Source organism: Lissotriton vulgaris, chromosome 6 (genome assembly GCF_964263255.1).
Source record: "Lissotriton vulgaris chromosome 6, aLisVul1.2, whole genome shotgun sequence".
In the NCBI taxonomy this organism is placed as follows: domain Eukaryota; kingdom Metazoa; phylum Chordata; class Amphibia; order Caudata; family Salamandridae; genus Lissotriton; species Lissotriton vulgaris.
In genome coordinates this window covers 83195242-83267330 of record NC_141694.1, presented here as the reverse complement: position 1 = coordinate 83267330, position 72089 = coordinate 83195242, and positions in this window count along the sequence as shown.

The following is a 72089-nucleotide window of genomic DNA, read 5'->3' as shown; positions in this document are numbered from 1 at the left end:
CAGCTCTGCATCAACTATGCAATCAATCTCTGCGTACAGGCTCCGTGCCCAAAGACTGGAAACTGGCAATTGTCACCCGCTATTAAAAAAAAAAAACCTGGACCCCAACTGCCAAAAGAACTACCGACCCATATCCCTCTTACCATACCCAATAAAGATCATAGAGAGGTGGGTCAGCAGATCTCTAGCCCTCTTCCTAGAAACCAACAACATCCTGGAAGAGGAGCAGTTTGGCTTCAGACCAGTACATGGAACGGAGTCAGCCTTGCTGACAGTCATGGATGACCTACGAATGAGGGCGGACAGGGGAGAACCAGCAACTCTGATTCTGCTTGACCTGCCCGCCGCGTTCGATACGGTGAACCACGGCATCCTGATAGAACGACTGAGGAACATTGGAGTTGGAGGGGTCGCGCTTGACTGGTTCCGCTCCTACCTGACAGATAGGTGGCAGGCAGTAGCTATCCCTCCCTATCAATCACAGTTCATCAAAGTCCCGCACGGGGTCCCACAGGGGTCTGCTATTAGTCCCATACTCGTTAATATTTATATGCAACCCCTGATGTGGATCATTAAAAGCCATGGCATCAGCGTGACAAACTACGCAGATGATACCCAGCTGATAATCTAGCTTGACGGAACCCGTGCGAGCTCAATGGAAACTTTCCACACCTGTATGCTGGAAATGTCTCTTTGGCTCAATCAGAACTCACTAAAATTTAACAGTGAGAAAACTGAAATACTGCACTGCACGGTAGGAAAAATCCCCAAAAGTCTACCACCAGACTTCTGGCCTCAGTCGATAGGGGACTCACCCACCCCAGTGAGCTCAGTAAAAAATCTCGGAGTCACTTTCAACAACAAACTAAGCCTAGAGACAAACGTCAATAAGCAGGTCAGCTGCTGTTTCGCCCTATTGAGAGGACTCCGCAGACTGCTACCTCTCCTGCCCCCACAGACCAGAGCCGACATAGTCAGGAGCACTATCCTCAGCCGCCTGGATTATTGCAATGCTCTCCTGCTGGAATCCCCTGCCTATCTCATTTCCAGACTCCAAAGTGTCCAGGCAGCTGCAGCCAAACTGACTGGGTTGCCGATGCACTCTATTCACAGTATATAGATCGTTAAGTAACAATACAACAACACTTTTAGAACATAAAATGACAGAAATATTTCCACGAAACTCCAATTGAAGGGTAAATCGTGGAGTCTTTAATGAAGTATACAGCCAGCCGACACGTGTTTCATCGCACTCGCGATTCCTCAGGGCTAGATGGCTGTGTCAAAGTCAGAAGGTCGCTCAGCTGGTGATAATTCCGACCCAGCCGGGCCGTGACCAATGGCACTCGGTATGAGTATATGAGATGCCGAGTGAAGTTCGCGGTTCTGCAAATGTCTGAAGTGTAGCAGGTTCTATGGGGCTCGGAGGTCACAATGTTTGGCGATTCCAATTTTTGTAGAGAGCGTCGAACAGGAACACAGCCCGGAGGTCAGGACGCGCTACACGTCGCTCCAGAGCTTCACACAGCCTGGGGTTTCCCGTTGTTTTTTCGAGCCATACTCGGCATAAAAAAGAATCGGAACCACTGAATGGAACAGCACCCTGTTTGACGCTCTCTACAAAAATTGGAATCGCCAAACATTGTGACCTCCGCCTCTCACAACTCTGGTCTTGTGATAATCCGACCCAACAGTAAAGGTCGGTGGCAGCAGATTCGCAATATAACAAGTGCCTGAAAAGTCACGAGGCAACCATGTATATGCGCGGTCATAACAAACAAAGTATGTACCCTTGGCAGTCAGAAGAACAGGGGAAGAGGCCGTCGGTAAAACATATGTTTCAGTACAGGCACTCCTCCCGAGCTGAGCTCGCGGACTCCGGCCAAGACCTTTCAGACAGAAATTACCGAGATGGGGTACAATCCAGATTGGAGACGAGCTCTTAAGCTGCCGATCACCCACTGACATGCTATACTCAGCCTCCCTCAGATCTCTGTATGCTCGCACCTCTTCCTCTGGGATAAGCGATGCGTCGAAGATATCTCTATCTAAATCGGCAATCGCTCTTGCCAAAGGCTTGTGTTACGGGCCAGGACCATGATCTGCAGTGCGTGGCTCTCGATGGGGGTAGGAATCTAGTGCGCTATGAAACATAGTTTGGAATGCTCGAGCTGAACCCTGGGAACTGTAAGGAAGGACCAAGTACGGAATTCCCCTATCCATGGTATGTGGCATTAAACCACACACCCAACAATTAGTAGTGTTGATCACCAACTGATGTTGATGAAGAAGCTGGACAAAGGAGTTGTTCATGAATTCCGCACGTCTAACCTGCTCGTGTTGAGGTAAAAGGTGAAAAGAATGAGGAGAGACAGTGGAAGTAGGTTTTGGTTCAGAGGAAGAAGTAGGTGTAGCAGAAGGCAAAAACGATTGTATTCCAAAATATACTCCACCCACCAATAACATGGAAACAGTTAGGAACAGCAGGAACACCTGAAACAGAAAGCATTTAGTACGTACAACCCTATGCAGTACTGATCTTTGCGCAAGAGTCTTCTCCACTTCCGACAACTTTGAGAATTCCATCCTCTAAAAACCGTCCGCAACGTTCTTGACGCACTTCGTTCTGAGTAGCAATTATCAATCCCCAGGAGTTCCTAGGAATCGACGGCCTCCGACCTAGTGTCAGGAACCTGCTAAACAGAAGGAAGTACCCGCACGGCCCTACGGTCAACCCGGATGTAAGGTTTTTTTAATCAAACAATATATACAAAATCCCCTAGCTGTGGAAAAACACACACGTGGAAAAGAACTCAGAAATTAATAGAAACCACAATTGTTCAGAAATATTCAAAATGATAATGGGGGGTAACGTGAATTTTCAAAAAAGGGAAAAACAAAAATATTTTATTAGTCTCTGGTATTGGAACGAAGAAAATATCTGCTTCTTCCAGGATGAGTCTGCTCCTCAAATAATTGTTCAGATTGTGGAACAGAGTCCTGTCGGTCAGACGATAATTCAAATCTTGAATTCTCCAATGGCAAATGTTCAACAAAGTTATCTGATTGCACTGAAGTATCTCCCACAGGCTGAGCGTCACTGAACGGCACAAAGTTCACCGGAGTTTCTGTCTCTGATGCGGCGATGCCAGTCCTCACCCACGAGTCCGCTGGTAAAGGTATTGGTACCTTCTTTGTATGGGTGGCATGCACCCAGTTTTTGCGGCCCTCCAAACGAACTGCAGTTCTCGTGGCGAGTAGCACCTGGAAGGGTCCCACAAACCTCAGCTCCAGGTTTCGTTTCCGGCCAAAATTCCTGGTCACCACCCAATCTCCTGGTTGGAGCCGATGGCCAGGACCCTCCGTCTGTGCCGGCAGTGCTTCAAAGACCTGTTGATGAATTAACCTCAGTTTAGCAGTCAGATCATGAAGATAATCGATTAACATTGGGTATTCAAGACTTTCGAAAGACCTGGGTCTAGGAACCCCCCAAATATTTGCAGGACGGCCAAACACAATCTCATATGGGCTGAGCCCTACTCGATAGTGTACAGTCGTCCTAGTCGACAAAAGAGCCAGAGGCAAAGCGTCGGGCCATGACAGACCAGTCGTAGCCTGAATCTTTGCGAGTTTTAATTTTAGAGTACCATTGTACCCTTCAACCAAACCTGCTGACTGGGGATGATTGGCGCTGTGGAATTTTTGTATAATTCCAAGGCCCTTACACACACTCTTCATCACACTCCCCACAAACTCACTTCCGTTATCAGACCATACAATCCGTGGCATTCCATACCGAGGAAAGTATTCCTTCAGTAGGACTTTTGCTGTGGACAGGGCAGTATTGTCTTTAAGAGGATAGGCTTCGATCCATCGGGAGAATGCGCAAACCACAACTAAAACGTACTTCAGGTTATTACATCGCTCCATATGGATGAAGTCCAGTTGGATTATCTCAAAGGGACATGTAGGAGGAGCAAAATGGCCAGGGGGTGTAGGAGTGCCCTTGCCAGGATTGTACATCATACATACCATACAATTCTTAACCAATCTCTCAGCACACTTAGCGATACCATCATTCTTCCATACAGGGGACAACAACTTGCAGATACCTTTCGCGCTAATATGTGACAAACCGTGCGCCATAGTCACAACAGCTAGCACATATGCATCCGGCAACATCCACCTCCGATTTTCCGACAAATCAATCCAACATCCATTCGCATCCAACTTTCCTGTGCTCTCCTTCCACTTAGTCTTTTCAGTTTCAGTGGCCTCATTCTGAATCGCTTTCACACTTTCAAGAGTATCCTCACACATACCAGTTTCTGCAGGCCACCTTACCGTACTCGTCACATACATTCTAGTTGCAAGATTTCTAGCAGTCTCCTTAGCAATCTCATCCGCAAACGCATTACCACGCCCAACATCATCTGTCACCTTACGGTGGGCACTACATTTAATAATCGCCACCTGCTTGGGCAATGTAAGTGCATCTAAAAGATCGTTCACGAGCTGTCCGTGTTGGATCTTCGTGCCATGCGATGTCATAAAGCCTCTCTCTCGCCACAATCGACCAAAACTATGTGCAACGCCAAAAGCATATTGGCTATCGGTAAACACATTCACTCCCATTCCCTTCGACAAAACACACGCTCTCGTCAATGCAATTAACTCTGCCGCTTGCGCAGAATTCTGATTCAATCTCGCAGTTTCCACAACCGTACTCAACGTTACCACAGCATACGCAGTCGTCACATCACCATTCGGCAACTTAAAACACGAACCGTCCACATACAAAGTACCATCGGGATCTGCCAATGGAGTGTTTTTTAGGTCAACACGACCCTTTGTTTCCTCCTCAGTTCGCAAATAACAATCATGTGGTGGTACGTCGTCTGATTCCATATTGGTTGGCAACAAAGTCGCCGGGTTTAGGACATTGCAGCGCTTTATTTGAATGTGACTTGCCAAAAGCGTCAACTCGTAACCGGACAACCTTGCGCTCGTCAAGTGTTGGGTTTTCGTACGATTTAAAAGAGTGTCAACTGCATGTGGAACCATCACCGTAAGCATATTATCCATGACCAATCCTGCAGATTGTCGGATGGACACCGCAGCCGCCGCTGTCGCTCTTAAACAACTCGGCAAGGCTCTAGCTACTGGGTCCAATGTCGAGGAAAAATACGCACATGGACGTTGCTTACCGCCAAATTGCTGTGTCAAAACACTCAACGCACAACCTTCCCTCTCGTGAACGTATAGTGTAAACGGCTTGCTGTAGTCAGGAGTACCTAACACAGGAGACGAACACAACGCATCACGCAGTTCAGAAAAACTTTTCTGACATTCTTCCGTCCATGGCAAAGGGGTCGGAACATCCTTGCACGTGAGGGCTACCAATGGTTTCGCTAGCAATGAAAAATTTGGAATCCATTGCCTGCAGTACGACATGATACCTAGAAAGGCACGCACATCTCTCTGAGTTGTTGGCACAGTAATTCGAGCGATCGCTGCAATTCTCTCTGGGGTCAACCATCTTCCCTCCTTTGACAATAAGTGACCTAGATAGGTTACTTCTTGGCAACAATATTGCAGTTTAGAAGGTGACACCTTGTGATGTAAGTCACAGAGATGCTGTAACAGAGACACCGTAGCAGTCTTGCAAATCTCTTGTGTGTCTGCAGCCACCAATAAGTCATCAACATATTGGATCAAGGCCGCACCAGCCAGTAACACAAACGCATCAAGTTGACTCTTCAGGGCTTGGCTGTATATCGATGGACTCTCACAGTAGCCCTGAGGAGCGCGTTTAAACCTAAAGCTGCGACCACCTAATGAGAAACCGAATAGGTCCCTGCTTTCCTCAGCAATCGGAATGCTAAAGAAAGCATTCTTCAGATCGATCACTGAGAACCAAGAAGCAGATGCTGGAATCAGAGTCAGTAAAGCCGTAATGTCAGGCACCACAGGGAACTGAGGAATTACAATTTTGTTCACCTCCCGTAAATCAATATCAAAACGATAAACAGGAGGCTTGGATGGATCAGTGCGTTTCAAGATAGGTAACACAGGACTATTACACACGTTTCCCCGAGTCTCCTCGATAAAATCCTTCTCGATCAGATCATAGATGATCGCTAACAACGCTCGTTCACCATCAAGGGAGATACCATACTGGGGAATACGTGGTAATCGCACATTCGATTTCAATTGAACAACATAAGGGGAGATGTCAAGCAGGCCCACGTCATTGGGACCTGTTGCCCACAAAGATGCAGGAAGAGAACTCAATTCCGGTGGCAGCTTAGCAGATGACAAATACATGGGAGAGATCACTCTCTGACCCAACGTAAGCTCCACTCCCGCAGGAGAACAATACAAGGTCGCATATAAACGTTTCAGCAAATCCAGGCCCAACAGATTCTCACCACAACCAGTAGTCAAAATCAAAGGAACTTTCAGCTCACATGGCCCAATTGTAAGGGGCAAAGGGCGAGAGACCGGATTGCTAACAGGGGCGCCAGAGAATCCAACGGAAACATTTGTTAAGCCAGACAAAAGTGCGCCAGGGAGTTTCGAATGCATGATGGAACTTTTCGCTGCACCAGTGTCCAACAGAAAAAGGCTCAACTACGCCCGATGTGGCAACTGCGACGTAAGGCCCTCTCTGATCAACCGGAACTGATACTACTCCCTCTCTTTGTCTGCGGCTGTCCTAGTAGTTACCGTCATCAGTACCCTGCTCGATATAAAAATCGTCCACATGGTACTGTGCGGATCTACCTGACAAGGAACCACGCTGATCAAAACAATTATTGGAATCAGATGAATTGTTAGAACGCTCATTTTGATTCTGAGTAACACCACGACCTCTTCCTTGCGAAGCCTGTTGAGGACCACTACGACCTCCTCTAGATGAATTACCATTATTTCGATTGCGCAAAACCGGACAATCAAACTTCAAATGGCCCTCACCTCTACAATAGGCACATTGATTGTATCCAAGCATAGATCTCTGCGAAGAAGAGTCATTTCGCGACTGTGACCTAGCGGATTGCGATTGTGATCTATTCCGCTGTTGAGAATCATTTTGATTTGAGCGCGGAGGATACGCTTGTTGCAACAGAACTTTTGTTTTGAGGTCTTTCGTCTTTTTATCCGCACGATCATTTTCCTCCTTCTCTCTATTTTCATAGTATTGAGCTGTGGCCAATATCTGAGCAGAGGTAGAAACGGCCCACGAACTCTCTGAATTTTTTAATTTGTTGCTAAGTTCAGGCAACAAATTCGATACAAATTTTTCCACAAACAACCTCTGACCTCCCTCAGTGCTCATATCTTGACCACTGTGATCGATGAATGCCTCCTCAAATCTCGTAAAGAAATCGGAGACACTCTCGTCCTTCTTTTGTTTACAGGCAGACAATTTATCCCAGTTAACTTTCATTGCTGGCAAAAGTGTCTTCATCAATGTTATAATTCTCTGAGGCAAAGCCGTAATTAACTGCTCAGGCTTGGCCCCACCAACCTGCAAACCGTCAGCCGCTGTAAGTGCCGCCCAATCACCACCTAACTCAGCTGCATGATCTTCGTGACGTATTTTCGCCCAAACCAGTTACGGTACGACATTGCCGAACAACATGTCGATGTCGGCAAGGTTCATAATCGTAGCGTCCACTAATTGAGACAACTCTTTATAGTACCCTGCAGGATTTTTGCGGGGGTCAGGCAAAGTTTGCTTAACCTGCAAAACTTCCGATCGCTTCCATGGGAGGTGTATCCACACTCTCTGGAAGTGTGGCAAAATAGCAGGATTAACAGTCGCATCACCTGGCATCCACACTGGGGGGACTTCTCGCATGGGATACTGACCAGGCGTTGCCATCCATTCCTCAGTATCATCTTTAAACAATGCTCGGGGTATCACAGTGGGACGAAAAGATAAAAGATGTTCTATAGCACGTCGAACATTGCTACCCACGAGAATACCACTCGAAAATTGAAGCTGAAGTTCAGTTACGTCAACCGGTACTTCGTTTACCTCATCATTTGATATAGCTTCATGTAGAAATTTGCACATTTCATCAAACACAAATCTCTGTGTGGGCTCATTGAATTGAGAGAAAGTCTCAAAAATTATGCGCGGGGGATTTTTAAGTGGATACCTAATCTAATTTTGCGCCATCCTAATTAGCGTATCACGTTCCCTACCACCAGGAAGCTGACTTCGTCGTTGGGGAACATCAGAATCATCAGACCCAAGAAGCGGTCCAAAAGGAGAATAAAGATTAGCAACAGCATTAGGGATGCGTCTTCGAACAGACGGAGAAGAGGAGAAAAGTACAGGAGCAACAACATGAGAGCTAAACACAGAAGCAGCAGGAGCAGTAGGAGTAGCCACAAGAGCAGAAATAGCGGGAACAACAGTTTGAGAAGGTATAGACGGTGGAGCAGTAGGGACAGTAGCAGATGGAGGAATAGGGACAGGAGGATTCGCAAGGACAGGACCAGTGTCAAGCTGATTAACAGCTGCCGGAACAACAGGTTGAGGAACAGGGGGTACCACAGGGGCTGTGGTATCCTGCGCATATGGAGGTGGTGACTTCAATAGATATGACAACAAAGGGTCCTTTACTGCTTCCTCTCCCTTCTTATCAGTACCCGTCGGTAAAACGGGATAACATTTATCCACTGTCATACGTTGTAATCTATCAAAAACTTCCTTTTCCTTCTCTTCTTTGTCTCACTGACACTGCTCTGCATTTCTCATCGTCGTAACGATACCTTCTCTCTTATTTTTCTTAAGCTGTTTGATTTCTTTCTGCTTAGACTCTTTGCGCCATAACCGAAAGGAATCAAACATGGCCGGCCTTGCTTTTCTTTTGAACAATTTTGCTTCAAGATTATCCAAAATTGCTGTTTCGAAACTACCATGAGGTGGCCAACTAAGGACACCATCATCTTTAGTATAGCGAACCCAGCAATCATTAAATGTGATAGGACCCACACCATGGCGACTATATAATTCATAGACCGGAGTTCCAACTGGAGGTATCGGACATGAGTCCTCCAATCGGGAATCCGCACCACAACCTCTAAAGCAGCTAAACAAAGTACTACGGCCAGGCATCGCGCACACTAACCGAGTTTCACAAACGTCAAGGGTTATTGGATTACAATGTCCCCGCAAAAATGCAAAAACCCTCGGTTTTTGGCGACTGCAGTCGTCAAATAGGACAACTAAAAACAACGTACGAAGAACCACAAATGCAATGGAACCATGCAACAACTAAGCACCCACAACAACTGAGGATTCTGGGAGCGACCCACAAATACTTAACTCAAAGAACAATGGCGTCACCAGGAAGGCCCGTCAATCGTCTCGCTGTACCAAGGTCTACGCCAAGCTCCAAAACAGGTCGACAGTTAGGGCATCAGTCCGTCGCAGCCGTCAGGAGGCGGGGATCTTCGCGGGAAAAGTCTTCGGGCCACTTGTTTCGACAACAAGATCGATGAAGCGGGGTGCACCTTCCCTCGGAGATTTCACACGAAGTTCCTCACGATCGTCGGGCTTTGGACCGGTACCGCGGATGCCGCCCCACGTTGGGCGCCAACTGAAGGACTGGGTTTTTCTAAGACCCAGCGGTGCCAGGGAACAACACTTGAAACCTTCGTGGGTTACCTGTTCCGGCGTACAAATTACAGAGACACGGGACACTTCCTTCGGCGTCAAAGATCAAGGTTTATTTACTGCAGGGAACACAGAAGTCACAAGAAGTACAACGCATGTAGGTTCTAGGAGACTGCTTCAAATTGCATCTGTGGATCGCTCCTTTTATACAGTTTTTCGTCATAGAACAACATGACAAACAAAAGGTTACAACCCAGTTCCCACAGTAAATTTCATAGGGGGTCGCTTTCATGTATTCGAGGTCCCGGAACATAATTACAGTAGCATCGCCGGTTCCCAACTGTAAAAGTACATCTTCCCACCATTAGTGCATTCCATTCCTGCTGTAAACGAGTTAAGGAAGAGTCAGAAACGGGTGTAAAGGAAGACAAAGATAGTCAACAGATTGAAAAGAGTGTAAGGAGGTGATATCGGAAACACGATTGCAGGGATCAAAGGAGACGCGCCTAATGAATGCACGGCTGCAACAACAGACCGGCATGGCAAGATGAGCCTCGAGCGGGGCCATCTGCCTTTGCAGTGTCATCCCCCTCGTCATAAAGACACCCTCAAAGGAACACGTGTCTTCCGCAAGGGTTTGGGAATCCCAGGGTCACGAAGCGGACAGTGTCCGTTCGCTGGCTACTTGAGGGCAAGAAACAAAATGGATGCCGTATCTAAAATGGAACCCGTGGGTTTAGATGAAGAAACCCACGAAACAGACAAACGGTTTAGGTTAGCATAGCGAAAACACGTACACCCACTAAACTCGTCATTTGCGGTTCATAGATACCAAACTCGTCCATATTTGAGCGAGTCGAAAACACCACTTAAATTGTCACGGAACCTCACCAGCAGCCTTGAAAATTCTGGAAAAGGTGATGAAACTACAGCTTGTCTCCTATCTAAGTGAGAACAAACTTTTACACCCGTCTCAATCTGGCTGTAGTACTCTCCACAGCAGCGAGACGGTGTTATTGGAGATATCAGAATCTATTAAGAACAGTTTAGATTCTGGACTTAATGTCGCTCTGGTGATGTTAGACCTGTCAGCAGCATTTGATACGATGAACCATACCAACTTGCTGCACGGGCTAGAACATCTGGAGGTGACTGGCTCAGTTTTCAGGTGGCTGGGTTTCTTTCTAGAGAGATCAGAGCAAATTGTTTGGATGAAGCCTTATGCCTTGGAAGCAAAGTTGTTTAAGTGGGGGGTGCCCCACGGCTCCTCCAGGACTCCTATTCTCTTCAACATTTATATGACCCCCCCTTGGCATATCCTTTGACATCAAGGTCGTATCATACGCAGGTGATATGTAGTTCATGCTAACTTATGATGTGGACTCTGCAAGTGCAAAAGAAGCATCTGCATTCTGCATGAAGGCATTACTCAAATAGCTCTGAACCAACAAATTGCAGAGCAACCTAGACAAAACTGAGATCTTATTGTTTGGGCCAAATCCCCTTCCAGGGTGTGCAGGTGCATGGGCAAACAACGTTCCCCCAACGGAGGTGGCCAGAAATCCGGGTGATATTTTTGACTCTCAACTATCTTTTTAGTGCCCATGTGTCAGCAGTTTTAAAATCCTGCTTTTGAATCTAACATATGTGGAGGAAATATCTTAACTTCCTGCTTCACGAGGCACAAGTTACTGTGGTCAGGGCATTGATTCTCACTAGGCTGGACTATGACAACGTCCTGTATTTGGGTTTTCCCAAATATTTGATTCAGCGTGTACAATTAAATCTGAAGATGGCATTCTGCCTACTTTATAAACTCCCATGCACTCTGCGGTATCTCGGCTACCGGGTGAATTTTTATTGACTACTGCCTGTTAATTCCTTCCGTGCTAGTGACGGAACCACACAGGCACAAGCCACAGGCGTGCTGTGCTCTTGACGGAGTGGTTCCGTCACGCCCCAGCAGCTCCGCCCGCGCGGCAGTGATTCCCCGCCCATGCGGGCGAATTAGTGAGTGGGTGGGGCCGTGACGGAACCACTCCGTCATAAGCACAGCGCGCCTGTGGCTCGTGACGGAGTGGTTTCGTCACAAGCATGGTTGCGCCGCACGACCCCCCTCTCCCACCAGCGCCGCGGCGGAATTAAGGCCAAAGGGTTAAAGCATTATGTATGAGGCACTGACACTTCAAGCCCTCCACAATAATGGGCCTGTGTATTTTAATGAGAGCAGTACAGACCAGGGAGACCCCTGTGCTCCAGTAACGCCGGTCTACTCTCTGAACCCCATTTTAAAAAGCAGTGCAGAGGGTACTTCTCCTTTATTGCCAAGGTGGCCAGTGTATGGAAGCAGATGTCTGGGCACCTAGGATCTATTACAGAGGAAATTAAATTTAGGAAGGAGCTGAAAACCTAGCTTTTCAAACATTAGGGAGAGTAGGATTCCTACTTTACCCTGCTGAAAACAGCTCTGCTCTAGACTAGCCCACTACTGTTGCCTCTGCTGCATATCCCAAGCGCTGAGATACCCTTCTGAGGGGGATTCAAGCGCTATATAAGACTGTAAACTAAACTAAACGTCTGTTTTAGTCTTTGATTGCCTAAGTCCCAGGACACTCCTAGAGTAACCATGCGCTATATAGGATTCTCTCATTCATTTATTCAACGCTAATTACTGTTGTTAACAATCACTGTGGGCGGGTCCAAAACACTGAACAAGATGCACTGGACGAACGCTTGTACCCGCTGGCCCTAGCATGAGCGGTGAACCTAGAAGAACAAAGTGGCAGCACAGTGAGCAAAGCCTGCTCGAGTCCTGCAATGGTGCTGACGTGACAGGGAGGCGCTCTCCCACATGCTGTAATTTCGACAAAGAGTGATTTTGACAACACTGAGACTATGCCATGACCAGTGAGCACTGCAGCAATTTATCAGCCTACAATTTGATAACACTCATGTTAAGGCATTCATTGAGTCTATGATGATCGGTCAATATGGCAGCCACTGTATCAGCACTCTGCTGCTAATGAAAGTTCATATCACTCTCCTACCTGGGTGGCAGTGTTCAAGCTTACCCCCGGTCATGTTGACACCACATTTGGAACCACACTAAGTTCCTCAATCCTCAAGCTACCTCTGACCCATTTCCTTAAGTTCAGACTTATCACTCTACTTATACATGTAATCGTCACTTAAAACCGGCATGGAAGGGTGACTGGCATGGAAGGGTGTCTACCCCTTAAACAAGTCACCCCAGAATCAAAGGTGCACCAATTACACTGTTGTGTGGCTGCCTATCACTCAGCACAATGCCAACTTCTGATCTTAGCTAGAGTATGAGTGCCTCAGCGTAAGAGTGATGGTCATCTGTGCCCAGTCTTAGAAGAATTCCTTTGAATCACTGGAACTGGGTTCTGCTGCATGGTCTTTTCTCATACTATTTCAGACTCACCTACCCACAGACATCTACTGATCTACTGCCAATCGCCATCACAACCTTGTGGCCAACATAACGTAGATGCACAGAAACAAGTACAGGTGGAACCAAATATCAATTGCATTTCTTCTGACTGAAAATGCAAGAGCTACCAGAAATTAAATACCTGTTATAACATGGTGGAGAAAGACATCAAAGCTAACCTGAAAACTTTTTAAGTTAAATCCGCCCACTCGTCTGTCAAAAACAAAAATTACATTAACGGAATAATGGATATGAGCCTCGAGAAATGAGCAGAATTTCAGGATCTGGCTAAATCCATACAGGATAATACAGATGCAATTTAGAATGAAATGTGTGTTATCGGAGCTGACGTAAAACCAATCCACAGCAGGATCGCTATACCTAAGAAAAGAAACAGTAGCCTGCCTAGAAGACTCCGAAGTCAAAGCTAACAAAACAATCTCACCGCTTAACATTACAACATGGTATCTTCCAAAGGATTGGCTGCCCTAAAAGACCGGAATAGGAGGGGAAACATCTGTATTTTCAGCATCCCAGAAGGTGCAGGAGACTCAGCTGGGTTGTGTATCTTGTTCTTAGAAAAATCGATCTCCCAAAACACTGACATGTTTGAAAAGGAACTGGTTAGGGAGTTTTTGTGTCTGTACTCTGTGCCCTCTTTCAGATTCTAAATGTATTTGTGTCCTATTGTATGTAAACCTCTTCGTTACCGACGAGTAGAATAAATACAAACATTCATAAGAAAACATAACCATATATAATTGAAAGGAAATAGGAGTTTCATCTTGCAGAACTATTTTAAATCCAAAGTAGAGACCAGGAACGGATTCCTAACCTTGCAACCTCATATAAAGGCAATGAGCTGTCCGTTTTCCTTTGCAGGGTTTGCCAAATACCGAGTAACAACCCAGGGCATCTTGCATATTTTCAATTACCACAACGCACTCTCAAAGGTTCTGGATGATCTTGTCACATAAGGCCACATTCAAAGACAACAAATGTTAGAATATTGCCATCCTCAACATTAGGTTACTAATGCACCATTTTGAAGGTCCTAGGTGGACAACTTATAGCCACTTTATTCCTTACTGACACTTCAGATTTATGTACTCATCACCGCCAAAGATGTGGTCTGATTGTTTTATCGCAAATACTAACAAGATAAATATTTGTTGCTATTCTGGTTTATTCCCAATTTATGTTCACTATGACTCTATTATATACTCACCTGTCAATGTACTTACCGGTAGTATGTCTCAAACACTGTACGACATGTAAGTTCTCACTCTGGTTCTAACAGTATAAAAGCAAGCTACTTGTAGCGTAATCAGTTTCCTGCACGGATAAGATAGGATGATTACTCCACACATCAAGGCTATAATGCTTATAGCCAGTTTACTTTACAGTGGAGTTGTATACACTACAATTTCAATGTAAGATCAATGATGAATATTTACATTTGTTGTCTTGCGGTGCTCAGTATTGCGGGGAAGAGGTGTGGCGCCGCGGCCAGGGCGACTGACGCTGGGTGCTGGGGATCACAGTTCGAGCGACGGCGGCAGGGATCTGCCCAGAACCATGCGACTCTGGGCAATAGCTGGCTTAATCTTCCCAACGCCAGGATACCTAATGGATGAGCCGTGCACTATACATGTACTGGATTTACATTTTAATGGCATTCTAAACCTGTCAGCCATTCAGCACTCTAAATTGTGCACTTCAGGGGGTAATATCAACCTTCTGAAACATGTCTTGATCATAACTGCTTCATGTTTTAACGGTTGAACGACATGTACAATCCTACACTTACTATTAGAATGTGATTAGTTAATTTTGGCTGTTACTATTTCTGTTTCCTCCATACGCCATTCCTGTTACATGCTTTTTTTCTTTTGCTGTTTAGGCTTACAAATGTGATTTCATTATAATCTAAGAACTGTTTTCTGCTTCATACGAGTGAGCACACAACACCTTAACAGTTTTGACGCAGTTCTACTTTTAGCACTATTAAGCATTGTTTGTTACACATTGTGTGTTTGCATATACAATTACATCACTATGACTACTCCTCAACTCGACCTGATAGTTAAGTCTCATGGTTCACTTATTTTTAGCCCTCAAATATACGAGCAGCATTGCAATGCACTAGCTAAATCCATTAAGTTCCACAGTCGAACTGAGAACCCCCTGACCTGTATCAATGACAAATACTATGCAGAATATAAAGACAATATCTCTTAAAAGGATCAACAAACCAGTTTAAAAAAAGGAAAATCATTGACTACTTATACAAGGTACTGGGCGATATTTTCCTGCTCTAGGACACCACGGTTGAAATCACACATATCTCATAGAGATATCTAGCCAAAGATCTCTTACCTTGAATTCTCCCAAGGTGCCACACTGGATCCAGAATGTTTTTTCAGAAGTACCTCTGCGCATCGGTAGAGGGCATTGTGAGATTCCTTAGTGACAACGCCCACCGGATGTGACGTCAACAGAGTCCATATGATCTGTTCCGAAGCCTTTTTCTTGGCCTGTGTCGACATATTTTTTGTTGAAGGAACAGTGTGCCACCCCTCCCCCCCCCCTTTGTTTAGTCATGTTCAAACCTTGCTAGTCCTGTGGAAGGCAGGTGGCAGTCACGGACCCTTGTACTATTTGTATGTGGTGCCTCTGGGATCACCACAACTCTGAGGAGTGTGGCTTCTTCCGTCACCTGTGCCCTAAGGCATGGTGGGAACAGTGCATGAAGATCCTGGCAGTGCAACTGGCGGAGGCCCCGCGTCGTCGGTCTCGTTCAAGGATAGAGACATCTAGCCGCAGATTCCTTCACTTAGAATATCCTCCAGGCGCCAGACTGGATCCCGATATTTTTCAGCAGTACCGCTGCACAGAGGTCGTCCATGAATATGACGTCAGTGGAGCTTCATGTTGACGTTGAAGCGCAAGCGGACAAAGTTGCATCAAGTCCTGACTTACCCCGTAAGCCCTCTGTTTCCAACGTCCTCTCCCAGCCTCTGGATGAGACCACCCCGCGTCTCCCAGATTTCCCTGAAGCCGGGGCGACTCTAACACAGATGAGGGATTACTATGATTCCCTTCATGCCATCTTTGGGCCTCCAGATTGCCCACGGCGTCAGTTAGGCCCTCTGGATTCTTAGTCGGATCTGTGCCGGCTCCGGTGCACAGCTCTCTGGGGTTCCCACCTGTGACACCGGAGTTCAATCAGCTGACAGTGAAGTCGGCGGCACCGATCAACCCTAAGCTGATCCTCCTTTCTGACACCGAGACACCAATGCCCGATGGTGTTGGGTGCAGCTACAATGGTACAGTCCAGCCTGGACACCTTCCCTCCTTCTAAACAGGCCATTGTTTTTTTCCTACAAGGAAACAAGCTTTTGGAGATGGGAGAAAAGCTGGGGTTTATGAACTCCATGGACCAGACTGTCTAGCCTCCTCTAGAGGGTAGTTGGCTGACGGAGCTGGGTGAGGCTAGTGGCCTTGAGTTCTCAACAGCTTTGGACCTCCTAGCCTTGTTAAAAAGGTGAGCTCCTCCTTTGCTGAGGAGCTGCAGTGAGCAGCTGCCGTCCTAGGCTTGCAGGTCCCCTCTGTGGGGGTAACCACTGACCCCTTGATAAAAGTGCTTCTCCAGGGCCGAACAGGTGCAGCCTGTGCTCCCATTACAGTGAAAAACGGTATGACCTTTTATTAGGGGGCTGGGCTAAGCCTGTTGTTAGAAGGGCCCCTTTGAACGTTCCACAGCCCATAGAGACCGGCCCGCCTCCGGGGGACCCCGCCTGTCTCATCCAGCACCCGACACCAAGAAGGTTTGTAGTGCAGGCTGCTGTGGCCTCCTACTCCAGCATCCACCCTAACGTTCCTTTGTACAGGGAATCCAGAAGGCTGGAATCTTGGGGAAGGAACATCTTCTCAGCCAGGTCAGCCTTGTGGTCAGTAAATGCATGTGTTGTGGGATTTGGTGGCGCCTGCTGCCTTCGCTTCCGGAGGAAACCTGGATTGAACTCGCCCAGACATTCCAGAATGGGTGAGAGGCAGCTAAGTTTGCAATAAGATGTGGTATGGATACCACAGACTCGGTAGGCTGAGCCATAGCTCAGTGGGGGGCACTTAGCCGTCGTGCCTGGCTGTGCCACAATGGCTTTTTGGAGGCTGTCCAAGCCACGCTGGAGGACATGCCCTTCGATGGCGCCTGCCTGTTCTTCCACACAGGCTAATTCTGCATTGCAATGCTTTAGGGACAGTTGGGGGTGAAACAGATTCTTATATATATATATATATATATATATATATATATATATATATATTCACTGAAAAAACCATAGGTTTCACACCAGTTATAGTTAGCTGGAAATTTTACTGACATAAAACCATTGAAATTCCCACGTTATAGTTAGTTGGACTCACTATAACTTGCGCGCCTGCAATGCACTGCTGATGACGTCACATATTACATCACTCATGACATGGTCAGTGACATCACTCATGACATCACTGATGACACCATCCAGTGAATGTGTGTCTTTCTGAAAAATCAATATGTTTTATATATGTATTTGTAAAGGTCGATGGACGGATAAATGTTTAAATAAGTGTGAAAATGGATGTTTATTTTTAATAAAATATTGATTGGTTAACTGGCTTATAAAGTGTATCTTAGTGAATACATATATTAGCGAGTACTTTTTAAATATTTAAATATATGTATCAGTGTTTCACTTTGTGTATAAGTGGCTGCATGAGTTGGTGACTGACTCACTGTTTGTATGTGTTTTGAAGACAGCGTATGTGCAGGACTGTATGGATGGATGAGTGTGTATATGTGTGTGTTAGTGAGTGAATGCCTGCCTCACTAGTGTCTTTATGAGTAACTACATATGTTTTAATCTAGTATATGTGAGTATTGATGTATATAAGTGAGTATATGTGAGAGTGAGAGATTGAAAGAGTTCCTGTTAAAAAAGTATGTGTTTCTATAAGTGATTGTTTAAGAGAGTAAGTATGTGTAAGTTTCCTTAGAAGTAATGTGCTAGTGTGTGTATAGCTGTATATGCAAATAAATGGATGTTCAATAGTTTATTTGCATGTGTGAGTATGTGTGTGAGTAACTTTTGGATGACTGTCGGTGTGTAACAGGATGTATATGTGTATCACTACATATGATGAGTGAGTATATGTATGAGTGACTATATAGAACTGTTGCTGAATGAGAGGATGTGTATATAGAAGGTGGAATTACTGAATTGGTTGTTGTAACTGGTATGGGTATCTCTATTTTTTTGAAAATGTTAGTTTCTATTTTTTAATATGTGTTTCAAGGGTTACATTACACTGAAAGGAGGTCTGTCAGTCTGTCACAAGGATGGTGTCATCAGTGATGTCATGAGTGATGTCACTGACCATGTCATGAGTGATGTAATATGTGACGTCATCAGCAGTGCATTGCAGGCGCGCAAGTTATAGTGAGTCCAACTAACTATAACGTGGGAATTTCAATGGTTTATGTCAGTAAAATTTCCAGCTAACTATAACTGGTGTGAAACCTATGGTTTTTTCAGTGAATTTAATAGGTTTTTTAAATGCTAATTCCTAACTATAACTGGTGTGAAACCTATGATTTTTTCAGTGAATTTCATAGGTTTTTTAAATGCTAATTCCTAACTATAACTGGTGTGAAACCTTTGGTTTTTTCAGTGAATTTCAAAGGTTTTTTAATAGCAAATTTCTATAGCTATGAAATGTAATATTTTTTATAATGAATCCTATATTGTATATTTATGTAATACTATTTTTATATGTATATTGTTCATGGTTTTTTTTTGCCCTGGAGCGCTCCCGGTGCGCCTCCCGGTGAGCACACCAGGAAGCGCAGTCTTGCGGCGCATACCGGTGAGCGTCCCGTTAGCGCTTTTGCCGCGAACGAAAACATCATCGTGACGTATCGCGTAGCCGCGTCCGCGTGATACGCACGGCGTAAACGCACCCGGAAGCACTCGAGCGCATACGATCGCGCAACGTAAGCATCCGACGCGCTTACGCGACGCGCCCCTGGGCGTGCCCCGGTGCGCGCCCGGGGCGCGTAGCGTAAGCGCGTCGGGTCATGTGACCTAAAAATAACACTTTTTATTGGTTCACGACAGTTTTGGTTTCCAAATGATGAAAGCCCTGGTCATGTGACCTGAAAATAACACTTTTCATTGGTTCAGGACAGTTTTTTTTTCCTAATGATGAAAGCCCCCACCTTTTTTCCTCATTCTCACTTTGTACTTTGAGTGAAAAAGACCTGTTGAAAGACCTGTCTCTACCTTTTTGGACTGAAAAATGGCTTCAGTAGCAGCAGCAGCTTTAGGAGCATCTCAGCCACCACCACCACCACCACCAAGAGGACTACCACAACACCACAGTGGTGGAGATGAAGAAGAGGAGGAGGAGGAGGAGGAGGAGGAGGAGGAGGAGGAGGGGAGGAGGACATTCCTGCCAGAAGATAATACCCCATATAGGCCAAAGCAGCACATTATATGGGAGTTTTTTTCCATCCCACAGGACCTCAAAAAAGGGAATGCGTCAAGGGTTACTTGCCTAATCTGTGGCACTGAACTTTCAAGGGGGAACCCTAACAAGAAATACTCATTTGGCAATAACACAATGATTCGCCACATGCAGCGCCGGCATCCTAACAACTATGCTGTGGCAGAGGTCCGAGAACTGGCCAGAAACCCTCCCCAATCTTCACCCAGCACCTCCAAAAGAAAGCAACCCACTCCATCGGGACCAGAGTCAAGGGAGATGGTCCCAAACATACAACCCCAGTTTGGGCAATACAAGATCACTTGTATATTTTGCGGTAAAACAATCACCTATGGTGAGCAAAGCATAAAGCTCATCAACCGTGCTGGTGACAACCACAATTGCCCCAAAAAAAACATAATTTTTCCCGATTTTTTTTTTGCTCCATTTGAGCCGTTTACAATTCCCTGTTTTTTGTTTCTCCCCATAAAAATAACAAAAAAATATAAAATTGTTCATAAAAGCCAAAAAAAGTACAAAATGTTCAAAACATTAAAAAAATATAAAACAACAAAAAGAAGAAAAAAAACAGTTCTTTTTAGAACTACCTCCAATTTATAAAAAAAGGCTACATTTTTTAAAAACTCTGTCATTCTTTTCCCCCATGGTACGCTCCCCGGTGCGCGTACCGGGCGCTCCCCCCGCGCAAATCGAAAAAAAATAATAATTATTTTTTGCACCCCGGGGCCCTTTTATGGCCCCCACATCAAACCTAGGGGGTCAGGGGGGGTCTACTCTGCCCCCTTTTGGTCATTTCCCCCTTTGTTTTTGCCACCTCTTGTGTCTCGATCCTACCGAGACACAAGATGGCGGCCGCTCCGGACTGTTTGGAATGTTGACAGACACCCGATAGCCAATCAGTTTTCTGCACGCGAACTCGCGTAGCGCGCTGGTTCGCGCCCCGGTGCGCGTACCGGGGAGCGCTTATAGATATATATATTATTTTGAACCTAAATTACTCAAAATCCACTGGAGCACATATCTTGAGACATAGCAAAGGCACATCGGGCTACCAGTCCCTACAACTTTGCCAAGTTTGGTGGAAATCCATTCAGCCGTTCGGGCTAAAAGTGAGTTCGACCGCCCAATGGAAATTAACATGGGGAAAACATGTTTTGGGACCCCCCTTTTATCTCGGCCTCCGCTTGACGAATCCCCCTCAAACTTTCAGGGAAGGAGCGTAGCGCCGCGAGGCAAATTTGCGGAAAATTTCAGGCAGATTCCTCAACCGGCGCCAAAGTTTTTCCCAATAGAATGTTGCGAATTCCCTATACAAAATAATCCTAACTATAACTACCTACTGGCGACCGCCAGTAGGTAATATATATATATATATATATATATATATATATATATATATATATATATATTCCTGTGCCGTCTGGCCTCCTAGTTCCCCACTTACTCTGGTAGTAAGGGCGACACTCATCTTTGATTCTTCTTACAGATGGGCCCATATAAAGAGTGGAGTCATATACTTTTAGTTGGCTGCAAGCTTCAATGTACCTCCACGGCATGCCCCTGTAGGTTCAAACCTCCCACTTAAGTGGTTCGTAGAACTATCCCACCTTCTGGTGGCACCCAGTGAGGTGTTCCTGCCTGTACAGGTATTATTATTTTGTGAGGCCTGTCGGATGACAGTTTTTAGCTCCCGCTATCTGAGAGGTATTTTCTTTGTGGCTCCAACTGGGTTTGACACCTAATGGAACTGAGTTATTTATTTTTGTCTGAAAATGGGCATCATGCCCAAGAGATAGTTACCTGTATGTTATGCTACCTGCTCTATGTAGAGCATCTTCTGTGTGCCTTATGGGTATTATTAGGTACATTTGTGGTACTTTTAAATATTCCTTATACAGTGTTTATAATTGTAACTCCCTTGGAGACTTTGTGCCTGGCTCAACGCTCTGCACAAGAGCCTATTTACGGTGAATCTTTTGTTTCTCCTTTCTTCAATCTATGGTGCATTACATATGCTTCTCTTTTCTGGGGTTATTCTACTTCTCCAGAGAGACTCCTAATTTCCCAGCAGAGCGGTGGGACAAGTGGTAACGCCATTCCACATCAGTGCGTCTGTGCACCTCTCTCGCTATACCTCGGCAGGATGGGCTTTTGCTGCTGGTTTCTCAGGCACCGGTGGTACATGGGTTCCAATCCCTTCTTCTGCGCTCTGTCGAATTCGATTTTTCCTTCATCCTTGTACCCTGCTGGTCTTCCTCGTTGTGGAACATTGCCTACATTCAAAGTCTGTGCGGGTCATGCTTAAGGCACTCTTCTCTGGTACCGCAGGTCTCTTGTTGTCATTCCACTGGCTCTTCACTGCAAGGACAACTGTGATACTTATCGCTTAGAGGCAAGGTCTTGTACCTTTGCAGGCACCTTTTATACAAGAGTTCACACACCACTCAGAGCATCAAGATGTCTAAATATTTATTCTTAAGGCGCCGCCATGTAGCCGTGTTCTGTGATGATGGCCATCTTCCATCTAACGGTGGATACCTTGTAGTTTACGCATGTTCCTTCAACATTATGGTTCCATTTTTCTTGGAATTGGTTCACAATGGGAATTGGTTGCTCCCTTCGGACACTATCTCCATGGTTGGTTCCTTTCACTCTATTCTACCGGATGTCATCATATTCTGACCCTCCAGGGTCTGTTATAACACTTCTGCGTTATTGTTAGGGTTCCTTTCATCATAGTACCCCACTTGCTGTGTACCTCACTTCCTTCGGGAGATGCGCATGTACATTAGTATAATGACGGCTGTAGGCGTGCTCAGCCTTATATCTTACGGTGATCTTCATGTCTCCTATTTCCAGTAGAGACAGTATTTCCCATATTCCACAATTATTGCCCTTTTTATTAGGTTCCTTCAGTTGATTCGGCTTTTGATAAATTGTACTTTTTGGACTTTCGTGGGCGGCTTTGTCCCTAAAGGACCATGTATTTGTCCTTTTGTTCCATACTTCAGCCAAGTCCTGCTCTTTCTGATATACTTACTGTTCGATGTTAATGCTGGATACCTGTTGCTAGGCATTCCATGTGTTGGCCTCTATTTTACATTTACCTTCTGGTAGGTCCAAGTTGTTACCTTGTTTTTTTCTATACTTGCAATGTTTTTTCACACCTGCTGTCTTCTTTCAAGATTACGATATCAGCGGCCTGATTGTGGGCTTTTCAATCAGTTAGGATTGGTTTAAATGCTTCAGCAGCCATTACTTTACTGGGGTGTGGGATGTCCTCCACACGTTCCATTCTCTTGCATCTCACTATCTTGCTGATTATTTGGCTCGATCATCATATATATGTATGACATCATCGTTGTGACGGCTTTGGTAGGTAAAATAGGAGCTGCATCAAGATTAGGCAGAAGCCCGAGCAACCCCGATATAAGAAATAGATTAAAACAGCTAGAGAAGTTAAAGCGGTCAGAGCACTCATAATGATGAGCGCACAAGTCCATAAACAAATATTTGGAAGTAGGTTGCATACCGAGGAGACTTAGATTTTAATTGCACCAAGTTTTGAAAACCCAGATATGATGGAGTGGGGTGAGAGAAATCCCAACTCATCCAATAGGCTATTAAGAATACTTGTATCTAAGCGGACATTGATATAAGAAAGTTGCAGTAATGAATTGATGCATTAAACCTGGAACTGGATAATGATCCTCAGCAGGAGTTAGTTAAAAAATTCAAGGAAGGGATGATTGTACGCTTGACAAAATATGAAGAAAACATAAAGGCGTGGAAGGCTCATAAGATTTTAAGAGACAAAGAACATTCTATTCTGGGCCAAAGATTTACATTTGCTCACCTTTTTGACACTGTCAAACTTAAAAAAATAGAAGGGAACAGGTCATTACAAGAGCAGAAAAATACTAGCACAGAAACCAAAGGTAGCTCTGAAATTGAGACAGATATGGAGGAGAGTGCCAGGAGTGGCCCTCTAGGAACTGATGGCTCAATGAAAAAAGCAACTATTATGGGAGAACCTGATTTTTTAGGGCAAGGCAGGCCCAACCTTAACAATACGCAATCAGCATCACAAATGCGGAAAAGGAGGAGGCAGTGCAGCAGGTATGCAGGAAAACATGACATCAAGGAAATCATGGGGAAGGAAGTAATGAGGAAAGGTCATCCCCGATCTATCATAAATCTCTCTCATATAACACTCAGTGAAGCAGAGAAACAAATCACCAAAAAGACACACCCTACCTGGGAGCCAGCGAAGTTGTTGAGACAGCCTGCCCTTCCCCGTGGGGGTCCCGCTGCATCCCGCATCCCGCTGCTGCTCGCCGCACCCGCTTCGTGGGTGCCGCATCGCGGTGAGAGGCGAGGGGCAGGAGTAGCTGAATGACTGCCAGGGGCCGATAGGAGCAGGAGAAGGAGGAATCACCGGAGGCTGTGGAGGGAGCGCGCTTGCAGGGACTCAGAAGTCCAGGAGTCCCTGCGCTGCACAGGTGTGCACGGCCGCGCCCCCAGCGAGACACGCCCACCGCGCCTGACCAGTCTAAAAAGGCGTGTGCTCCCCTCCACCGGCGGGAAACACCAAAAAGACACACCCTACCTGGGAGCCAGCAAAGTTGTTGAGACAGCCTGCCCTTCCCCGTGGGGGTCCCGCCGCATCCCGCTGCTGCTCGACGCACCCGCTTCGCGGGTGCCGCATCGCGGTGAGAGGCGAGGGGCAGGAGTAGCTGACTGACTGCCAGGGGCCGATAGGAGCAGGAGAAGGAGGAATCACCGGAGGCTGTGGAGGGAGCGCGCTTGCAGGGACTCGGAAGTCCAGGAGTCCCTGCGCTGCACAGGTGTGCACGGCCGCGCCCCCAGCTAGACACGCCCACCGCGCCTGACCAGTCTAAAAAGGCGTGTGCTCCCCTCCACCGGCGGGAAACACCAAAAAGACACACCCTACCAGGGAGCCAGCGAAGTTGTTGAAACAGCCTGCCCTTCCCCGTGGGGGTCCCGCCGCATCCCGCTGCTGCTCGCCGCACCCGCTTCGCGGGTGCCGCATCGCGGTGAGAGGCGAGGGGCAGGAGTAGCTGACTGACTGCCAGGGGCCGATAGGAGCAGGAGAAGGAGGAATCACCGGAGGCTGTGGAGGGAGCGCGCTTGCAGGGACTTGGAAGTCCAGGAGTCCCTGCGCTGCATAGGTGTGCACGGCCGCACCCCCAGCGAGACACGCCCACCGCGCCTGACCAGTCTAAAAAGGCGTGTGCTCCCCTCCACCGGCGGGAAACACCAAAAAGACACACCCTAACTGGGAGCCAGCAAAGTTGTTGAGACAGCCTGCCCTTCCCCGTGGGGGTCCCGCCGCATCCCGTTGCTGCTCACCGCACCCGCTTCGCGGGTGCCGCATCGCGGTGAGAGGCGAGGGGCAGGAGTAGCTGACTGACTGCCAGGGGCCGATAGGAGCAGGAGAAGGAGGAATCACCGGAGGCTGTGGAGGGAGCGCGCTTGCAGGGACTCGGAAGTCCAGGAGTCCCTGCGCTGCACAGGTGTGCACGGCCGCGCCCCCAGCGAGACACGCCCACCGAGCCTGACCAGTCTAAAAAGGCGCGTGCTCCCCTCCACCGGTGGGAAACACCAAAAAGACACACCCTACCTGGGAGCCAGCGAAGTTGTTGAGACAGCCTGCCCTTCCCCGTGGGGGTCCCGCCACATCCCGCTGCTGCTTGCCGCACCCGCTTTGCGGGTGTCGCATCGCGGTGAGAAGCGAGGGGCAGGAGTAGCTGACTGACTGCCAGGGGCCGATAGGAGCAGGAGAAGGAGGAATCACCGGAGGCTGTGGAGGGAGCGCGCTTGCAGGGACTTGGAAGTCCAGGAGTCCCTGCGCTGCACAGGTGTGCACGGCCGCGCCACCAGCGAGACACGCCCACAGAGCCTGACCAGTCTAAAAAGGCGTGTGCTCCCCTCCGCCGGCGGGAAACACCAAAAAGACACACCCTACCTGGGAGCCAGCGAAGTTGTTGAGACAGCCTGCCCTTCCCCGTGGGGGTCCCGCCACATCCCGCTGCTGCTTGCCGCACCCGCTTCGCGGGTGTCGCATCGCGGTGAGAGGCGAGGGGCAGGAGTAGCTGACTGACTGCCAGGGGCCGATAGGAGCAGGAGAAGGAGGAATCACCGGAGGCTGTGGAGGGAGCGCGCTTGCAGGGACTCGGAAGTCCAGGAGTCCCTGCGCTGCACAGGTGTGCACGGCCGCGCCCCCAGCAAGACACGCCCACAGAACCTGCAACGCCCCTCACTTAACATCACGCCGGACGCTCGGCGGGACGCGAGCGGGACGCCGAGCGAAGCCCGAGCAAAGGGCGGGCAGTCTGTGGTAGTCAGGGGCTGACAGAGGCTGGGCTGGGCCACGTCCGTAACTTCTTGCCTGTGGCCGGTAGGTTGCGTGACTGTGACAGAGGAAGTATACCCTACTATGTCTACCCACTTCGGGAAATTGCTCAGGTGTGGGGGAGTGGGTGGAGCAGCTGGGAACTCCACAATAGGAACTATGGACCGTTTTATAACTAGAGTATAGAGTAGCAGCGGTCATTGAGAAGGAGATTGTGATGACCGAGCGTCGCCTCTCTGAGGTCTACCTTCCAGCTAGACGCTCCTCCCTTGGTGCCGCGGCCCAGGCCTTGTCTCCAACTTCTGGACGGGTTCCATCTCCCCACCCCCTAGCTCTCCCAGAGCAGCCTCGGTTGTCGGCAATAGGAGCAAGTATAGATAGACTAGAGAATCTTGCTGATCTATTGCCAGGGGTAGATGGTATCGAGGTGTCGGGGGGAAACAATTTCACAAGCTTCACCATGCCCCACCATCACCCAGTCTTCCCCACCGTTACATCAGGCTCCCATCACGGTCCTGCCACCACCCAGTCAGTTTTTAGGCACCACAAAACAGGCGAAAAGGAAAAGGGTTATGAGCTCCCGCAAAGGTAGTCACACCACACTCCATAAGCGTCCTAGAAAGCAGGGGCAAAGGGGGTTTGGGTCAAAAGCAGAAAACAGCCTAGCTCCAATGCACAATGGTGGGGCAGGGGAACCTCCCGTTGAGGGAACAACTTCTGATACTCTACTTGTACATCCTAACGCCCAAGATAGGGTAGCCGTCCCCCTAGAACCTGACACCTTCAAAATAATTACGGACCTGATTAAAAGCCTACTGGCTCCGTTGATGGATCAACTCACGGGTTTGGGGGTGAGAGTGGACAAATTCGAACAATCCACCCTTGACAATTTTTTCTCACTAAAGACTCTTATTAAACACCAGTCTAGAGTAATTGAGGATCCTGCGGGTAGGAGCATGGGAAAAGGTTTGCCTGCAGCCCCTGTCTCAGCGCAGGTTGTTTCAATGTCAACCCTCCTCCCTGATGTAACACCCTGCAGGGACCCTCCTTTAGTCCCCGTGGTCCCTCCCACTCTTAAGCCAAGTCCTGCCCCACATACTTCCCACTCTAAAACAAAGCCCCCCGGAACCTCCAAAAATCCGCTCAAGAAAACATCTCAAGCAAAGACACCGGCAGGTGCAGGTTTGGTTAAGAGCAGCCAAACTGCCCAGCCGCGTGCCAGTGCCAAGGGGGTTGTGGGCAGCACCTCCAGTCAAGGTCGACAGTTGCAAGTTGGCATCTGATGCTACTGTATTTGCTCCCCCAAAGGCCATCCCTCGGACTCTCCCGGCTAATCTTCCCCCTGATTGTCATCCCTACGTTGTAGTGCTTGTCAACGTCCCACCATTGAAGGCCAACCAGATTGAGCCCCACCAGGGCCTAAAAAACAAGTGTCTCCACTGGTTAAAAACAAAATAAACCACTTCCAATACCAAGAGCTGAATGGTCCTGGGGTCAGAGCAGTGGATTTGACTTACTTTTACCCAGTCCTGGTGCTCTTGGACGTGGGTTGCAAGAGCATCAAAGACCAGGCTCTCCTTCGACCGCTGCTCCTTTGGTCCCGGATTTGGAGGGTCCCGGAGTTAAAATCTTATGCCGAGGGTTTGGCAGAGGTAATGAGCATGGGAGGCTGGGCCAAGATTAAGTGGCTGAGGGACACCAAAAATCTTTTGGGGAGTTGGGCTTGGGGGACTGTTGGACAACAAAATCTGCTCCACCAAAGGCTGACCTCAAAAAACTTTACTGGGACTGGGTCTCTGGCAAACTTATCGGGAACCCAAACCATTGTAAATCGACTACAGCATTTTTGGAGATAAAGGACGTGGTAGCCTACGAACCTTACCTGGACCTAATCACCTTACCAGTTGATAGGGCTCTGTACTTCAAGCTCAGGGTGGGCACCCTGCCAATCGGGCCATTGTGTCAAAATGGAAATCCGGTGTTCACCTATCACCCTTCTGTGCCCTTTGTTCAACTAGGCCAGAAACGGTAGCACATATCTTTTTTGAGTGCCCGGATTATATTAATCCTAGGAGATATCGGCTTAAACCGCTTTTTAGACGTCTGGGAACACGTAAGCATTTGGATGCACTACGTATTTTATTGACTGATACCTCCCCTCCAATTGTTTGCGGTGTTTCCAAATTTTTAAAACACTCATGGTTGATTCGCTGCAAGAGACTGTCAATTTCAATTTAATACTCTTTTTAGCTAATTTATCTAGGGTCATATCCTATTTTTATTGTCTTAGCGTTTAAATGTTGACATACATATTTACTGTTTTGAAATGCTGTTTTTATATGTATGTATGCTTTCAAGATATCTTGCATATCGAATAAAAGCTTTTCAACAACAACAAATCATGTCTTTAGGTGTGCCTTTTTGTCTGGAAAGTATGTTGAATTCCTGCCAAACGCAAATCAATGGTTTTAAATTCATAAGGAAACTAAAATTACTTGAATTCCATGTGAGTTCAAAATGAAAATAGGCAAAAACGAAAGAAGTCAAGGAAACACATGATCAAAGGCTAAAGGTATCGGATATTGGACTATTGATTGAACGGACGGCTCTCAAAAAAAGAATGTTTGGAAATCGGTCTCAGATAAAACTGTATTTGAGAAGCAAGAATTGGAAGTTTGGGGAGACATTGTTCTACCTTTAAACCAGCATCTACTTTTTTACCAGTGACTCGACATGTTACAATTGAAGTTTTCCGTGATGCATTGTTTCGAGGGATAAAAAGGATACACAAAGCAGCCAGTGAGAACCTCCAACTTTGAATAAACATCAAAGAAGATATCAAATATTAATGAAAAGTTTACAAAAGCAAAACCGAATTGTAACATGTAACTCTGATAAAGGATGAAACATTGTCTTATGGCCGGTGGAAATCTATAAGAAGGAAGCAGAAAAGCAACTGAAAAAAATCAAAAGTGTTACACCAAATGTAGCAAATTGGAGCTTGAGGAAACAAAAATGTGATTGATGGAATGGAGAGACAAGTGGCTCATCAGTCAATATAGACCAACCAAGGATACCAATCATGTCCCTAATTTCGAAAGTACAGAAAGAGTCTAAGACACCACCTGGCAGGTCCATTATATCAGCAATTAAGGTAATGTTTGGGGACATGTCGGATAATATTGTGTACCTTTACTTTGTAAAGAATCTGCCATCCTATGTAAAGGATACAGGAGATTTATTGAAAATCATATATGACCTGCCATGGATGAAAAATATGTGTTGTCACAGCTCTGTATATGAGTATCCAGCATCAGGATGGTTTAAGGGCTGTTGAGCATTTCTTACAAAGCAGGCCAACGGAATTATGCAAACACACACTGCTTGAAATGATTCCGTGGCACGGTGATGGACACCTGTTTAGCCCCCAGCTATGAGTGTTTACACATTGGCTGGTGGGAGGAACAGGTGCTCTGCATCCGCCACAAGGAAGCATGGGATGCACAAGTGGTTGTTTGGCTCTTTTATGTGCAATTTATTTGTGGCATGGAGAGGGTCAACTCTGAGTGCAAATGAATTTGTGAATCGGATAAACAACAATGACCTGAATTTGCAGTATGAGCAAGATCAGCACATGTTAAGTTTATTTTTTTTAGATCTGGAGGTTTTCTATGATAAATTGGAGATGAAACTTGTCAGAACTGCTAAAATTCCGTTGGGTTCCTCAGGAGCAGTACCCTCAAGAAACCCACCTTCCAGGAGCCTTGACTCAAGCTTAACTGCACTGAGTATCAAAGTGGCTAGACGGGGGTAAGGGATTTGGGTGGGTCCTGCGGGGAGGGAGACCTGGAACAAGACGTTGTCCTTGATTAACTTTCCTTTCGTGCTTCGTAAACTCTTTGACTATATTTGTATGTATGTATGTATTAATTGCTTATTGAGCGCGGCTGTCACCCAAAGGGCATCCTGGCGCTGAGACCTATCCATACATCTGTTAAGTAAGCTACATTACTCTAGGGAACAAGTAGGTCTTAAGGTCCCTTTTAAACGTAGGCAGATCATGGCTACTCCTCAGTGCCAGAGGTAGAGTATTCCACAACGTGGCGGCCGTAAAGCTAAAGGCACGTCCGCCCATCCTCACTCTGTGTTAACATGGGTTAAGCAATGACAACATACCTGTAAAAGAAAAGCAGGTTATGCATAAAACAGTCATTGTGTACGTCTTCTCAGGCTTCACTGACAATTTCTGTTCCTATAATTTTCAAGGATACAATGTTATGGCTAAACAACCATGTTCCAAAACGAAGCACACATTCATATAAAGAGCCACTTGGCTTTTAGACACAATGTTGCCGCAATTATGTGCTTTAACTACTGTGAAATATCACAGTGGTACTTCTAACAACCTTTTTGCAATACACAACACGTTACATATGCTAATGAGGAAGATTAATATTCAAAAGCCCAAGGGAGTGCTTCAGCGCTATGTATCAGAGTTCAAAATATGCAAATGTCCAGAAAGCACTTCAGCGCGATGTGACACAATGCCAAAGTCATCATTTATGCAAATGCCCCCAACAATGCTTTAGAGAGATGTGCCCAAAAAGTCTTCAATATGTAAATGTTCAAAGAGCACTTCAGCACGATGTGCCAAGTTGCCAAAAGCACCAAACATGTAAATGACCAAAGAGCGCTTCAGTGTGATGTACAAAAATGCCAAAATCACCAAACCTGTAAAACAGTGCCAAAATGACAAAACATGTAAATGACTAAAGAGCGCTTCAGCGCGATGTGCAACAGTGCCAAAATTACCAAACATGTAAATGCTCAAAAGCACTTCAGCGCGCTATGCAACTTTCTTTCAAAATGCAAAAGAAAAAAAACAATAGGAAGTTCCTTTCACGATGCTGTTGGTTAAATAAGGAACAATCCTACTGGAGCTGGAAGGGACAAAAGGCCTGGATAACATCATAGTCTGCAACAAGAATTGGCACAGACAAGTGGCAAAGTAACAACAAGCATTGGCAAAAACAATAGAAAACAGTGAACAGGTAACATAGTCTGCAACAAGCATTGCCACAGACAAGTGGCAAAAGTCATTACAAGCATTGGCAAAGACAACAGTAAACAGGTGCCAGACAAGGTCCACCAGGAATCTGGCATGACAGAGTCATGACACAACTGTATGGGAAGCCTACTGCTAGAAACACACCTTTACATGCCTCTAGCTTTCACCCCCACATCTTATAGCCAGTATCCCATATGGCGAAATGTTGTGTGCAAGGCACAATTGCAGTACTAACACTGATACTTTAGCTTGCCAGAAATAAACGATTGAGAGATTTAGGTAGAGGGGATACAACCAAGAACTACTAAGTAAAACACAGAAGGTAGTAAACAGAAAGAGTATTGAACCCATCTTATTTACCAGAAAAAAAGGAATGGCAGGATCAGATACCAATAGGGCTGATTGTGCCATACAGCACACAGGATGAAGCATTAGTAAGATGAAATTAGCATACTGTTCGAGCAGATCGATTATAGGCTCCCTATTGATCAGAAACCCCAGTATAACGTACTGCAGAGCCTTCTCCATGAGAGATGCTCTTGTCAAGGCCAGCCAGGAAATAGTTAAACCACACTCGTGGCTGAGACTTAGCAAAGGTTTCTTTTACGTGTGCTATGGGCAGAGCTCTCACAATTGGAATTAACTGCACTAAGTTTAAAATTCTCCTTCATAGGCAACGCTGTAAAATATTGGGCACATTCTCCGGCAAGACATATTTAGTTATCTATGTACTCACGTGTAATTACTACCTTCAATATGTAGGCAGTACTGTCTTACAAGTACACAAACATATGTTGCAACACATTCAAGCAATATCTAATGGCGATCCAATACACCCAGTGGGGCAATATCATGCCGAATATCAAAGAGGCAAAACTAAAAGGGATGATGGACGGAGTGTTGAACATTGCAAGCACTCACCCCCAGTCAACTGATCTGGGATTAATCCGTCATCATTCTTTAGCTGTCATCAGCCAGGCTAGCTTGCATCCAGTGGCAAAGTGAGCAAGGGACCCGCATCTGGGCATACCCTGCCAATTTAGGACAAACAAAGCAAAACCAAAGGGGATGGTGAACAGAGTGTTGAACATTGCAAGCACTCACCCCCAGTCAACTGATCTGGGTTTAATCCATCATCATTCTTTAGCTCACTCCGCCACCCCAGTTCAGACATGGCCATATGCAAATCAGTCTGACCCTGTGCCTCATGGGAACAGTCCAGCCCGAACTGCCAAGCAATGCCTTCCCTGGGCCAGAAACAAGCATCCTGGGACCGGTTTGTGGCTAATCAGCCAGGCTAGCTTGCATCCAGTGGCAAAGTGAGCAAGATACCCACGTCTGGGCATACCCTGCCAACTTAGGGCGAACAAAGCAAAGCCAAAGGGGATGATGAACTGAGTGTTGAACTTTGCAAGCACTCACCCCCAGTCAACTGATCAGGGTTTAATCCATCATCATTCTTTAGCTCACACCGCCACCCCAGTTCAGAAATGGACATATGCAAATCAGTCTGACCCTGTGCCTCATGGGGACAGTCCAGCCTGAACTGCCAAGCCATGTCTTCCCTGGACCGGAAACAAGCATCCTGGGACCGTTTTTTGGCTAATCGGTCCTCATCAGCCCCCTGCGGAACCCCGTGATGTACTGGGGATTTATTGGACTCGAACGGTGACATAGTCACAGCCTGTTGCCTCCCTGATAGGATTGTAGCCACTGCAAGGCTCGTCCGTTTACCCCCATATTTTTTAGTCTTTCCACCTGTACTTTGAGGCTCACCATATCAAATGTGGCCGACATGTCTAGTAATACTAGAACTGAAGAATCTCCCTTGTCGGCACGCGTCCGTAGATTGTCCATTACAGTAGGCAGAGCAGTCTCAGTACTGTGGCCCGGGCGAAAGTCAAATCGATCCTTATCTAGTAGATGATTGTCCTCTAGGTAGCATGACAAAGTCTTGCTAACTATTTTCTCTAGGATTTTAATTGGGTATGGCAAAAGAGATATAGGACTAAAATTAGCCGGGACCGTGGGGTCTAGGGAGGGTTTCTTAAGCAGAGGGGTGACTACTGTCTGCTTCCATGCCTCCGGAACCACTCCTTCTTCCAGGGACTGAATGAATGAATGAATGAATTTGGAATTTGTATTGCACAACTTAGCCCAGAGGCGTCAAGGCGCACCAGATGGAAAACAGCTGAATGAGGGGTGAAAACAGATGACGATTTACAGGTAGGCTTCTGTGAAGAGCCAAGTTTTTGAACCTTTGCGGAAGAGAGCGAGGGATGACTGGCCCTTAAGTTCAACTGGAAGCATGTTACAGAGTTTCGGGGCAAGGGAGAACAAGGCCTTCCCTCCCCACCTGGCCTTGGCAATTCGGGGGACAGACAGAAGGTTTTTGTTGGCAGAGCCCTGCCCGGGGTGTAAAAGGACACAAGAGACCTAATGTCTTCTGCACCAGATCCGTGAAGGGCATGGTAGGTAAGAACTAATACCTTGAAAGTTATCCTGGCCTGCACAGGAAGCCAGTGGAGTTTTTTTCTGATCAAGGAGCCTGATGAACTCTTGGGGACATCAGCAACAAACCTTGCTGCTGCATTCTGGACAACTTGTAAACGATGGACCAGCCTTTTGCAGATACCTAAATAGAGTGCGTTACAATAGTCCAAACGAGAAGAGATGAGAGCCACCGAGACTTGTTTCCAAGCTTCCGGGGAGAGATAGTGTGTGAGTTTTCTCAGGATCCTTAGGACACCACAACAGGTTGAGACAGTCCTGTTGACTTGCTTGTCAAAGGAAAGTGTGGTGTCGAGAATAACACCCAGATTACGGGCGGCAAGGGAAGGCTTGGGACCTATTCCAAGGGCAGGCGGCCACAAGTCAGCCGACCAGACATCTTGTTTACCTCCAAAGATGAGCACCTCTGTCTTTTCCCCATTTAAATGAGGAAATTTGAGGTCATACAGCCTGCCACTGCTTCCATGCAATCCCTGAAATTTAAAGCCGTGTTCTCCACAGATTGAGAAAGGGAGACCATGATGTGGGTGTCATCAGCGTACGACAATACTTCCAGTCCGAAAGATCTTACTAGCCTGGCAAGTGGGGCCACATAAATGTTGAAAAGTGTAGGGCTCAAAGATGAGCCCTGTGGGACCCCACACTGCACAGGCTTGGCGAGAGAGGAAGTCGCCCAGTTTAACCCTTTGCTCACGCTATTCTACTCCCATCTCACTAAGACGGGTGGTCAGAATGGTGGGAGACAGGGTGTCAAATGCGGCTGTAAGGTCGAGCAGGATCAGAAGGGTGGTCTGACCACTGTCGACCTTAGCGCGGATGTTGTTGACCACCACTGTAAGGGCTGACTCTGTGCTATGCGCCTTCCTAAAGCCGTGCTGAGAGGAGTCTAATAGGCTAGATTTATACAGGTAGGCGCTTAGATGGTAATTAAGGTGGACCTCGAGTATCTTAGCGGGAGCAGGGAATAGGGATATAGGGCGGAAGTTTTTTAAAATCCCAGGTTCCATGGTGGCCTTTTTCAAAAGGGGCTTAACAATGGCCATCTTCCAAGGCGCGGGGAAAACCCCATTGGTGATTGTCAGGTTCATTACTTCCAAAAGAGGGGGAAGCAAGACCTCTCTGCAGTTCTTCAAGATTTTTAAAGGGAAGGGGTCCAGGGGGGATCCTCATTTAATTCTGTCGAGGAGCTCATTAAGGACTTCAGGGGTAAGAAGAGGAAAATTGGACAAAATTCCATGAGGCACCATGGTCGGATCCTACCTGGGGAGTGGAGCAGGAGATAGGGCAGACTCCTGGTTTAGGTTGAGGGCTTCCAAGGCATTGTAGATGTCCACGATTTTGGTATGGAAGAACGTGGCGATCTGATCGTAAAGTTCCTGAGATGCAACAATGGGATCGGAGAGTTGGACAAGAGATAAGGAATCTATAATTTTAAATAATTCGCATGGGGAACTAAGGGAGGTTGTCAATTTAGTAAAGTATGACTGTTTTTCGGCTAGAACTGCGGCCTTGTATCCTTTAAGTAGGTGTTTGTGTTTAATCTTCTCATTGGGGTCACAATGGGCTCTCCAGAATCTTTCTTACATCCTGCACTCCTGCCTGAGCAGTCTAAGAGAGTCTGAAAACCAGGGGGCCGAAGGACGTTTCTTGGCGCAATAGTGTGGCTTAGCCGGGGCTAGGGTGTTAACGGCCTTCGAGATAGTGCTGACAAGATCAAGAGCAGCCACATCAGTATCCATTTTAGGAGAGAACTTAAAATTGGTGATAATGGGGCCAAGGGACTCATTATTCAGGCCCCTGTAGTTCCTCTTCAAAACCCAGTCGTTATTTTCCTTTAGGGGCACATAAAATGGGCACGATGTAAACTCGAAAGGGACTGCCATGTGGTCTGACCAGGAAAGAGGAAGGGGAAGGCTTGTTTCCAGCCTAGAATCGTTGGTAAATACCTCATCCAATGTATGGCCGGCGGAATGGGTAGAGCCTCCAACTCTTTGGGAAAACCCACAAGAGGTAAGCGAGTCTACCAGAGATATGGTGTCTGCTGAGTTGGTATTTTCCAGATGGAAATTAAAGTCACCAAGGATGGGGAAATTGGGCTTGTCAATAAATGGTTCCAGTATTTCGAGGAGTTCAGCGCTGAAAGCAGACCTGGGGCCGGGAGGTCTATAGTTGAGGACACCGTGGGAGAGGGGCTAAGGGAACAGTGTAAAGCCTGGAAGGAGTTCTGAGGGGATGGGAGGCACTCAGTACGACAATTTATGGAACTCTTGTGTAGAATGCCAATTCCCCCCCCTTTACGCCCCTCTCTGTCCAATCTCACGAAGGTGTAGCCATCGGGGATGGCATTCACCAGTTCGGGTCCAGAGAATTCTGAGTCCCAGGTTTCGGTGATGAAGGCCCACGAAGGCTTCATCTCCGAAATAAAATCTCTAAAAGCGATATTGTTTTTAATTAGGGAGCGAGCGTTGATGAGAAAGCCAGTTTCCCTAGGAGGAGGGGAAGGGTATTGTTCCTTTGTCATAATCGGAGCTCCTAAAGGAGTGAGAGGGGAGGCGGTTTTAGTGTCCCTAAAGCAACAGCATTTAGAACCGTCCCGCAGTCTCTCCGGTGCATACTTATGATGACAAGTCTGCCAAGATGGCTTAAGCGCTTTAAGAGTGCATAGGGAGTAGGTAAGGCTTACTGCGAGAGGAGAGTTTATATCGACAGCCTCCCTGGCCCCTGGCGCCTCCTTGGCGTTGACGGGCACAGACGGGCTGGACTCTGGCGTGACTCCGGCGATGGTCTGGCTCGTCCGCTGAGCGCGTCCGCTTTGCGGAGGCATCACTCTTTCTTTTATGGTCGTAATGACTAGAGCGCTGCAGGAGAATCCTCCCGCCCACCTAAGATGGCCCCTGCTTGTGTCAAGGTCCGTGTGCCTCAGCCCTAAATCGGCTGGGCACCAGGATGCGATGAGGTGAGCTGGGGATTAGGGATGCTGAGTAAACAATGGCAGGTCAGGATAGTGATAAGCTTTCCAATTTCGTTTTTGAATTTATTCTTAAAAGCACAACGAGGTTTTAAAAAGGTATTTGCCTATTCAATCAGGCGAAATAACACATGAGAGCAAGATTAGCTTGGCATACAGCACACCAACCTCCCGGCTTCCGCCTCAGGAGGGAACAACATTCAGCAATGGACTGGTTGCAGATTAATCGCAGCCAGGGAAGGGTTTCCTGCCCAGATACGTTCCAGATTCTATGCGGAAGAGGATCCCGGGGGGAGCCCAAGGTGATCCTTTGGGCTAAGTTGTTAAAAAGGTGCTCTGTGGGGGCTTAAAAGTATTCCAGACAAGTATCTGCCCTGGGCCCTTCCCCTGGTCTCTCGGTCAGGTCATCCTGATTATTGATATTATTGGGATGAAGATCACCAACGATTTTATTGATTTTTTCTTCAAAATGTGAGGCAATCACATCGCAGAGTTTCTGCGAAGCAACCACCTTGCTGCTTGTGCAGGCTGGGTGGCAGAGATCCCTAACGATATTAAAGAGTGCTTTCGTACTATTCGGGGCAAGCAAAATAGAATTGGCATAAAAGTCTGATTTAGCCCTAGCTATAGACTCCTTATATCTGACCTGAGCTAGTTTCAATTCCTTTCTGTCCATCTCCAGATAGGCCCTTCTCCATTTTCTCTCTGCCTTCTTATAGATCAATCGTAGTGATTTCAGTTCCTCACTATACCACGGGGTGGAGGCTTTTTTTCTGTTTGAGTCTCTTTATTGGAACCATATTGTCCAAGGAGCTCACTATATAATTACAGTATGCTTGATAGTTTTCACCAACGGAGTTTGAGGGGACAAAAAGATTTTGATTCAGAAGTGTCAAGTATATCTTATTTTTTTACTAGCCTGGCCCACTCTCTTCCCTTTCGGTAAGTTGTCCAACGATTGTTATTATCCTCCAGCCGGGGTATTGATATATGGAAGTGAATTAAAAAGCGATCCAACCAGCTTTGAGGCAGTATGTCCACAATCTTAGTCTCAGGCTGATCAATCATTCAATCAATCATAACACTTGTATAGCGCACTACTCACCCGGAAGGGTCTCAAGGTGCTTGGGGGAAGGGGTCTGCTACTGCTCGAACAGCCAGGTCTTGAGTTGTCTCTTGAAGGCGAGATGGTCCTGGGTCAGCCGAAGGTGGATGGGGAGGGAGTTCCATTTCTTGGCCGCCAGGTAGGAGAAGGATCTGCCTCCGGCGGTGACTCTTTGGATGCGTGGTGCGGCGAAGGCGAGGCTAGTAGACCGTAGCTGGCAGGTGGGTGTGTAGAAGGTCAGGCGGTCATTGAGGTACTTGGGGCCAAGGTCCTGAGAGACTTGTGTGCCTGGGTGAGGAGCCTGAACGTGATCCTCTTGTTGACGGGGAGCCAGTGCAGGTCCCTCAGGTGGCCGGAGATGTGGCTGCATCGGGGGATGTTCAGGATAAGTCGGGCGGAGGCGTTCTGGATGCGTTGGAGTCTTTTCTGTAGCTTGGCTGTGGTTCCGGCGTAGAGGGTGTTTCCGTAGTCCAGTGGGCTGGTGACGAGGGCCTGGGTGACCGTCTTCCTGGTTTCGGTCGGGATCCATCGGAAGATCTTGTGAAGCATGCGTAGGGTGCGAAAGCATGATGAGGAGACGGCGTTGACTTGTCTGGTCATTGAGAGGGAGGAGTCCAGGATGAAGCCTAGGTTGCGTGCTTGGTCTGTTGGCTTGGGAGTGGTGCCCAGGGCTGGGGGCCACAAGGAGTCGACCCAGGCGGAGGGCGATGGTCCCAGGATGAGGACTTCCGTCTTGTCTGAGTTCAGTTTCAGGCGGCTGTTCTTCATCCACTCGGCGACGTCTTTCATCCCTTCGTGTAGGCTGGTTCTGGCGGTGTCGGGGTCTCTAGTGAGGGAGAGGATCAGCCAGGTGTCGTCGGCGTAGGAGCTGATGTTGAGGTTGTGTTGGCGTGCGATGGCAGCAAGAGGTCTCATGTAGACGTTGAAGAGGGTGGGGCTGAGTGATGATCCTTGCGGAACGCCGCAGATGACTTCGGTGGCCTCGGATCGAAACGGGGGGAGGCGGACTCTCTGTGTTCAACCGGCGAGGAACGAGATGATCCACTGCAGTGCCTTCTCTTCGATGCCGATGTTGCTGAGGCGTTGGACTAGGGTGCGGTGGCAGACAGTGTCGAACGCTGCAGAGAGGTCCAGGAGGATGAGTGCCGCTGTTTCCCGTTGTCGAGCAGGGCTCGGATGTCGTCGGTGGCTGCGATGAGGGCGGTCTCGGTGCTGTGGTTGGCTCTGAAACCGGACTGCGAGTGGTCGAGGGATCCGTTCGTTTCGAGGAAGGCAGCAAGCTGTCTGTTGATGATCTTCTCGATGACTTTGACAGGAAAAGGGAGGAGCGAGATGGGGCGGAAGTTTTTGAGGTCGGTGGGGTCCGCTGTTGGTTTCTTCATTAGGGCGTTGAGCTCGGCATGCTTCCAGCTCTCCGGGAAGGTGGCGGTGTTGAAGGAGGTGTTGATGACGTCCCGGAGTTGGGGTGCGATGATGGAGTCAGCCTTGTTGAAGACGTGGTGTCGTCAGGGAAATTGGCAAATAAGAGATCTAGGACGTGCCCTCCTTGGTGCTTTGGTTTTTGTACCAGTTGGATTAGATTGAGATTCTCACACGTTTGCTTTAGATCTCTCAAGTGGTTACCTAAAATCCCATTGTCCCATAGGTTGAATTTCCCTAATAGGATCATTCTGGAGTGGGTTAGGGTCAAGTCAATGATGGTGTCAAGTAGTATTTGATACTGGGTATCTGATCCTGGGGGTCTGTAGCAGACCATTCCAAGATTAGCCTCCCTTTGGCCTCTTGTATTGAGAATCTCAATAATTCTATCCCTATAACCGCCTCTAAGTCCCACTTTTCCTTATACAGCACCCAACTCCTCTTCCTCTTCCCCAGCCCTCGGTTTGTGGAAAATGTTATACTCTTCCGGGCAAGCAAGGCCCACTTCCACAAGGGAGTCTGTACATTTCCAAGTCTCTGTTAGAAATATGACATCCAGGTCCAGATTCCCTACCATATTGGAAACCTCAATATAGTGTTTTATCAGGGGTCTACAATTCATCAGCCCACTATTTAAAAGGTTATTGTCACCCTTCATAGCAGCTAGATGTTGAAGGTTCCCCTCCTCTTCCCTCTTACCGATGTTAAGCAGCCGCTCCCTAGAGTATTCTATCCTGCTTTGAGCTTGACTGGGTCGGGCAGCATGGCTGGAGCTGGGCGCAGCCGGAGCGCGGACGGGCGCAGACGGACTTGCCTCTGGCGCGCCTCCGGGGTTTGCATTGCCTGTCTTAAGTAGGCCGGCAAATGCTGTCAACCAGCACTAGAGCGCGACCCAAAATGGCGCTGCGAAGCGTGCAAAGAGCCCCTGGTCCCTCACTCAAGATGGCGTCCAGGAAGCGTGAAAGCCCTGATTTCTCGCTAAGCAGGGAGATGTGTAATTACAATTTTATGTGCTGGTAAGCGGACTAAGGCAATTTGGTTTTATGCAAAAGAACATAGTTTAAAAACGATTTAGCAATAAGGCATTTCCAACACTTTAAACATACAATTCAGAACAAGATGTGTGGTAAATAAAATTACCTGGTCAGTTTTTCCGTATAATTATCATTACAAGACAGCTCATAAAAATGAGAGGCAGAGTCCGTGGTATCTGAGTTTTACGGGGTTTATTAGAAAAACCTCGAGGTTGGAGATCATGTTCCGTCACCACTAGGGTTCGGGAAGGGAAAAGTCAGCGTTTTATTAACATTACACATTATATATAGTAAAGTAACATAATTGAATCCAATACAGTAGGCGTAACAGGTGAAAAAGAGTGAGATAAGAACACATGTGCGTAATAGGAGGCGTGAAAATAGGCGTACACGAAGGCGTGCACCGTACATGTCAGAGGAACGTCATAGGAATCGTCACATGTGGGTGGGTGCATAGAGAGAGTTGCAGAATCAGCAGAAAGTGCGGATGCACGCGCAGCTAGCATGACGTGACATAGATGTGGTAACTGGGGAGAACTTTAACACTAGTAGAGGAGACAGAAGTCTAGGATGTCAGAACGACCCGGACCTATAACATATCTGGTATCTTATGTTTGGAGGATGTATTATCTGGAGTAAAAGGTCTCTCGGGCAGAGGCTATTCTATACTGGATGCTAGTGCGTGCATATGTGTCTACGTGTCTACGTGCAGGGCCATGGGCCTACTATGGCAACGGGAACTGTAAATTACTTGCATGGAGGCAGGAAGGCTTGCTCTTTGCTCTGCAGACGGGGAGATGTTTACCTAAATCACTAGACAGAAATGTATTTTCGAGGAGGCTGAACAGATAACTTGAAGGCAAAATACGGTTTTGGCAGGCAGGCCAGGTTGAGCCAGGCACCGCTTCGCTTGGCAGGAAGTAAGGCAGAGGTCAGGGATACGTGTCCATGCTGCAGCTTTCAGAGGCAGGAGGCAGAAAGGGCTCGGAGACAGAAATCAGGGCCTAGCTCGGCAGAGCCAGGAAAAACATAAAAGTGTACCATGTAAAGACGTTGGCATGGTATGGTTAGGAACTGAATTATCGATCCATTCATGGTGGATCTGAAAGAGGACATGTTAACGTTGGACGCAAATGTATTTGCGTCTTCATATTCGGTCATGGAGGGAAATTACATGTACTTCAAGCACGTACATGGAGACGTTGGGGTACACGTTAGGGGACATACTTGACCATAAAAATTTCAATTACCTCATTCCCTCCTTGTCCCCTACGGACCCTTCAGGATATATCTATTTTCATGAGTCCATCTATCTGTTCATATAACATCATTTGCTCATCTTTTTTCATTCGAGCACGAGAACGTGGACTTGGACGGGGAATACATGATGTGGCGCACAAGCCGCAAATCGCTGGCCCACATTGGAGACATAGGCAACAACTGAATACTATGAGTAGGGCTATTCCAAGGAAGGATAGGACTTTCCATCCCCAGGCTGATAACACGCTCCAGAGCCAACCGGACCAGGTCCAGGTGCCTGGATTCTGGTGTATCTGACTAGCAATCTTGTGGAGCCGAGTGATGGCTCTGTATACTGACGGTGCATTATTTGGAATGAAAACACAACAACTGGATCCGATGACTCTACAAGCCCCGCCCCTATCTGCCAGGATGACGTCAAGGACGAGACGATTTTGAAGAACGACAAGTCTCATAGCAGACTGCTCTTCTGTTAAGTTACCTAGGGCAAAAGTAGTTTCATTCACTACAGCTTCAAGGGTTCTGGTCAATCTACGTAGCAGTTTACTGTTTGAGACAGTTCCTAAATAGGGAAAGAATCCTTTATTGAAATCTGTGTATTGTTCCCATGTTGTTTCAGTATAATCGACAATTGGGAGATCTCTCTTGGGTCTAACATGAATGAGATGGGAATTTCTATGGTAATCAGGTGGGGCTAGAAAAATAGGTGGCAATAGGAATGCAATATAACAAGTACCATCCCAGTCTGGAGGTAAACGTATATAAGCTGTATGGCCACAAATGAAATAGGAATGTCGGGAAGCTTTGAATGTAGACTTGCCTTTATCACTGAATTCAATAACTGTATTACAATCGCTGTGTCCTAGATGTACGGAACCATTCTTTCTAACGCATAGGTCACCTTTCACTGGCAAAACTGTAATTGAGGGTGAGTTCGAACTAGTTTCTGACTGGACATTCAAAATCATGAGGTTAAGTGTAAAATTACCTAATCCATATACTTCGTTTTCTAGATCGGTACCTGTCATTTGGGGAAGACCCTCCTTGTCAGGGAAACATGCCTTATTCATAACTGTGTTCAGGTCTCCCCATATCCAATTACCTTGGGAAACATCGGACTTACTGTCTAACGAGGACATCAATGTAAACCATGCACCACATGAACCATTATGTGTAAACGGATAAGGAAAAAGAGGCAAGGCTCCCGTCATTTTCTGATAGGGAGGGAGTCGGCCACATATCCAGCAATTAGTAGCATTGCTGGTCTGGTGAGAATGATGTAACATACGGATGAAGGAATTGTTACGCAGTGCAAGTCGGTAAGAAAGTTCGTGCGGGGGCAGATCACTAAAGGTGTGGTCTGCAGTGTCATTGAAAGAAGAATGTGCTTGTATAGGATAATATACATGTAACATATAGCTTAGGCATATAATCGTAAGACTCAGAAAGAACATGATAAGTAAAGTAACGATACATCTGCTACGGAGATTCTTGCAATATTTCTGTTTCTTGATCTCCTGTCTATCTCTCTCACTATGGGGGTCTAGCTTGTACATGTCAGGAACCCGTCTAACCGCTTCACCCAGGGGGGACTTAAACAATTAAACTGTCTGACTTACTAGACCTCAACTTTAATCTGTACTCCTGGGACGGAGTTTTCTCTACCAGGGGGAGTTTAGTATCAGTCTTTGGAATGCGAAAGTCCTGGGAATCAGTTTTTGGCGGAAGTCCATAGCACTTCTTGACGTGGCTCGAGTGGAGCCAGATTTTTCTTCCTTCGAGTTTTACAGCAGTCCTCGTTGTCATCAGAACGATCTTGGGTTCCTTCCAGCGGGGCTCCAGAGGGCTCGACCTTTCAAAGTTGCGAACATATACATAATCACCAGGGACGATCTTGTGTGGCTTCACCTCGGTGTTGTCTGGAAAGGCTGCTGCGACCTGTGAATGACATGATTGTAGTGCAGACATCAAGGAAGCAAGGTAATCTGTCAGCATATTACTGTCAACATCGGTTATTTTACGAGGCAGAGGCGTCCCCCACATATTCGGTGGCCGGCCAAAAACCACCTCATACGGGGATAGCCCTGTCCTAGAATGGGCTACCATTCGCATATAGAAGAGGGCAACTGGAAGGGCTACTATCCAGTCTACTCCTTTTTCTGCACAGACCTTGGCAAGACGTGTTTTCAGAGTCTGATTGTGTCTCTCAACTAATCCGGCTGCTTCGGGATGTCGAACACAGTGGAACTTCCACTGGTAACCTAACAAAAGGGAAACTTGCTTCATGAGCTCGGACGAGAATGGCTGTCCGTTATCTGAATACACGACACGAGGCAAACCAAACCTCTGGAAAAATTCGCGTACCAACTGCTTGGCAGTGGTCACGGCAGTGTAATCTGGGACTGGATATGCTTCTGTCCATCGGGAAAGTGCACATACAACTATGAGGACATATTTGAATCCTCGACAACGGTCCATCTGGATATAATCCATCTGAAGGACTTCAAAAGGGTGATCAGGAGGATGAAATCCACCTTGCTCTACGGGAATGCCTTTGCCTGGGTTGAACTGACAACAGATCATGCAAGTACGCACTTTCTGTTTTGCTGCTGCTCGTAAATGCTTATTGAACCAAATGTTTTGAATACTGTCTAACATAGCTTTTTCTCCTAAATGTGCAGGACTATGTGCTGTGTTAATGATAACTTGAACCATAGAGTCGGGGAGAAACCAAGTGGCTTTTCCCTTCGTCATCCATCCCTGTTCTGTCTGGATCCCTCCTAGTTCTGTCCATTTCTGGATCTCGTCTGGGGTAGCATGTGTCTGTATGTCAATTACATCTAGTGCGGGATCCCTAACTGTCATGCAATGTGTTGGAACTACTGTCTTTGTCATATCAGTCGTATGAGTATGAGTCTGTGCTGTATGTTTGGCTGTTCGATCTGCCAGGTCGTTACCCTGGGAAATGGTATCTGTGACTTTCGTATGTGCTTTACACTTCATGATGGCTATGGCTGTAGGCAAATGTATTGCTTCTAACAGAGCTTGAATGAGGGGACCGTGCTGTATCTTGGCACCGTGGGAAGTTAAAAAACCTCTCTCTTGCCACAGGACTCCGAAGTCGTGTACAACTCCGAATGCATAACGGGAATCTGTGTATATATTAACTTTCTTGTTCTTGGCTCGAATACAGGCTTGGGTCGATGAGCTCTGCTGCTTGGGCAGACAGGGTGTCAATACGATGTGTTTCTATGACTTCGGTTTCAGTGGTCACTGCATACGCGGCCACCAACTCTCCTGTACTGGTTCTCATACATGAACCATCCACATAAAGTGTCAGGTCTGGATCTGGTAATGCGATATCTGTCAAGTCTTGTCTGGGCTTTGTCATAGTGTTAATGACTTCCACACAGTCATGTGCCAAAGGGTCTATTGTGCTTATCGGTAAAAGTGTGGCAGGATTCAGTGTGTTGCAGCGTCTGATTTCTATGTGTGGCTGGAATAACGTCAATTCATAACCTGTCAATCGTGCTATAGTCAAGTGCTGAGTCTGTGTTCGGTTTAAAAGAACTTCCACGGAATGTGGAACCTGTACTGTCAATTGGTGTCCTAATACTATGGAATCACTTTGTCTGATTGCTAGAGCTGTTGCTGCTACAGATTTCAAGCACGCAGGCAGAGCCTGGGCTACTGGGTCTAATGTACTAGAAAAATAAGCACATGGCTTGTGTGAACCTGCTTGATCTTGGGTGAGTACTGACAATGCAGTACCTTCGCGCTCTGTGACAAAAAGTGTAAAAGGTTTGCTGTAACAGGGTGTCGCTAAAACAGGTGCTTGACATAGGGCTTTCTTCAAGGCGTCAAAAGCATGTGTATGTTCCTGAGTCCAAGGGAGGACAGTCGATGTCGCTGCCTCCTGGGTTGTCAACTGTATAAGGGGCTTGGCTAGATATGCGTACTGAGGGATCCATTGTCTACAGTAAGAGGTGAAGCCTATGAAGGCCCGTACCTCCTTTTGTGTCTTGGGTTGTGCCATATGTACAATTAACTGGATGCGGTCAGGTGTAAGCTGTCTCCCCCTCTTGGACAGCAAGTGACCAAGGTACACAACTTGCTGAACACAGAATTGCAGCTTCGAAGGAGACACTTTGTGTCCCTTGTCGGCCAGAAAAAATAGGACTGTCAGAGATGCTTGTTCACATTCTTGTTCACTTCGAGCGGTGATCAATAGATCATCGACATACTGAAGTAGAGCAGTGTTAGCAGGCATGTGGATACTGTCAAGTTGTCTTTTCAGTGCTTGGCTATAGATACTTGGACTTTCCGTGAACCCTTGAGGTGCACGTGCAAATTTAAAGCTTCGGCCATTTAAACTGAATCCGAAAAGGTACTGGCTTTCCGGATCAATGGGGACACTAAAGAAGGCATTCTTAAGATCGATTACAGTGAAGAACACCGCTTCGGAATCAATAGCAGTCAATAGGGATGAAATATCTGGGACCACTGGGAACTGAGGTATGATACATTTGTTAAGCTCTCTAAGGTCAATCACTAGACGATATACAGGAGGTTCATTTGGATCAGTACGTTTGAGAATCGGAATGATTGGAGAATTACAGATATTGGAGTCAGTTTCTACAACTACTCCGTGAGCAATGAGCTTGTCAATAATTTTCAATAAGGCTGCTACAGCCTCGGGTGGCAATTTGTATTGTCGGATTCTGGGCAGAACAACTCCTGGCTTGAGTGTAACACGATATGGTGTGATATGCATACAACCTACATCAGTCGGACCTTGTGCCCATAAATGCTGTGGTACATTCTGTAATCGGGGATCAAAATCTCTCAACACATAGTGACCCTTGAAGTCACGTAAAAACAATCTCACTCCTTCCGGAGAACAACATATTACAGCTCCTAGAGCTTTCAGCGTTTTAATACCTAACAAGTTTTCTGGACATGACTTCGTAAGCAATAAATCTGTAGTACGAGACAATGGACCAACTGCAAGGGGAACTGGTTTCGATACTTCATTAACAATAGGCTTTCCTGAAAATCCAAGGGAAACATTCTGTGAGCCTGAGAGGGGTGCCCCTGGAACCTCGTCATGACTAATGGTAGTTCTGCTTGCCCCTGTGTCAATCAAAAATTTTCTGTCTTTTCCTAATACTTGACTATGTACATAAGGACCGTCTTGATCTACAGGAATCTCGATGAGAGGCAAACCCACTTCCCTCTCTAGGCTGTTTCATGAATACTGTTGATAATCTGGATACTCTGACTGTGCATACTGGTACATCTGCTGTGTAACGTGTTGTGTTGCGGCAATGGGCTGGGGCTGTGGTACCGCTACGGTCTGTTGCTGAACATGTAGTGGAGCAGGTTGCGGATTCTGTTGAATATTCTGTTGAACATGTTCTGGCCTAGGCGGACGTGGTCTTTCTTTCGTTTTGCCTGTAGCAATATTATGTTTCAGAACGGCACAATCACTAATAAAATGACCTGGCTGTTTGCAATAATTGCAATTTCCTTTAACGGGACCTGTAGGGTGACTAGTCTGTGTGTTCTGTATGTTACCCCTCTTCTGACCATCTGCTGGAACAGACTGGGCAACTAATACTTTCATTTTAGTGTCTTTCATGCGTCTCTGTTCATTGTCGTGTTCCTCTCTGATTCTATTCTGGTGGTACTGTAACATTTGTAACATTTGGGAAGGCGTATTTGCTTGCCATGTACTTTCGACTTTCAATACTCTGTTCTTAACCTGGGGTAAGGAATTCTCAACTAATTTGGTTACGAAAAGATGTGGGAATGACTCGCTACTTGTCTTTAGGCCACTGTTAATAATAAAACATTTCTCAAATCTAGAATAAAAATCACTAGTGTCTTCGTCTGGTTTCTGTTTGCAGGCTGAAATTGCATCCCAATCTTCCTTTTTAACTGTCAATAATCTAGGCAAAACCTGTACTAACAATCCTGGTAATGCTTTGGTTTTGTCCCCAAGACCTAAACCTGGGGTACGTCCTTTTTCTTCATCTTCTAATTCGGTCCAATTAATCTTTTTATCACCCACCTCCCAATCCTTCTCTTTCAGTTTTTCGTAAATCCCTGCTGGCAATAATACTTTTAACATTTTAAGAATGTCTGAATATGTGTAATCGCCCATAAGTAACATATCTTTTAATTCACGGTGGAATCCTGCAGGATCTTTATCGTGACAAGGTACTATTTTCTTCATTTCCAATAATTCCATTTTAGTCAAAGGGGTGTATACAAATACACGTTCAAGCGTATTATCTGGCTTACGAATTGGATGTACTTCTCGTAAAGGATTCTGTCTATCTAGGTGATATGGCTGTCTAACTGGGGGTGGAGCTGGAACAAGACGTGGAGTCAGGAACGTACTATATTTGTGACGTTGTTCTAATATGGTGTCAATTAAATCGGTACCTAGGCCTCTCCACCTTCTCAGGAGTAAGTCTTGTAATAAATTATACAGCGGACCTGGATCAGACTGTTGGTTTTCATACTGGGTAATGAGATGTTGAGTCATGTATATACCAGCTAATCGCTGTTCTTCTGGAGTAAGACTTAAAAACGTTTGCGCTACTAGTTCATCTTTATATACATTGTCATCCCCGGCCCATTGAACTGCGGACCGGGCTAGTTCCTGATCACGTAAGGTAGTGAGTTCATGATAACCTACTCTTTCTTTCAGGATTTTGTCAGTAACTTGGAATATATGTTCAAGAGAACATTGCTCTGGTATCGGGGAAAGGTATCGTTTCTTGCTTTCTAGTCGAATGGGTCTGTCAAAAGGATTACCTAAAGGGTACTGTTTAGGAGGTTTCGCTCTACCTACATACGCTACTATATCTTGAGTTACTGTAGTATTCTCTGGTTCTTCCTCCTCTGAGGAATCTTTATCGTCTGACTCGGCTGTCCTTTCGGCATTTTGTCGGGTATGTATAGCTTCTATTGCTTTACGGATTTTCCTGGACATGGCCTCTATACATTTCTCTCTGTCATGCTTGCAATCTGCAATATTCTGACTCCATTTAGTCAATGCATTCATCTCTTCTTGATCAAAACCTGGTTGATCTCGTTCTCTTATCAAACAATTAATCAAGAACCGTAATATTAAAGCTTGTGTATCAACTTTCTGATATGCCATGGCTTCACGAACACATTCAGGGCCTTCTCCTGTTCGAATAAAATGATATATCCTATCTAATTGTTCGGGCATTCCTGGTAGTGTAACAAAAAAATCTGCAACACGTCTTAAACGTACCGAGGCTAACATCATGGGTCCTGTCTTGCCAGGTACTGTATCATATCTACAATCTGTAAGATATTGTTTAAGCTGTTCGGCTGGGGTCGCTTTCGGGGTACGCAGTGTAGCTAATTCTCTCATTGTCAGTCGCTGTATTTGCGGCGGGGTGTGATAGGGACCTCCTGTGGCACTTCCTGAGGCGGAAGCATGGGCATAACCTGGCTGTAAGGTAGGTGTATGTAACGGGACTGAACCTTGGGCTCCATCTGTCGAAAAAGGATTAGTAGGGGGAACAGTAGGGGAAGTGATACCAGGTGCGGGAAAATGCGGACGTGGAGGGGTCGTGGCTTGTGGTAATTGATCAGCAGGAATAGGCTGTGGCACGTTGGTATATGCAGGAGCTACATCATCTAAATAGGAAGAAAGGAAAATATCTGCTGCGGTCTTTTGGTGACGTACTTTAGTCGGAATCAATGGTGGTGGCAAGTTACTGGATACTTCCGGGTTGGCCTTAGGCAGGCCCTCTGCAAGAACTGGATACATTCCTGTAATGAGTGCATTTCTTTTACGGTCTGATTGTTCTGATCTGACCTGTTCTCCTTCTTCTAGTAACTCTTTTTCTTTGGCTTTTTCGGATTCTTCTCTACTTCTCTCTGCTTTTCTGAATTCTTTTTCTGTTCTTCTATGCGATTCTTTACGCCACAATTCTATGGCATCTTTCTGAGATTGTCTGGCTTTCTTTTTCCATAATGCTTCTTCTACTCTCATGATGCACTCGGCATCCCATGTCCCTGAGACAGGCCATCTAAACTGCTCTTCTAAATGCTTGGTGTAGTCCACCCACAAATCTAAATACAACACAGCGTCTAAGCCGTGCTTGTGGTACATAAAATATCCTGGAGTGTCCCTAGGCGGGACAGGCACTGCTTCTTCGAGTATCCCTTTCCTAGTTCCTATCTGACGTAATTTTGAGAATAACGGCATCTTTACTTTGATTCGAATACAATAAACACGGCAATGAAAAGCAAACAGTCATTCATACCACGACATGAAACACATTTAAAACATTTCAAATAGATACTGTCTAGTACAGAAAACACAATACTTAGAATCACGTGAAAATAATGCTAGAAGGCTTGAATCTTGAATCACTGAATTACTGAATTACTAGATGCACTGCTAAACAGTACAGACCGGTCCCATAAAGAGACACGTCATACCGCGCTCACCTAAGTGAACACGTACGGACCAGGACTGTGTACCCAGACCTGTCTTGACCGGACACAAACTAATGCACCCGTCTAGATGCGTCCCTAGCAACGGTACTCACCGGGAGCAATACTTGAACTTGAACTTGAAGGCCTCGGACTGGACTGGACTTTTACTGGTACTGCTACTACGCATGCGCCTCGTCACATCGGAACAGGTGGGCCTCTGGATACCTCGGACACTGCTACTCTCGGCTGGGCTCTGGTCGGGATCCTCCGCACTCCTCACCGCCTCGTCTGGATGTCGACCGCAGTCTCAGTCACCTCCGTAGGCCTGAGGGAGATACTGGAAAACCTGCAGATGCGCATAGGTGTCTGTCACGGCTGTGGCAGGGGGCAAAGCCTGCGACGCATCTCCGGCGCGTGGGGTGGGGGAGGGGTCCCTATTCGGGCGCCAAATTATGTGGTAAATAAAATTACCTGGTCAGTTTTTCCGTATAATTATCATTACAAGACAGCTCATAAAAATGAGAGGCAGAGTCCGTGGTATCTGAGTTTTACGGGGTTTATTAGAAAAACCTCGAGGTTGGAGATCATGTTCCGTCACCACTAGGGTTCGGGAAGGGAAAAGTCAGCGTTTTATTAACATTACACATTATATATAGTAAAGTAACATAATTGAATCCAATACAGTAGGCGTAACAGGTGAAAAAGAGTGAGATAAGAACACATGTGCGTAATAGGAGGCGTGAAAATAGGCGTACACGAAGGCGTGCACCGTACATGTCAGAGGAACGTCATAGGACTCGTCACATGTGGGTGGGTGCATAGAGAGAGTTGCAGAATCAGCAGAAAGTGCGGATGCGCGCGCAGCTAGCATGACGTGACATAGATGTGGTAACTGGGGAGAACTTTAACACTAGTAGAGGAGACAGAAGTCTGGGATGTCAGAACGACCTGGACCTATAACAGATCTGGTATCTTATGTTTGGAGGATGTATTATCTGGAGTAAAAGGTCTCTCGGGCAGAGGCTATTCTATACTGGATGCTAGTGCGTGCATATGTGTCTACGTGTCTACGTGCAGGGCCATGGGCCTACTATGGCAACGGGAACTGTAAATTACTTGCATGGAGGCAGGAAGGCTTGCTCTTTGCTCTGCAGACGGGGAGATGTTTACCTAAATCACTAGACAGGAATGTATTTTCGAGGAGGCTGAACAGATAACTTGAAGGCAAAATACGGTTTTGGCAGGCAGGCCAGGTTGAGCCAGGCACCGCTTCGCTTGGCAGGAAGTAAGGCAGAGGTCAGGGATACGTGTCCATGCTGCAGCTTTCAGAGTCAGGAGGCAGAAAGGGCTCGGAGACAGAAATCAGGGCCTAGCTCGGCAGAGCCAGGAAAAACGTAAAAGTGTACCATGTAAAGACGTTGGCATGGTATGGTTAGGAACTGAATTATCGATCCATTCATGGTGGATCTGAAAGAGGACATGTTAACGTTGGACGCAAATGTATTTGCGTCTTCATATTCGGTCATGGAGGGAAATTACATGTACTTCAAGCACGTACATGGAGACGTTGGGGTACACGTTAGGGGACATACTTGACCATAAAAATTTCAATTACCTCAGATGCACGCCACATTGAGGAGACCTTCCCCTCACAATGAGGCAGTTAGTGCGCAATTATCGACAGTCTAGGTGGCTGCGCGCTGGCATTGCCTGTCCAGAGTAGGCCGGAAAATGCTGTCAACCAGCACTAGTAGTGAGTTGCAATGGGGTATACCCTAAGAACTCTCTGACCTGGGTCAGTTAAGTAGATACGTATAAAGTGGTCAGAGTCTATTGATTAATAGAACATCAAATGTATGAATATTACTAATTATGAATTATCAACATTCCATCCATGTAGTGCAAAATTTTTATTTTGGGCACTTTGTTACCTGGATACTTAGTATCATTCTATAAGTACCAGAAATTGTGAGGTAAAACTAAACATATGAAAAAGCATATCAATTACTTCATTGAATCAGACACATATTTAAGGACACAAGTATCAATTAAATGCATAGAAAAACTTCATATGTAGAAAAGATTCACACATATTGTCTGCATTGTTACATATCAACGCGCTCAAAGTGATGAGGAAAAAGAGGTAGTTAGATGGGATGGGTGTGATGGGGTAAAGGTGGGGACTGGGTAAAGGTTGTTGTGACCGTAAAACAATCACAGTGATAATCAGTGCGGCCTTTACAGTCTAATTTAGATCAGTAGTTCCAAGTAACTCTTTAACATAGGATCTGTGTTACTCCATTAGTTTCTCCTATGGTTAGAGGGTAGGTATAGTCTGGTCTACGTTTCGACCCCCAGTTTAAGGGTTGGTTGAAGCCTCATGCTGGGGTCTTCTTCAGGACAAAAAAAGAACAGGAGCGCTTTGTATAAGGCCGTTCAGTGGCCGTTAAGGTTGGACCATCATCGGTTCCTATGTAGAAGAATATAACTAGGACATCATTGCTTGCCAATCAGTATATCTGGTATTTCCGGTTTGTCATGTGTCCAACGGAGACCTTTGGGGGTGGGCGACAAATCTCGCAACCCTCGGGGTTCTTGAATTACGCTAACCTGAATGAAATTGCTGATATTTTCAGAGAGTTCTAGCCAGAAATATATGTTAACAATACATCAGTAGACCGAAAGATGTGTGACGCAGATCATCATAAATCCAAAGTACCCAAATTAAGAGAAGAAGAGATGAAACAGGTCAACAGCCCGAGTGAAAAAAAGGAAATAGCTAATGCAATTAAAAAAACACAAAATTGGTAAAGCCCAAGACCCTGACGGGTATACAGCACAGTTGTTTTTAACCATTTTCCATAGAGGTTATCCCACCACTGCTAAATCCTTTTACTCACCTTGCCTGTACTGGTTAAGTCCTAGGTACGCCAGCAGAGGCCATCATAACTGTACTCCGCAAAGATGGGAAAGATGCAATGCTACCAAATAATTACAAATCAATCTCACTGTTTAACTGAGACCACAAAATATATGCTATGCTACTTTCCACCAGACTACAAAAATACATATTTAAACTCATCCATCCATCACAAGTCGGAGTTCTAAAAAATAGAGTATCCAGCAACAATATAAGAATACTCAGTCACGTCACTGAGATAGCAAAAAGTTCAAATAACCCTACTGTAGCAATCACACTAGACACAGAAAAAGGGTTTGACAAAGTAGATTAGCACTACTTGGAATCTGTCCTTAGGAAATGTAATCTGGGTAACAATTGATCAAAATGATAATGCCATGTTACCACAACCTGGTTACCAGGTTTAGAGCCGGGGGCATGATTTCTAACCCCTTTTCTCTCGATCAAGGAACCAGACAAGGATGTTCTCTCCCACCTCTCCCTCCTGACATTAGAACCATTTTCCATAACCGAAGGGAAAATACAGTTCTAATCGAGTTATCATTTTGAAATACCACCATAAAAATAGCTGCTTATGCAGTTGATATACCATGGCGATGCTCCCTCTTCCGTTACTGCCATGATGACATCAACCAGGTGGTAGGAATTTATCTGGTCAAACACCTTTTGGTCGGGACCTCTCCACTTCCCTTCTCCAATTTGCAAGAACTATACTTGTTTGAAAACCTTGACCTCTACACGTTTCTAAGATGTAAGATTCACTTAGCTAAACACTCAGTTCCAAATAAAGACGCATCACTAACTAACCTTATTGCTAGCTTATGTACAGCTGGGTATGTGGTTCCCAAAGTACATCATCTCCTTTTGTCAAAATCAACTAAACTTCAATCGCGGAATGAACGAAAATGGCAAGCAGAACCACGAAGAACCAACATAAAATTTGACTGGAAGAATTTTTACAAATCCCCTTTCACAAATAAGGACAACTTGATTCACACAAAAAAGCAGGAAAGTTTCTTCTGGAAACTGGCCATTACTCCCTTTCATGAATTTTCCTACATACTACTTGGACAACTTGATTCACAAAAAAAAGAAGCACATACGTTTCTTCTAGACTTAATGCAGACGCTAGCTTGTAAACTGATTTGCTCCAATTGAAAAAAACTCTTGTAATGTATCCTTTCATATGTGGCAAAAGTAGCTTGCGTTTCTTGGAGGAGCAGACCATTCCTTGTTGCAGCTTACTCCCTGGTGTCTGCCAAGCAGACCTATGTGGGGTTCGTTCAACGCTGCTACAGTATCACCATGCGTACTTCTCCTTATCTGTTCTTAACCACCACTAATACAACCCATAGAGATTAAATAATCAACTCATCATGTTCACTCACTAAGTAAATCGACTGTTCACTGTATGTTCTACTGGGCATAGGTACAAATGGTACTCGTCTTCCCCATATCATGTTTTGTTACTATACCTGTTCCACTTGTGCTTGTTAATATGTTATGATACTGCGGATGATATGGATTTTATTTCAAGGCACAATCGGTTTCTTTTTTACTTGTTTTACTATCCATCAGAAGAACAAGTAAATTACTTTTGTTAACGCTCTATTTGTAGATTCGTCACCGACCCCCCCCGTTCTGTGGAATGGGCACTTTTTTTTTATCATCCAATCAAGGTCCCAATTTAGAAATCTGAACACTTTCAAACCTGATCAGCCTACAGCTTTGCGTCCAACAGGGTGAAAAAAGTTAAGAAAGAAACTGACGTCAGCACACAAGAGTTGCGGTTTTATGTGGCTCCGGCAACATCTCCAGGGTTATGTTATGTTATTTTATGTTAAAATTGACTTATAAAGCGCACGTTCACCAGACGGTTTCTTGGCGCTATGAGCAGAACGGTAGCAGTACCAGACAGTGAGTGGATATCAGTTGTAAGCATGGGAGAAAAGCCAGGTTTGGGACGGAGGCACACAACACCACCTACTGGTAAACAAAGGAATTACTGGAGAAGATTAACCAGATCCTTCTTATGCATGGGGGTATTCACAAGAATATAGCATGTTACATCGCATGCTATAACATCGCGTTCTATTACAACACGGACAAGGAACCAGGAACTCAATTTTTGCCGACTGATCCGGCCCCCTGGTTCCAGGACCCCAGCGCGACACGGCGCTCCCGGTATTACCCGGTTTTCAAGGTACAAGCGGACACGAGATACTAATCCTCTCCCGCCTCTGGACCTTCATAAGTTCTAATTGAAATATTGTAATTTCCTGGACTAAATTATTCAACTGTTCCTGATCTAGTCAACCGCTTGCGCGCTCTTATATGAGTCTGCGTACCGCTGGCCTGGCTAAAGAGGCTAATAACCAAAAAGGCAACCATTGCTTTGTCCTGATGATGGACCCCATTATTTAGCAAGGGGGTCCGAAACGTCGTCGACCCACTGTGTACCATATACCTGTGGAACTCTGAATAGAAAACTGTGTAATGGTACCCATAAGTAATTCTCTGTCCAAAAATTGGAACTTTACAGAGACTGTTAATTCTTGCCTTGTAAGCCCTTTGTGTATGTTTTTGTCTGTGTATGGTCGTGGATGGGTACAGGCTTGTGCCCCACGCACGTGATTTGCTGAAGGTGTTATTTTGTCTTGTATGTTTTGATTGAAATATATACTTTGAAGACCCCTGCCCGGCTGGGTATGTCTTCATTAATATAGAACTGACTGAGTCTATATTTATTTTCATTCATTCATCTCCCTGCCAGGGACCATTGTTGTGTTTATATGATTAAGCTCCCCGAGGTCCCTCGCTGATACCAATTGGGGTCCCCTTGTTGTTTAAAATAGGTTTAGGACGGAGGCACACAACACCACCTACTGGTAAACAAAGGAATTACTGGAAAAGATTAACCAGATCCTTCTTATGCATGGGGGTATTCTCAAGAATATAGCATGTTACATCGCATGCTATAACATCGCGTTCTATTACAACACGGACGTTACAGCAACCGCCTTTTTAGAATGCGTTACCTTTACATCGCAAGTCCTTTGATCGACTTGACTTAGAAATAGTATAATTTACTATTCCAACTTTAGCCTGCCCAACAGTAGGGAAGGTGTTAGAATAGTAAATTATACTATTCCGTAGGTTAGAGCGCCCCCTTCAGCAAGTTGATCTAATGACTTGCAATGTAAAGGCATTGCGTTCTAACACGGTCATTGTAACAACCGCATTGTAATAGTTACGTGATGTGATGACAGCATGAAACACATGCATATTATGTCTTGGATGTTTCCCATTCACAATGTCAGGAATCTGTGCTCAAAGTACCCACCAGAAATATCGGTACTGAAGATAAGTAACTTGTTCAGTGCTCACGCAAACCTGTAGATGCTGTTTTGCGACTCTGCGCTGATTCCATGCCGTCCTGGAAGTGACAGAACAGACCCACATATAAACGCTACCTTGGGCGCTGTTGTCAGTTCTTTTCTTTTTACACCAGCCAACACAGATCGAAAGCTCCACCCTCACCTTGTCCATCTTCCGACAACTTCTAAGGCAAATCTTAACCAGTGAGCTAGGGAACTATGTCACCACCAAAATCGACAATGCTCAAGCTGTGCCATGACTGCAAAAAGCAGATGTTGGTCACTAACCTGCACAAGGTGTGTCTTTTGGATTCAGGGTTCCGGTCAAGACTAGAAGCAGTTATGAATAGTGGGAGTGGTCACGCCGCCAATCAAGATGGCCGCCTAGGAGGAATCCCGCTCTTCACATCGGGGCCGATTTGTGGACCGCCGATGCACTTCTCGTCACGCTCCTAACTAGAAATTGGCCGCAAGGTACGTCGGAAGTTGCAGTGCCCCCAGTGAGGTGTTTCTTTGCTCCCGGTGCGACGTGCTCATGCAGCATTCCGTTACTTCTTTCGTCTCCTCACGGCACTCGACATTTTGACTGCGTGGCTGCCGTGCTTCATTTGCTGCCTCACGAATGTGTTTCTCTTCATAAGGGCACCTTTTCAACACTTGCTGCGGTCTTTATATGGCTCTGCATGTTGGTCTCACAATCCTGCCTTACTTATGTTTATATGCACGCCTAACTTCTGGACTTTAACAGTAAGTGCATTATGAGACCTGTTACTCTTGGTGAATGCTTCATTGCTCTCAACTGAATTTACTTTTCATCAAGCTGCCTCACTTGTCTATTTATTATCGGACATTTGCGCTTATACAATTGCTACGCTTTGATACATCGTATGCACTTTCTGCCACATATCCAATTCTGCCAATGCTTTACACCAGCCGTCATTTTTGATGTATATTTTTGTATCAAATCCCTCCATCCACGTATTGAACTACTCCATGCGTCTATTGAGTTGCCTCATGTTTCCAATTTTCTTCACAGCCTTTCATCCTGCATTTGCTTAAGCAAGATTATTGAAAATTATTACTACGCTTCATCTGCTCCTTAGCTCTGCTCAATATGGTGCTGTGGTGATTATTCGTTGTTGGGACTGTTTTACTTCACACTCTCTTACAAGAACATGATACTTGTTTTGCTTGGAGCACTCTCTGTTTTTGGCATTTAGTCTCTTATTTCAACGCCCCTTTGCTATTTGACTTTGCTATTTGACTAACATTTCAATATCTTGCTCTGATCTTTTGAAGTGGTATTATTCTCTCAGTGATTACATAGATTGCTTATGGAAAAGCTGCGCAAACCGAAATTTATTTTTGTCTCCTCCACAAGTACATCCTCGACAACTTCTCCGCCTTCTTCTACGTCAATATCGGACTTATCAGTTCAAATTGCTGGAGTTAACTCTCGCTGTGTCTCAGCTTCGCAATCTACTCCAAGTAAACCTTCTCCACCTATTCCCTCGACTAAGCGTCTGAAACAGGATCCTCCGTCCCCTGACAAAGCATCTTCTACCATGACGATGGAGCAACTTTTAGAAGAAATACACGCCTTGCGTCCGCTTGTTGAAGAAACCAACAATAAAATGCAACTTCTTGAGGAAAAATGGACTGCAATGGATAATAGATTGACCTCCTTGGAGCAACACTCTGCAGAAACTCCACACAAATTTCATCTTTAGAGAAGAAGGTCCTCAGCCTCCAGCAACACACCGAAGACTTTAAAAATAGAAATAGGAGGAATAATTTGCGTATTTATGGATTGCCTGAATCCTTGGAGGGGGATGAGTCTGTGTCATTCTTTTCCTCTTTCTTACCGAAGCTTCATGAGATGCCAGCGTCTACTTCACTCACCATCCAAATAGCTCATAGACTGGGTCCTAGACTTTCTTCTTCAAGTGCTCCAGCCAAGCCTCGTGGTTTCATTATTCTTTTTTTGAAATTCACGGATCTTCTCTCAGACCTCTCTGCAGCTTGATCTAAACGTCAAATCTCATGGTTGGGTCAGCGAGTATTCCTTTCTCAGGATGTCTGCAACGCTACTGCATCCAGAAGGAGGGAGTTCCTGAGTCTTCGTGACGCTCTTCAATCCCTTGGAGCCAGATATGGTTTATTCCATCCGTGTACATTCAAAGTGACCTACCAAAATAAAACGTGGACCTTTCAGGATCCGCGGAACTCAGGAATTTTATCCTTATCCATACTTCCAGTGGGATGGATATTACTACCGCTCCTAATGGCTGATTTTTTAACCTTTTTTTCCTACAGGTTTCTTGGTGCAATTTTGCATTCTCTTCTTCTCATCTGTTATAAAATGATTTGTATTTTACTGATTGTTTATAGAATGTATATATAATTTTCTATCTGAGACATTTGAGTGCTTGTTTACTACTGTTTGTATTTCTCTTAGGTCTATCATAGTTCTCGACTCATATTCCTCAGTGATACTTTTTCGTGCTATGGTTCATGTGTTACATGTTTCTTTAGGCCCTCCTTATAAGAGTTGTTTGTTTATTTATCTTTTCCTTATATGATATATTTTTTTGTTTCTCTCTTATTTTTCCTCCGTCTTGATGTAGTTCGGAATCCCATTTGTGGTTGGTCCGTCTTGTAGTATGTCGCCATTACCTCGTTGTCCTTCTTTTTCTCCCTTTCAGGTATGGTAATTTCAGTCGTCCTTTATGGGTATGTACTGTCTCTTCTCTTAGTTTTCACCTTCCCTCCTTTCCTTCTTGTGCATATCCTTTTCTTTCCCCTCTCTTGTCTTACTCACTTTCTTGACTCCTTTTTACTGGCATACTTTTCATTTGTATCTTTCCTATTTCCTTTTGGCTATATCTTACTTTTCCTTGTTTCTCCTTTCTCTCATCATCACTACTTCATTTTTTCCTTATCCCTTTTCCTTGTTCTTGCATTCGTTTCTTTTTTTCTCCTACATTTAATATCTTATTTGATCTTGTATGAAGTTTTTCCATTTTTAATGTTTCTACATTAAGAGTTGTTTCCTGGAATGTAAAGGGGTTTATTCACCCTATTAAACAACAGAGAATCCTTTCCCACCTTCCTTCATATAGTCCAGATATTGTTTTTTTACAAGAAACCCACTTAACAGAAGCTGAATCAATTAAATTAAAAAGGAGCTGGGCGGGTACGGTTTTATTCTCTCCATCTACCAATAAAAAGAATGGTGTTGTCATTCTATGACATAATAAGTTGAAATGTAAAATTATGTCGCAAGAGAATGACTCAGATGGTAGATGGATCATAGCAAAGTTATTAATAAATTCTGTTCCTTTAACTGTTTTCAATGTTTATGGTCCTACACAACCAGATAATACCTTTTGGCCATCGATCACTGAAAAATGCATTCAATTTCGTGATGAATTCTTCATTTTAGGTGGTGACAGCAACCAAATTGTCGACCCCTTTCTTGATCGTCCGCTTTACTCCCCATAAATCTCACAAGCAGTTTCTAGATGCCATTTCCCAGATAAATCTCATGGACTTCTGGAGACTTTCTCACCCTGATACTCTTGACTACTCTTTCTTTTCCCCTTCTCATGCTTCTCTTTCCCGCCTAGACTATATCTTTCTCTCACAATCTTTATGTCAGAATCTACTTTCCTCTTCTATTGAACCCATTGTCATCTCTGATCATGCTCCAATTGTTACAGACCTAGACTTACTTCCTCCCAGACCGAAATCTTCTCGTTGGCGCTTTAATAATTCCCTACTTACTGACCCGTCTTTTTCGTCTTCCTTTTGCTCTTTTACTAAGGGATTCTTCAAGCTCAATTCCGATCCTGCTTCCTCCCCTTCTATCATATGGCATTCCTTTAAGGCTACTGCTAGGGGATTCATTATAGATTTTGTTTAGAAAAATAAAGCATTGTTTCCTTCAAAAACTATATTAAACATCTGGAACATGTTTTCTATACTTCCTCAGGCTTCTCTATCTCGCCTGAACTGATATGGGTCCCCTTTACGATAGCTGTCCCCCACATATTCTGAAAGAGGTATGCTCAGCTATGCCGGCCAGCATCCGCCCACTTTTGAATGAATCCCTGTCACAGGGCAAGGTTCCTAGCATGTTTAAAGCAGCCACGCTCGTCCAGCTCCTAAAGAAGCCGGGGGCCGACCCACTGGACTCGGCAAACTACAGGGCTATTTCTCTCCTCCCGTTTCTATCCAAACTCCTTGAGGCCCATGTGTCCAGATGTCTCTCGAATTTCATAGAGCAATCAGACTTTTTGGAACCTAACCAGGCAGGGTTCCGCCCAGCTCACTCTACTGAAAGGGTAATCCTTGCAGTTCAGGATACCATCAGAGCCAACTCAGACAAAGATATCCACCAGGCACTGGTGCTACTTGACTTGTCGGCCGCGTTCGACACGGTTGACTATAACATCCTGTTAAACCGTGTCGAGCAGGCCGGCCTTAGGGGTTCAGCGCTTGGTTGGATAGCGTCCTTCATCTCTGACCGGACACAATCTGTGAGACTAGGTACCTTCACAGCTCAAAAACTACCCTCATCCTGCGGAGTGCCACAGGGCTCGTCACTCTCACCACTCCTATTTAACCTTTATCTGAGACCCCTACTATACTTATTAAAAACCCAGAAAGTCACCATCTTTAACTACGCTGACGATTTACAGCTAATATTTCCCCTGAATACACCGGACACTGTCAAAGAGTTTCATGTAACGATGTCACTCATACAAAAGTGGATGGACTCAAATCATCTAAAGCTTAACCCAGGCAAAACAGAATTAGTTCTGCCTGGGAAGAGTGAGCTCAGTTGGGGTCCTCACTTTTGGCCCTTACACATGGGCTCTCCGCCCATAGCCACACAGAAAGTCAAAAGTTGGGGGATTACACTAAACGCCGACCTCTCACTGAAAGGTCAAGTGGGAGCCACTGTCTCATCCTGTTTTTTCCAATTACGGAAAATCAGAAAAATAGCGCACTTACTCACCCACTTAGCACTGGTACAGGTAATAATCGCCTTGGTACTCTCTCATCTTGATTTTTCGAATGCCATCTATCTCGGGTTCCCAGTGAGCGCCCTGAAACAACTGCAGATGGTTCAAAATCAGGCGGCAAGGCTGATATGGAAACAGCCCAAATGGCAGTCAGGAAAGTCTGAAAAAACTCCACTGGTTACCAATGGCCCAAAGGATCACCTTTAAAACAGGGTGGATTGTTTTTAAAGCTCTACACGGTAAAGGTCCAAAATTTATCAGATAGCTGTTAACTGTACACAAACCACAACGCAATCTCCGTTCTGCCCATCTGAACCTGTTGACCATCCCCTCCTTTAAAAGAAAGAAGCAAGGAGGAAGTTGCTTCTCTTACTTAGCAGCTGCTCTGTGAAACTCCCTTCCTACCTCACTCAGGAAATGTGACAGTCTCCTGGTCTTCAGAAAATCCCTGAAAACATGGTTATTCAAGCAGGCCTACGATTAGGGATTACCACAGGACCTCAGACATTAGCGCCATGAAACCCTTGGGTGAACGCGCGCTCTATAAATAAATAATAATATAATAATAATATATAATATTCGAGCTAAGATGGAATTTAACAAATTTACCACTAACAATGCTTCATCATTACTCCTTCATAGTAGCGCTCAATATTATGGGGGTCGTAATAAGGCGGGTAAACTCTTAGCAAACTATCTCAAGTCCTGTAAAATTGTACCCTTATTAATTCCATTTATTCCTCTGAGAATTCCCTTCTATATAAAGATCAAGAAATTCTTGACAAATTTAAATTGTTCTATCAGAATCTTTACACACCAGAATCGCCTCCCTCCCCTACTCTTATAAAGTCCTATTATGACAAGCTCCTCTCCCCATCTACGTTACATCTTAATCTTCCTGATCTTGAAAAAGACCTTTCACTTCATGAACTCTCCGCTGCTTTATCCACTCTCACAAAAGGAAAATTACCTGGCTCGATGGCTTTTCTGTTGAATTTTATTTACATTTTTCTGATTTATTACTCCCCAAACTCTTAATGCTTTTTCACTCTTTTGTTTCGGCTGGTAAAACAGAAGGAACCTTTCAGGAAGCCACTTTTTGCCTTATCCCCAAGGATGGTCGTGATCCCCAATTCTGTAAAGACTATCGCCCAATTTCCCTTGTTAACATGGATTACAAACTCTTTGCTAAGATGCTTGCATTACGCTTAGATCCCCTTATGCCCCATCTTATTGGTAAAGAGCAATGTGACTTTGTTAAAGGGAGGCTTACATCGGACAATTCTAGTCTTTTTCTTAACGTCTTAAACAAATCTGCCTCTCTCTCTTCTTCTTTGGCCGCTATTTCAGTGGCTGCAGAAAAAGCCTATGATAGAGAAGATTGGTCTTTTTTGTTTGCCTCACATCGCTGGCATGGTTTTGGTCCTATATTCATATCGCTTATTTCTCTACTCTACTCTACAAGCTTCGGTTTTAGTTAATGGTCGCGTTTCCTCCTATTTTCCCCTTCAACATGGCGTTAGGCAAGGTTGTCCTTTATCTCCTCTTCTTTTTGTCTTAGCCCTTGAACACTTTTTAACTTCTATTCTCAATAATGATTCCATTTCTGGTTTTCCTTACTGCCCCCATCAACTTAAGCTCTCTACATATGCTGATGATATTCTTTTGTTTATCTCTTCCCCTGAAACTTCTATCCCCCCTTTAATGTCTGAATTTGAGTCCTTTTCATTGGTTTCTGGTTATAAAATTAATTCGGATAAGACTGAAATTCTTCCTCTTACCAAATGTTGTCTTCCTCACTCCTTTTCTGCCATTGGTTTTGCGTGGATTAATACTAAAATCAAATACCTAGGTATTTGGTTTTCTAATTCCATTGCTTCATCTATCAAATTGAATTTATCCGCAGCACTATCGAGCATTGACAAACTAACCTCTTCTTGGAATCCCCTTTTTTTTCCTGGTGGGGTCGTTTAGATTCAATTAAGATGATGATTGCTCCAATTTTACTTTATATCCACTATATAATGTTACTGATACTATGCAATACAAGTATATGTAAATATATGATTTCCTGATTCGAAAAATGCAGCTTCAGAGTATCTCAGAGCCCACTGTTATCTGGGAGAGCCTGTATTCTCAAAAGAATAAGTCCCTAATAAGTCACTGTTATAAACGCTTTATTACATACAGAGTTAGTGATTGTAGTATCTTGGTGGAGAAATGGAGTAGGATGCTAGGGAGTAATATTAGTTCAGCAGCTATCAACAGATCTTTGGGCAATATCCATAAAGTCGTTCTCTCCACAAGTTTAAGATTGCAACAATTTAAGACAACTTGCATGCTTTATCATACCCCTGAAAGAATTTCTAAATGGGCTTCTAACAGTAGCTATACCGATAGAACTAAATGTTCGTTGGCTGCGGCAGACTTGGTGCATATGTTGTATACTTGCCCTAAGATATCTGAATTTTGGACATCGGTCGAGAATGTAATGAAATTAAAATTAGGATGTACATTTTCCCTGGATCCTGCTTTAGTTCTGCTTGATGTTAATATCGCGAACACTCCACATAAGTCTATAATTACAATCATGCTATCATGCGCAAACTTATAATCGCCCGCGTATGGATTTCCCCTACACACCCACACTTCATGGAATGGTGGTCATTACTTAATGAGATTCACTGTATGGAATCTACTCTGGCTAGGATTAGAGGTAATAAGGCCTTGGTCAAATTTGATAAGATTTGGGGGGGTGTTATTTGCTGAAACGAATACTTATACAAGGCCTACTTAGCACATGAATATTGATTTATAATATTTGCCTGCAACATGAATTACACTTGATGTGTCTGGGTCTAATGAGAATTCATTTATTATGATATGTTTATCCTGTCCATGATCTGAAATTCTTTTTTCTTCTTCTTTTTCTCATTGTTAACTTCTTGATATGTTTGTTTTTGATTACATTTCCTTCCTGTGCTGCTAATAACAAATGTTTTAAAAAAAAAAGGATTAATACTAAAATCAAATACCTAGGTATTGGGTTTTCTAATTCCATTGCTTCATCTATCAAATTGAATTTATCCGCAGCACTATCGAGCATTGACAAACTAACCTCTTCTTGGAATCCCCTTTTTCTTTCCTGGTGGGGTCGTTTAGATTCAATTAAGATGATGATTGCTCCAATTTTACTTTATATCCTCTCCATGCTTCCTATTCACATCCCTGTCTCTATTTTAAACGTATTGACTCATGCCTTTCTTCCTTTCTTTGGAAGAGCAAAAAATCCAGGATTGCTTTATCCTCTTTTCGTAAACCGAAGTCTAATGGTGGTGTTAATTTTCCAAATTTCCGTCTTTATCATAAATCCTTTTCCCTTCGTCAAGCTTTACATTGGCTTTTGTCGGAATCCTCTGCCTTTACTCCTCTTTGGCTTCTTATTTTGGAAACTTTGCTGCTACCTCACTCTTTTGACGAAATTATCTGTTTCTCTGCTAAAACAGTTACAACATCCTTTCCCTTATTTAGACATACCTGTTCCTTATTGAAACCTTTTATCCACCCTATTGCTATCTCTTGTGAATCTTTTTTAGAGTCTCCTCTTTGGCATAATTCCCTTATCCTTTTTAACAACAGACCCATTTCTGGAAGTCATGGAGATTAAAGGGTATTATATGGGTTAAGCATCTTTTTGATGGTTTCCTCCCCTGCTCCTTCCCCCAATTTCAATCTTTATTTCACTGCCTTCGCTCTTTTCTTTGTCGGTTTACCACTCTTATGGCACTTATCACTGATATTTATTATTCCCTTCCCTCCTCATCCCTACCTGTGACCCCTACCTCTCTTCTTAAAATACTCCGTACTCTTCCCAAGGCTTCTCTTATATATAAGTTCTTCCTAGCTCCTAACCCAGACCGTAACAAAACTAAGGTAGAACTTACCTGGGAATCAAACCTAGGATGCGTTTGGTCTGTCACTTTCTGGGATAAAATCTGGCTAACAGCCTGATTCATGAAAACCGAATTCTGCGAATTATAAATTGCGATTGACAGCGAATCGCAATTTAAAATTCGCAGAACGGCATTCATCAAAATCTGCGATAAAATTAAGCGAATCGCAAGCGGCTGCAAAAGGCGATAGCGATTTTTCAAAATCGCAGAAAAATCGCAATTCCCGTCCAAATCCGTGTAGGAATAGCGATCTCGCAATTTGCGAGATCGCAAAATGCGATCTCGCAAATAGCGAGATCGCAAAAACGGGAAGTCGCATTTCGAGCCCAGTGATGACATCACAACCAGGAAGCAGGCAGTTCCCACCCCCATTTAGAACAGTGAGGCATAGATCGAAGCTGCATCACACAGAGCACCTCTCAGAACACCTCCAGACTTTGAAATCTTTAAATTTTGAGACTGCAGCAATGGCAGAGGATGCAGCAGCAGCGCCCAGTGACACCGGACGCAAGCGCAAGCTGAAATTTTCCGAGCAGGAGTTGGAGCACCTAATAGATGGAGTGTGTGAAAACCACACCAAACTATTCGGCAAGGACTCCAGGAGGGTGCCAGAGGCCGAGAAACGCCGACTGTGGCTGGGGATCGGCGCCAGAGTCAACGCTGTCACACAGGATGATAGACGACCTAAAAAAGAGGTGGTACGACCTCCGAGGTCGTGCCAAGGAGAGGGTGGCAGAGAGGCTGGGCGAGAGCCAGGCTACTGGAGGTGGAGAACCAACAGTCCCTCCCAACACCCCCATGGAGGATCGTGTGGAGGACACACTTCAGCGAGAGGCGTGTATAGGGGTCATCCAGACCCACCCAAGACAGCCAAGGTAAGTGGCATGCGACTGCGACCCTGTCCCCTAACAATGGCCATGACCCTATAGCCTCCCATAATCAACCCCAGTCATGCAACCCATGCACATTAGGATATGCCCAAATGCATTGTGGGACATGTAGTCTGCCCACAATGTACAAAAACTCCAATGCAGCCAGACAGGTCCCAAAGTGCGCAATGCCACAGCCAGTCAGGGAATGTCAGCCAGCATGCATGTAGCAACTGCGCATGTGAAAGATACATGCAATTAATCTACGTCCACTTTCCCTCACAGGTGGCGCAGACAACAACAGCATCGATAGCGATAGGCTGCTGATAGACGAGGCAGCAGAGGGTGCAGAGGAGGTGCTAACAGTCACACATCAAGCTCCATCAGGCGCTGCTCCATTGCCTGCTGCTAGAGCACCACCATCTGTGCCAGCTCCATCAGGCGCTGCTCCATTGCCTGCTGCTAGAGCACCACCATCTGCGCCAGCTCCATCAGGCGCTGCTCCATTGGCAGCTGCTCGACCACCACCATCAGTGGCAGCGGCAGCTCCATCAGGCGCTACAACATTGGCAACCGCAACACCACCACCAGCGGCACCCTCTGGTGCTGCTAGACCGGCGACACTGCGCACACCCACTGTGGCCAGCCAGCACAGCAGGCATGGCAGGGAGCGGCAGCAGAGCACAGCACGCAGTGGCAGGAGGGGGATGGCTCGGCATGTGCCAGGGCTCACCATAGAGCGCCGGATGCTGCGCATCCATCAATTGCAGGCACGACGCCAAGGGGCACTCCAGCTCCACAACATTGGCAGAAATGTAGCAAATGTGTCGGATAGGATAGAACGGATGACAACTGCCATAGAGGCTAACACTGCGGCCATCATCTCGCAGCGCAACATCGCCCGCCGCCGCCACCGCCAGCTACTTACGCGCCTATCTGCCTACACGCGCTCGAACTACGTAATTGGTAATGCCACCTCCCAGCTGTCACGTTGGCCCCAGGCAATGCAGCAGCAGATGGTGCAATGCTGCGAGGATGTGGCGCGTGTACTGGAGCAGGTCACCAGTGCTTTACTGGCACTACATCCAACTGGCCCAGCCAATGGTGGTGGGGACGACACTAGTGAGGGGACCTCCAGTATCAGCAGCCTGTCTGCCTCACAGGTCGGTGTCCTACGCCGCAGCAGCAGGCCCACTGCGGGTTCACGTGCCGTCCCTGAGGATGAGCCTGAGAGGCGATTGGGTGCCGCGCGCCAGAGGCGCACTTGACTTTACTATCCATTGGCAGGGACATGCTGATGATAGAACCTTTTCCTGTGTATGATTTTGAGCAGTATGGCGCAATACTACTCACATGTAAATAATTTCAAAATGTCATTATTATTGTGCCTTCAACAATAATATTTATTCTAGCATCGTACATCGGCCTCCTGTCATTATTTCCATTGGCATGCATTTGTGAATTGTTGGGTGAGGGGAGTGGGTGCAGTAGAAACTGTTCATTGTGATGTGGTTGCGGCGTCTGTGTCCTTCAGCTGGATTCTCCCCGCGTGCATGACGCACATGTGCAGGTGGCCGGTCGTCCCCTTCCGACTCACTGCCAGAGATCTCTACAGGTATCCGGCGCTTGGTAGCAATGATGTGTAGTATTGCACACACAGCCACAATGCGACAGCACACATCAGGACTGTAGTACATGGCCCCACCAGTCTTGTGCAGTATGCAGAATCTGCTCTTCAGTAGCCCAAATGTCCTCTCAATGCAATTCCTTGTGCGTATGTGTGCTACATTGTAACGCCGTTGCTGTGGTGTCGCAGGGTTGAGGTATGGGGTGAGGAGGTATTCACGGAGGGCGTAGCCACTGTCACCTGAATGAGAGGAGCAGAGGGTCAGTGCCTGTGCAGCGCAGCTACTTCATCACAGTGTAACATTGTGAGCCAAGTAGGTGTCCTTCACCAAAGTCTCCCCTGGCCAGTCGTGTGTGGAGGCCGCAGTGCCGGAATATGAAGGAGTCATGTGTGCTACCCGGGTACTGTGCCACTATGTCCGTGATGTATGTCTTAGCATTGCACACCATCTGGATGTTGAGGGAGTGGTAGGACTTGCGGTTGCGGTACATGTACTCCGTTTCAGCTGGTGGGCAGATGTGGATGTGGGTACAGTCAATGCATCCTATCACATGTGGGAATTGCTCAACATTGTAGAATTGATGCTTGGTCCCATCCAAGTCCTGTTGGCTGGTGGGAAATTTGATGTGGTGGTGTAGCTGAGTCAGCATTGCATCTAGGAAACTCCTTAGGCAGCGGGACATGGTGGGCTGGGATATCCCCCCAGCAGCGGCAACTATCCCCTTGAAGCTCCCGGAGACCAGAAGGTGCAGGCTGCACAATACCTGGACATGTGTGGGCACGGCATTGGTACGCCTTGTTGGGTGCTACATCAGGGGGTCAAGGTCCTGAATTAGCTTGATGATCATTGGCCCATTCAGGCGGTACTTTGCGTATATTTTGCTCTCTGGTTTGGCCCAGCAGGGTGACCCGCTGGCGGAATATCCTCTCCTGGATCCTACATCTGATCCGTGCTGCTCGCTGTAGCCTTCGCCGCCTGACCACCATGTAGAGTCCTGGCATTGTGAGACTCCTAATGCTGCTGCTGCATCTCCTTAAGTGTGTTTGGTCAGGCCAGCACCTGTTACTGATTGGGAAACGGTTTTTCAAATCTTTTTTTCCTTTGCTTTGATGGTTACCACCTGCTTTGGGTTGTCCCTAAATTGTGCCTCGCAAAAAGCAATTTGCGGGTTTTTCGCTAATTGCGATTTTTCTTGAATAGCGATTGCGATTTCACAATTTTATTCGCAGAATCCGTGGTTTCTCGCAATTTCCGATTCGCTATTGGGCTACTGCCGGGATTCTGCGAATAATTTTGCGATATCGCTATTCTGTGTTTGCGAATTCGTTTTTTCATCAAGAATACCGTTTTTGACAATTGCGCTCGCAATGGCTTTTTCGCAGCTATTGCGATCGCAATTTTGCTTCATGAATCTGGCTGTAAGATCCTTAAAAATCTATCATTCTGCCTCTCTCATTCAATCTATGTGTTTTCTTTACCACAGACTCTTCCTTACCCCCGTTTCCTTGGCTCGTTTCTCTTCCTCTACTTCCACTGACTCTAATTGCTGGACCTGTGGCTTCTCTAATGCCGGACTCCTTCATCTCCTTTTCCTTTGCCCTTCGGTCTCCTGGGAGAAGGTCTGGTCATACATATCTCGTCTCCTTGTTATCTCTACTCCCTATTCTATTCCCTTACTCTTTGCTGGCAGTCTTTCTGACTTAATTGAATTTACCCCAAATACTCATGGTATTGTTGACCTTATGTTCGCTCTTGCCTTTCAGCACATTTCTTTCAATTGGAAAACACTTAGAAAATTATCCTTACAACACTGGTGGAATACTCTTTGCCAATTTCACAGATTGGATACTGCTTTTGCTTCCTCATGTATGCCAAGTTTTAATAGAGATTTATTCTGGTTGCCTCTCACTTCCTATTTGGACCGAACTGTACAGCAAAAGGTTTCTCATTTATCCTCTGAGAATTTTAAACCTCCTTGAATGACTTTATCTATGTTATTTTTTATTCCTCTTGTTATTCTTTTTTATTTATTATAGTTCAACATTGTTTTTTATTGTTATCTTCTTTGAAGTTACTTTTCAAATGCTTTTTGATTTATGTTTGATATATGATTAGTATGCATTCTTCTGTTGTATTCTTAATGCTTATAATCTCTTTTATTAACATCCCTTATTTTTCCATTCCCCCTCCTTTTCTTTCTTTCCTGCTCCCTCCCCTTTTCCCTCCAGTAAACTCCCGAAAATGCTTTTATTTCTTTATTATTGATATCAGCTTATTCAATTATTTTCTTTCTGGGTCCACTTCTGTGTATTGCTGGTATGTTTATATTTGATGAATTACTAATAAAGCTTTTCAAACATAAAAGAAGTAGTTATAAATCCCCCTAACGCACCCAAAGGCGATTTGGGACCAGGAGGAAAAGTTGTATGTCGCCAAACATCAGAATAATTTGCAGCCTTGTCACAAGTCCTAGTCATGGGGGTGCTTCCATGACCACTCAAATTACAACTTAAAATCTTTAAGTAGGTCCAAGTGCAAGAAATCAAAGGAGTCAGAAGGTAGTCAAAATTGAACCCATATCATCAATGTCACACGCCACGTTGGTCCTGAATCGCCCGAGTTCTCTGGGCAGTCATCCCCTGAATTAGATCATGGTCTTCGAAGAGGCCACCTGTAAATCATCAATGTGCCTCTGGCACCCATGGAATCACAGGGCCTCCAGACGGGTTTCCACCTGTCTGTCCTCCACCGGTGTCGTCTGTCCCCTTTCACCCATTACCGGGTCTATATAAACTCTGGTACGGACTTCCACCCGACCCCAAGAACACATTGATACCAACGCGATCTGAACCACTGTTGCCTGGAGCATGACCAGTGTCGCGGTACAGAATTACAAAAGCACAACTAGTTATCATGCCACCTGACTAAATCAGTGTCTCTACTGCATCGCAACTATCCGCAGTGCCTCCATTTTGTTTTTGATTCTGACAGACCCTGTACCATAGTTTCGTGCACCTCAGAAGATTAATAAAGGTGAGTGGGATGGTTTGCTCTCCCATTATACTGATGATGACTTCTATCATGATTACAAAATGCCAGTGAGCTTGGTACCTCCTCTGAGACAGCGATTGACTCACCACTTTGGCCACCAACAGAAGAAAGCGGCTCATTTGCAGTGGTATTTTGGAGGGAAGCTAAAGCACATGAATTACAGCTCCCTTCCCGTGAGACTAAAATGAATGTTTTTAGAGAAATTCAGCAACCTGTGTCAGGAACATCTCAACCCTTGCTCCCATTTAATGATGCCCTCACTGATACACTATGATGGATGGTCGAAATCATGCTGTTTCCCACCTGTTAGCTGGCAGATAGTGATGCGACATAGGCCGTAAGCGGAAACACCAATTTCTTTACAACGGACCCTCCTCTGGAGATTTTCATTGTACAGGTCTTGATCAGTAAGTTGAATACCAACTCATTTCCAACCACCCTCCCGGATAGAGTATCCGAAAGTATTGATGACTTTGGCAAACTAATTTTTTCTTTAGCTATCCTGGCACTGAGCTCCATAAACTCAGCAAGTCTTTTGGGGAGCTATGTGGTCGCCTTACACATGCCATTTGGGACCAGGTCAGTAAGATCTTGCTGGTAGTCACCGGTGGCTGTTTGGCTCAGGCAATCCATGATGTGCATAACGCTGCCGGATTCATCATACCACAGACTGCATTGGCATGGCAGTCAGTACCAATGTTGTTCCTCACAGACATGCCTTGATGAGATCAACCAGATTCTCCAGCGTTGTCCAGGTGTCTCTAATAGATATGCCCTTTGCTGGGTCTCGACTCTGGAGAGAAGATACAGTATGCTTTGTAATGCTTTCAAGATATGAGGGTACCAGCATGTTAATTGTGAAACGTTTTCTAGGTTTTTCTAGAAACTGGGAGGTTGGTTTTCTAGACTTCCTGGCACTAAGGACTTGGCCAATGTGCCAACCTGAATCAGAAAACTAGGTCTACTGCAATCATTACACAACTCATTGAGTAATATCTAAGCAAGATGTGTACTAGATAATGATCAATAACTTGCAATACTACAGGGACAATCAGAACTTCAAACCTTATTTTATTTATAGAAGTAAGAGTAATAACACACTCAATAAATACTAGAATACAAAGGATACATTTTAAATATTTATCTTGAAACTAATATTTTAGTCTAGTGCACATAATATGAATTGTGACCACAATGAAGGCAGATAATAGGGCAATAGTTACCAAAAGTGTGATTATAGATACAAAGCTGTAGGAAGCTTGCTCTTTAAATACTATACCAAAGTGAGGTATGGTGTGCACAGAGTCCAGTGGAACCCTAAAGGTAGGCAGAGGTAAAGTTAGATGGCACCTTTCTCTCTATTTGTGGTAGTGTGGTCGAGCAGTAAGAC